The sequence below is a fragment of the Oncorhynchus tshawytscha genome, linkage group LG31 (genome assembly GCF_018296145.1).
Source record: "Oncorhynchus tshawytscha isolate Ot180627B linkage group LG31, Otsh_v2.0, whole genome shotgun sequence".
In the NCBI taxonomy this organism is placed as follows: Eukaryota; Metazoa; Chordata; class Actinopteri; order Salmoniformes; family Salmonidae; genus Oncorhynchus; species Oncorhynchus tshawytscha.
In genome coordinates, this window is record NC_056459.1 from 23,664,846 (window position 1) to 23,736,548 (window position 71,703).

Genomic DNA, 71,703 nt, shown 5'->3' on the forward strand with positions numbered 1-71,703 from the left:
GGGGTTATCTTGTTACCTTCCACAGGAAACAAAAACACAGTTTAACTGGTGTGTTTAAGACAGGCTACACTATTAGAAAAAATAGTTCCAAAAGGTTCCATATGAGAACCCTTTTTGGTTCCAGGTAGAACCCTATAGGGTTCCATGATGAAACCTTTCCCCAGAGGGTTCTACATGGAACACAAAAGAGTTCCGCCTGGAACCAAAAAGGGTTCTTATATGGAACTTTTTGGAACTATTTTTTCTAAGAGTGTAGCCTGTCTTAAACACACCAGTTAAACTGTGTTTTTGTTACCTGTGGAAGGTAACAAGATAACCCCACCCAGCCCCTCCCTTCCTATATGTCTGAGAGAGGAGCAGCTGAGCAGCGGAGAATGGTTCATGGGTTCATTAGGCATGCCTCCTTAGGGTGTGTCAATGAGTGTCAGCCCCAGTGCTTAGAGGAAGGAGTATACAGGGGATACCCCAGGCTAAATATTCACTCTAACAACACAGTCAGGTTCAGGAACTAAGAATCAGCTCTACTGGCAGTCTTAAATAGGCCCCCTGCAGGCATCCTTTGTGAGTATGTCTTATGTGTGTATGAAAACATATGGGTGTTTCTAAACACACTATTGTATCCATTGTCAAGCAGAATGTGCTTTAAAAAAGATCATAGGTTGATGCCTTGTTTCCTTTTACTAATGAAAGTTTGAGGCTGCAGAAGGTTGTTTTAGTAGATGCATATCAACGAGTCCAATGTCTTGGCATTGTCACGAATCCCGTTTCCTGAGTCTTTTTTTTGACTGTGTTCTGTCCTGGAGTGTTTTTTCCGGTGTCCTGGAACGCACCCTGTCTGGTTGCCGGGCAATGTAGCCAGTTGGGAGTTCTGATTACCCGCACCTGTATCCCATCAGCTATCTGCACACCTGGTCCTGATCATCATCTCTCCTCTTCATAAGCCTGGACCTGACATCCATTCCCTGCCGGATCGTTAGCCATGAACAGTATGTTGTGCCAGAGTATCAGCCTCAAGTTGGATAGAATTTGTTTTGTTGTTTTTTACGTATTGCTTGCCTTAAACTTACCTCCGTTTGTTCTGTCTTCAGTTACTCACCCGGATCATTTACCCCATTCCCGCCTGGTCGTCGGAGGATTCCGCTACCCCATTGGATCCACCTATTTACTCCCATCAACTCACCACCGCTGCCCGCTACGCCACCTGGATATATCTACCCATTCACATTCACTTGTAAATAAATACTCACCTTCTTCCTACTCTCCTTGTCCTGGTCTGCTTCTGGGTTCGATTTTGAAAGAACGTGACAGAACGATCCGGCCAAGGATGAACCCAGCGGACCTGGACTCCGTTTGCCATGCCATTACCCAGCAGGAGAAGATGTTGGGACAACACAACACGGCGCTACACGAGATAGCAGGTTCAATCCGGAACTTATCGGATCGATTAACGAGTATCCAGGATCAGCTCAGGTTGCCGGCGGATCATCCACCACCTGTTTCACCCATATCACCTGCCGATTCGGGAGCAGGTTCCTTCTGTGAGCCCAAGGTTCCGACACCGGAGAAGTACGAGGGAGATCTGGGAGGATGCTGTTCATTTCTTTTACAGTGTGGGTTAGTTTTTGATCTGCAGCCCTACTCTTACGCCACAGATAAGGCTAGGATAGCTTTTGTTATTGAGCTGCTGCGTGGTAGAGCTCTGGAATGGGCTTCAGCTGTTTGGGAACGATGGGACACATGCATGACGTCATACCAGGGTTTCACGGCAGAGATGAGAAAGCTTTTTGACCATCCAGTCCGAGGTAAGGACGCAGCTAAAAGTTTGTTCTCTCTTCGCCAAGGAGCTCGCAGTGTGGCAGACTTTGTGATAGAATTCAGGACATTGGCCGTGGAGAGTGGTTGGAATGAGGAATCACTACAAGCGTTTTTTTTTAACAGGGGTTGTCGGAGCAACTCAAGGACGAGCTGATCTCCTATCCAGAGCCTAGTGACCTAGATAGTTTGGTCACTTTATCTATTCGGGTAGATAATAGAGTCCGAGAGAGAAGGAGGGAGAAGCAGTGGGGCCCATCCAATCAATCAGCAACTCGGTTACCATTCGGTTCAGGAAGTGAACCAGAACGTATTGATCGTTATTTCCCACACGGGATTAGTGGAGGGGTCTTGCCACCAGATCCTGAACCAATGCAAGTGGGGCGACACGGGCTAACTAAGGAGGAGTGCCAACGTAGACGTGAGACCAACAGCTGTCTCTACTGTGGTAGCTCGGGACATTACATCTCCGCTTGTCCACAGCGCCCGTTAAACTGCCCGGCTCGCTAGTTTTGGGAGGAATTTTAGCGAGCCAGTTTCAACCTCTCAAGAATCCTGTCAGACCCCGTTTTCCTGCGACCCTTATGAATAAGGATCAGAGCTTAGAGATGAACGCTTTTATCGATTCAGGTGCCGATGGCAGCTTTATTGATGCTGACTTGGTGGAACAGCTGGGGCTTTCCAAGGAGCAATTGCCGGAAGCCATTGAAGCAACCACTCTGAACGGCAGTAGTCTGGCACGGATCACTATGAGGACTGAACCGGTTAAGATGTTGTTGTCGGGGAATCATTCAGAGTTTATCTCCTTCTTCATTCTGTCCTCGCCCCATGTTCCTCTGGTTCTTGGTTACCCCTGGCTGAAGGAACACAATCCCTCATTTGATTGGGTGACGGGTAAGGTAACTAGTTGGAGCATTGATTGTCATGCTAACTGCCTTAGGACTGCCTGTTCTCCTGCCGTTTCCAGTCAGGTCAGTGATTCTGCTCCTCCTGATTTGTCCCTGGTTCCAGAAACATATCACGAGTTGGGTGAAGTATTCAGTAAACAGAAGGCTCTGTCCCTTCCTCCCCACCGACCTTATGACTGTGCGATTAATCTGTTTCCTGGAGCCGCCTTTCCCAAGGGACGGTTATACAGTATCTCTCGACCTGAACGTGAGGCCTTGGAGACCTACATCAAGGAGTCTCTAGCTACAGGTCTCATTCGGCCCTCGTCATCACCTCTGGGAGCAGGATTTTTTTGTGAGCAAGAAGGATGGCTCTCTTCGACCGTGTATTGATTATCGGGGTTTGAATGATATTACGGTCAAGAACAAGTATCCCCTGCCCTTGATGAGCTCGGCTTTCGATTCTTTACAGGGTGCTACGGTTTTTACGAAGCTTGATTTACGTAATGCTTATCATTTGGTTCAGATCAAAGAGGGGGACGAGTGGTTGACTGGGTTCAATACTCCGATGGGACATTTCGAGTACCAGGTGATGCCGTTTGGACTGACCAACGCTCCTGCTGTGTTCCAAAGTATGGTGAATGACGTTCTGAGAGATATGATTGGTATTTTTGTGTTCGTTTACCTGGATGATATCCTCATCTTCTCGAAGGAGCTTTCTAGCCACGTTCAGCATGTCAAGCAGGTCCTGCAGCGGTTATTGGAGAACCGTCTGTTCGTGAAGGCTGAGAAGTGCGATTTTCATGCCCACACGACGTCCTTCCTCGGGTACATCATCTCCAGGGGAGAGATCAAGATGGACCAAGAGAAGGTTCGGGCGGTTCGGGATTGGGTCCAGCCCGGTACGAGATTGCAGCTCCAGAGATTCCTGGGGTTTGCAAATTTTTATCGGAGGTTTATCCGTGATTACAGCCGGGTGGCCGCCCCTTTAACTGTACTGACGTCTTGCACCAGAAAGTTCTGTTGGTCTACTGAGGCAGACCGAGCATTTCTAGATTTGAAGAGCCGATTCACCAACGCCCCGATTCTCTCTCAACCTGACACTTCCCGTCAGTTCGTTGTGGAGGTGGATGCGTCTGATGTGGGGGTGGGCGCCATCCTGTCCCAGCGTAGCTCCACTGACGGTAAACTCCATCCCTGCGCCTTCTACTCTTGTCGTCTTTCTCCAGCTGAAAGAAACTACGATGGGTGGGTAACCGGGAGCTTCTCGCTGTGAAGCTTGCCTTGGAGGAGTGGCGTCACTGGTTGGAGGGAGCGGAGCAACCGTTTGTGGTCTGGACTGACCACAAGAATCTGGCTTACGTGCAATCGGCTAAACGTCTCAACTCCCGTCAGGCCCGGTGGGCTTTGTTTTTTGGACGCTTCAAATTTTCCCTGACGTTCCGACCTAGGTCGAAGAACGGGAAGGCGGACGCCCTGTCCCGGATGTTCTCCAAGACGGAGGAGAGTGGGGCCAAGACTGAGACGATTCTGGATATATCTACCCATTCACATTCACTTGTAAATAAATACTCACCTTCTTCCTACTCTCCTTGTCCTGGTCTGCTTCTGGGTTCGATTTTGAAAGAACGTGACAGGCATCCAAGCTACATCATCTAAAACTGATGAAAGTCATGTCTTATAAGATTTTCTCTAGCTTCTTTCTCGTGTCCCAGCTGGCAGGTGTACAAACACCACTGACTTGGAGGTATTCATCCATCCCATAATCCTCAGCGCCTGCTTCTGGATCTGTGGGAAATATGAGACACAGTGATAGGGGCCAGCGAGACGAGAATACTAGCCAATCAGAACACAGAACATCTGGAATCTGACTACAGGCAGTTCTGGCAAGCCTGACACAGAGATAGAGGTTGGAGGCAACATTGGAAAAGAAAAAGAAACGTTTCAGCAAAACGTCCGACAGCAAGAAGAATAGAATGAGGGAATTCTCGATGTTAACTTATAGTAGGAGAGAATGTGGAGTTTAGCCTGGAACTCTTTAGCTAATCAATTACATTAAAGTGATCAATTATGTGCTACAAGGGGATGAAAATCAGAGGGAGTTTTTCACCCATTCAAATGAAAGGGCAAAATCTATACTTTAAAATATATCATTTATACTGTGGACATTCAATTCCCATCTGTGACCAACATGTACCACACCCGGGAATTAAACCCAAGGTTTAGTTTTCATGGGTCAGAGAAATCTTCACATACTCCTCAAACACAGACTGGACATAGTTGAGTGATGACTGATTGTTGCATTAATGTTTGAAGGGAAACAATTGGGAATCCTGGGGAGATCTTCAACTGTGTGATAAACTCTCTGGCCCTTAGGATACCTCACATTCCAATGCTTTAGGCTCGACCATTCAGCCACTATCCACTATCCAATAGAGACCTGAATTCAAATTCTATTTCAAATCTTTTTTTAAAATTCAGCGTTTGCTTTGGCTGCCTGGATGTGCCAGATGGGCGGGGTTTAATATTTTGGGACTATTCTATTGGTCCATTAAGCTAGGAAAGCCCAGATAAGGTATTTGAAATTATTTGAAATAGTATTTGAACACAAGTCTTATCCACTAGTCCTCTGAGAAAGACTTTTGTCTGAACAACTATCAAGACGTGGTGACTCACTATTCGAATTTCACTATTGTTGAAAATTAATGTTAAGGTGCATTACCACCTATGGTGACTCATATACAGTACATTAGGTCTTGACTTAGTCCTTTATGAGCATCTCTTGATTCCACTACTGGATGTTGATGCTTGATGTTCAGACGGGTCAAACACTACACATAGATATCAACAGAACTCTTGTTCTAAGTACTACTCAAACGAGGAGTAGTGTTTTTACACGTAGACCTGTAATTGTTGTCAACTGCGGTAGAGTCGTAGCCACCATTGTTGTATGTGTCATAATGAAAAGATACTGGAGTCTTGCAGGCAGGGAGCATCTTTCATTTCATATTCATGGATGCAGGCTGGTCTCAAAGTAGTTCAAGATTTCCAGCGTCTCAGTCAGAGAACATGAGCCATGTTCAGCTGCAGTGCATTGGGCGTGCAGCCATCAACACATTTCATCCCAGCAGCACTCTCCCCTCCCCTCTCTGATCTCTCCTTTCACTCAGGGAGAGAGAGTTGAGTGTGGGTTGTCTGGCTATTCCAGTGATGACTCATTTTTTTCTGGCACTGCTCAGGGAGGAGAGGGGAGGCCAATGGAGGAGGCCCACGGAAAAAGAAGAGCAGCGCTTCGGGCATTTTGAGGCAGACTAGGCAACTTCACGAGCTAGATTAGGGCCCCAACACACATACCCAGTTAATTTTCTCTGTTTTAAGACTGTTGGCATCATTACAGTGCATGGTCCACATCTTCCTATATTGTTAGCACTGCCTGGGCTCATTAGGGATAGCACAGATATCAGAGGAGGTATTCCTAATTGAAAATAGGGCATCTTGTAAATTATATCTGCTTTGTTGAAAAAATAACTGTGTTCTTGTTTGACTTCTGGTTGAATAACGGTTTAACTGCATGAATCAATACATGAACACAATGAAAAAACCAGCACATGAAAATACAAGTGGAATATTGTCAGGTTGGAGAAAGGCCACGGATGTCATCAAGAGAGAGTCAGGATATGGGCCGACACTTGTAAAACATATAACTGCCAAACCGTTGGCAACTGTGGTTAGTTAGATCAAGTTAGAACATATGAGTATTTCTGATATGAGAATCTGAATAGATGTTACTGTAATCATTTTCCTCTCTGGTGAAGTTGAAAACAACGGCCATACGAAGTATTCCCTCATTTCTCTAAGGGGACGTATGAAGTCGTATTGTAGGACTGTGTGTCTTTGGAGTGTCTGTGATGTGTGATTCACTCTTCTTCTCCGAGAGAACCGTCTTTATAGCTTTATATACTATATATATACTATATATCATTTATATACTTTTAATTCTTTCCAAACTACATTAAACTAAGTCTGTTTTACTTTACAGGGTATGTAGCTTCCATAAATGATATACATAAGTAGACTTTCACAACTTTGATGTGGAAAGGACATGTCGGTCTTTATAGTAACCACGTATTTACTATTCAAAGTAAGATAATATCAACATCTTTAATGTGCTAAATCTTTAAAGATGCCAAGTGACTGTGAGAGGTACAGATAGCAATATTGAGGTAGTAATGTGACTACTGACATGTCTGGTCATGTGGCCATCTGAAATTAGATCCCTCTCACCTGCCCTTTGTATACTCCCATCTAAGCTGTCGACTACCTCCATTTCATTCCATAGCAATGCACAGGCTCTTCCTAAATACAGGGCTTAGTACCTTTTGAGTACCGGCTCCATCAACACCTGTGTTATAATGTATTAATTCATTAACAGATGTGTTATAATTTATAGCAGCAAAACTCATATACTCTACTGTAATGAATGTTGCTTGGGGGTGATCTGTCATTAAACGTGGGATTTTATTCACTCAGATAGACATGTCAAACGTTTGGAAACTAAATGCTATTCATACATTTTCTGTTTGAAATAGATGAAATTGCTTTATTTTAGGTAGGAGTAATTTAGACCATTTAGGGAAGCTTTACAATGTTGTCAGGCAGGGAGAGGCCTGTGTGTGAAGTCAGTTAAATGATTGTGCAAACAGTAAATAGTGATTATAATAAACAAAACATAATTTAATTAAATAAAGTGAATGCAGACGGCTTTTGTGGAAAATAAATCAAATATAAGCTAAATCCGCGGTAATGTACAACTTGAAGTTGGACAAAAAACAGACCACTTCGACATGAAATGAGTTATAAAGAAAGAAACATCTCTTGCATCCTCTCCCTGTATGGCATTTGCTTCTTTAAATCCTATTGAAAGAGATGCAAGGCCCCGATGCCCATGCATTCCTGCGCGCGTACCCCACTGGACATATTACGCACCAGCCCTGAACCGGGCAATGCGCAAGGTGACAGTCGGATGCCCAACGCGCCCTCACTCAGCCGCGACGCACTGACTGAACTTCCATTTCCCTCTCGACTACACGTCCATTGAGATGAACCACCTTACAAAAAGTCTGAAAAAATGCAGGTCTTGCTCCTTTTAAAACATCTACATTGTCCACGTCCTCAAGAATGGATCTAATTAAACCGTTGCACTCGTCATCATCGCCGAAGCATTGCCAACGTTTCTGAGGGAAGGCTGGAGATGAAGGACCACATGACTTATTGGGGCTGGGATGGGATGGGAGTCATATGATTTCACTTCTCCTATTGGTCCAGGGGCTGACTCTTGACACGCAGACAAAGGAACCTCCTGCCATATAAATAGGACTGATTAGTCTTTATTATTCTAGCATCACGGCAGCAGGTTTCCAAGCTTGGAGTTATTCTAGTCACCACAACTGTATGCCTGCTTGAAGTAGTTAAAACAGGGCACTGCAGCACAAGGAGTCTGCATGTCTGCTTAGACATGCTCAGCTTTGTGGATAACCGGATTCTGTTGCTGCTTGCAGTAACTTCATTGCTAGCATCATGCCAATGTAAGTTTGATATCTGCTTTTTGTCTTTTACCGAGGATTTTTGGTCCCGTTTTAAGAGTTCGGGAGGACTCTTATGCTTGGGTTTTTATTTGGAACTTACTTGGAAATCAACCCGAGGACAGCTAAAAGTTCTTTTGAGGGCTTCCCTCTGGCTATCCCATATAAAACCGATCGGATCCTGGTCATTTCGGTGGATTCTTCATTATTCTTCCGTGGATACAATTGTCAATTTGATTAGTCTCAGAGAGAGAGAGAGAGAGAGAAACGCCCTGATGAGAAAAAAAAACAGCCTTGAAGGATGTTGTTAGTTTAGTGATTTCTTTATATATTTTAGCACAGTGGAACTACCAACATTTAGACTACAAATGGAATTTATCTGTAAACTCCTAGTATGAAAAGTTTGGGGCGTTGTACATATTGTTTCAGGAGTCCAGGGAATTAACTTTTATTATAGGAAATTGAAAGGCCGCCCCCTAGTGGCCATATTGAATAGGATCCCTATTGGCATCAAGCCTCTTCGATTTATTTTCTATAGAAATACATACAGATCTTTACAAAAATATAGATTTTCGATCCCATAATTATTTCTACATATTATTGAAGTTATGTGCGAAGTATGGCTTATTTTCTGGGCATTGTGAAATATAAGGTTTTGCATAGTTAGGGTTAAGGGCTAGGGCTATTTAGTTATTATCAGTATTATAATAATATAATGCATTAGTTTCAAGCAATATATGACATTTGATTTATATTTACAAGTAATTTAAATTGAAACAATATTTTCCATGATTATTTTATTTTTAGTGTCCAAAGGCGCCTCCTGGTGGTGAGGGCCTGACACCGTAGTATTTCAGAGGAGGTGCAATGCCACTCCATCATCAGCAGGGCAGGACCAAATGTAGAATAAATAACCAGTTGTTATGCCACATCAGATTGAGGACACCACTGAGGCTTAGTCATTTATACCAAATTGAACTCCTAAAAATGAAGGTATTGTAAAAAAAAACAACTAGTAGTTGTGCATCCACACCTAAAAACACAATACTTTTTTCTGGTCTCTCCACCACAATGCCAAGTTGTTGTCCTTATGGGATGTGGCAGTACAGACCTGTGTTCACCTGACTGCTTGCTCGTTAGCTAGTGTTCGATTCACACTGAAATGAACAGTCAGTGGGATGTTGTGAACAATGCAGAAGATTCTAATGGTTTTTAGATACATTCCTGAGAGACAACTGCTGTTTAACTGTAGAAGCTAGTTTATTAGCAGTGTGTGTATTGAGCCAATGCTTACAGTACTATGGGCCCTAAAGAAAACTTCAGGCCTCCTGAAACCCAAATGTGTTGACTGACTGAATTAGAACATGTATGTGGCCAGCTTTGATATCACTTTCACTTTTTGTTTATTTTGTCAGATAGGGTTTTAGATCTAATGATAGGATTTTAGCGTCTAATGTTAATCTTTATTCATACATTTTGATATAGGCTAATATCAGTGCCCTTGCATTTCATTGATTAGATCCAGTTCTGTGTATATTATACAGAATTCATAACAGTAATTTGCTCTGAAGGAAAAGAAGACGGCAACTTGAATTGAACAAATGGTTGGAACATAGAAAGTGGATAAAAATGTAGACTGCTGCAAAAAACCGATTGTACTTCAAATTTCAGACATTTGTTTTTCCTAAAGTTATCATGTTCTAACTGAGTATCCCTTTTTCCCCTCTCCTCCTCTTCCTCCTCTTCCTCATTATTGCAACATCACAGCGGTTAGTACATGTGCATGATATTATCTATCAAGCAGCTTTTAGAAGCGATTTTACCTTTTACATCTTGTCTGTTCCAAATTTCAGCTGATATTCGGCGAAAAGATCCCTCTGTTGACAATTTCAGCGATCTCAACTATAGCAGACTGTTACCGTTTCATTTTAGACTACCCCTTTTTTATTCACTTTCTGCCAATGAATAGGTGAGGGTCCTATTGGTCAGGGCTAGTGTCAGTGAAAGTTAAAACCGCCCGTGCTGGTGCTGCTTTACCCATGGGACCACTGGGCACAAGATGTCCTTTAATAGGATCAGGAAGAGGTTTGAAAGCTAAACATTGCAGATACATTCCAGGCCCGTATTCACTAGGTCTCAGAGAAGTGCTGATCTTGGGATCAGTTTATCCTTTTAAATCATAACAAAAAACATTATGTGGACAGGGGGGACCTGATCCTAGATCAGCACTCCTACTATGATAACTTTATTTTAGACATTTTTTACAGTATGAAGGAAGTTTGACCTGTTCAGAATTGCCTGGTATAGTTGAGATTGCTACAAATTGCTCACCTGGATATTGTATCTCAGCAGTTATATTGGCATTCTGATGTTTTAAAGGGGCAGTGGATCTATAAGGTGAATTGGTTATGATAGATTAGGGTTGATTGATTGACTGATTGGACTATCCACCTGCATAGCCTACTGTCATCCAACATCAATCTGGATTTGGCATTCAGCCAGTTAAACCAGCTCCATAGTGCTCTTTTAAACATCTCTCTGCAATTGTGAATAAGATAACATTAGATCTGTATGTGGTGTTATGTGTTTGATATTTGTTGTAGTTATCTGCACGAGCATGTGGCTTATAATATACATGTATGCATGCAATAATGTTTTATGACACTGGCAACTAATATGCTTTGTTGGCAAATAAGAGGGATGAAAAAAGCTGATCTAAAGTAGATATGGCCAACACGTTGAATGACATAAGAAATGTGGTGGAAAAGACTGAATAAATAAATCTTATATTTATTTATCTTATTTTCTATCCAGGGGGGACTCAAGGTGAGCAAACATGTTCTTATGTGTCATTTACTAGTATAGAAAAGTGTGGCATATCTGAACTTTGTGGCTCAAAGGTCAAAGATCAAATGTTGAGACCTAGTCAGCATGCACTGTTGACTCATACAGTAAAGTTAATGTGTGGATATGCTTGTCCTTAAACCGCAAGGTCAAGTTTATGTACACATTACGTACACATACGTACACATTACGTACACATACGTACACATTATGACACATACGTACACATTATGACACATATTGTGATACTACCTTCAAATGCTATAAATGTATCAACATTGATGAAATCATTCATTTGAGATTAGGGTCTATGACTTGCTCTGCTAGAGGCACTGATAAGCTTTTAAAACATATATTTCAGTCATCTATCTTGTTTGTCTGATTGAGATATTTTCCCACCATAGGGCCCAAGAGGAGCTAAGGGGCCTCGAGGTGACAGGGTAAGCAAATTAAACCCAGCTGTTTTGTGTGAACTTTAAAAATGCTTTGACATTTTCCTTGTTCAATAATTATTGTAATGTTCCATTGGTGTGTAGAGATTGTATGTTATGTGTCTGTAAGTTCACTACACTTGTTTAAATGCACATTTCTGAGAGGGCTACCCCGTGTGGCCACACCCCTTGTTGTCATGGCACAGAGACCTAGATCCTCGATGTTGACAACAATATTATTGGATGTATTTTTACCCAGCTATATTATGAACATATTAGCAATTACATATTATTTTATATGATTTTATTTTAAATGATACATTATGTAAATCATAATTGTGTAATAATTTTGCTTATGTAATATGTTTTCCCATTTCTCCATAGTGTAGGAGTATAGCACTTACAGTATGTCGCAGGACAGTGCAATCACACCAGAAAACAAAACCGAAAACAAAAAATCAACAACAACAGAAATATGTATAGAATATAAAGTATTTTAGCTCAGACTTTCTTTAATAGTAAGTATTTCTTTCTGTCTGATAGGGTCCCCAAGGTCCTAATGGAAGAGATGGTAAAGCTGGACTCCCCGGCATTGCCGGCCCCCCTGGTCCCCCTGGACTTGGAGGAGTAAGTTCACCTATATTATTATTTTTACCACAAATGTCCATACTTTTCTCTAAATGACTGACAGTTCTGTTACTCTAAAAATGTCCCTAATTTTCCCTAATTGACTGACAGTTCTGTTACTCTGAAAATATCTGACAGATCTGTAACTGAAGATTACCCTCATTTTCTCACTCAAAAAATTACTGACAGTTCTGTAACTCAGAAAATGTCATCCATTTTTTCACTGGCTGTAATTTTTCCCTCAGAAGATGGCAGACATTTTTCACCCAACAACACCCATCTGCTCTGGTGTGTTTATCAGGCATGGCACTTGGTTCCTCTTTCAAATCAGCCATGTTAAGTGTTCAAAGTGTGCCTTACTCACTAGGGATGGGTTCAATTGGGTAGTCTTGACCCCATGACCTCATGCCCTGATGAACTCATACCCTGTTGACCTTTGACCCTGTGGCCTATGACCCTTTGACCCCACAATGACCCTGTGGCACAGTAAAACATAAACATAGCTGCCAGTGCTGTTGTTTCACAGTTACTACCATGTTATTACACACGACATGGTGATTGTAGGTTCAGTGAGTTTATATTATGAGATTATTTCGTTTTAGACCAAAAATACATGTTCAATACTGGTAGAGTTTGTCAATATTGTTCATTGTGGTTCATCATGCTTGACACTAAGGACTACTACTCTCATGTCTCAAGACCCTCAACCGAACATCTGGGATTAACCAATGGAATTTATGACTACTATGCAATTATTATTTGTCACAATACATGTATATTATCATAATTACCTAGACATGGCTTTTACTCCTTGTCAATTTGTGTGCTAATGATTTGTGTCCCTTTTTTTCTTTTGCCAGAACTTTGCTGCTCAGTTTGATGGAGGAAAGGGCATTGACCCCGGACCTGGACCAATGGTGAGGCCCCAAATACAAGAGGGAGAGGGTGACCATGAATTAACCCCAAATTAAACCCTCACCCCTAACCCCTTGGCACTATCCTGTAGCCACCACCTACAAGGCACCAGCCCTTGGCACTGTCCCTATTTAGCCCATAGGCATATTCCCTTGGCACTTGTCCTTGCCTAGCCCCTGGCCCCTAGGCACTTGTGTGGATCTGATAAGATGGATGTAAGCAAGTAATGTTGTGAAAATTCCACCTGGCCTATGAGAGGGCAAGGGAGAGTTATAACCGTAAGGCTTCTACCTATTCCCAATTTTCTCAGTGCCTATGGGTCTATATTGGAATTCAGCCAGAAACAACGTTGTGGAATAGATCATTGTAGATCATGCACTCTTATGCCACTGATCATAACCTCTTCATCGTCCTGCATGGAGCAGCTGCCAGAATATTACACCAAACTCTGGACATGATAGGTGCACTGCAGTTATTTCTTTATCTGCTGTGACCCATCTCATAGCTAAGTGTTTACCAATAGATACATAGATAGCTAAGTGTTTACCAATAGATACATAGATAGCTAAGTGTTTACCAATAGAATACTAATTGGGTAACCAATTACCCTTGGGCAACCAATTACCCTTATATTCTCTTCGAATTGTATTCCCCTTCCTCCCAAATCCTTTAAGATTTCATTTCAGATAAGATCTCATACATTTCATTTCAGATAAGATCTCATACATTTCATTTCAGATAAGACCTCATACATTTCATTTCAGATAAGACCTCATACATTTCATTTCAGATAAGATCTCATACATTTCATTTCAGATAAGACCTCATACATTTCATTTCAGATAAGACCTCATACATTTCATTTCAGATAAGACCTCATACATTTCATTTCAGATAAGACCTCATACATTTCATTTCAGATAAGACCTCATACATTTCATTTCAGATAAGACCTCATACATTTCATTTCAGATAAGACCTCATACATTTCATTTCAGATAAGACCTCATACATTTCATTTCAGATAAGACCTCATACATTTCATTTCAGATAAGACCTCATACATTTCATTTCAGATAAGACCTCATACATTTCATTTCAGATAAGATCTCATACATTTCATTTCAGATAAGACCTCATACATTTCTCGATTTTTATCGGCATGCGTTCCCCGATTTTATGCAAACGTTTTTGGGTTGCCATATTTCCAATTGCATTACCCCATACACATATTTATATCTACATTGGATGTGCACTTTCATTGAACGGTATTGAAATGATGTAGGTGCTTTAGTTTGATCTTATTTGAATCTGATTTGTCTTTCTCTCCTCAGGGTTTAATGGGATCTAGAGGACCCAACGGACCTCCCGGATCCCCTGTAAGTAGTTCACTAAATGTAATATGTCAAATGACTCAATGTTGTGTCTTTCTCTCATATAAACTCAACATAAAGGCCAGGAGGTCTTCTTGACTAAGTGACCTGGTCAGACCACATGGTCAGGATGGAATAACTCCTGGTTCTGCTCCTTACACCTAACTGATATCATTGTTTTATTTCTGTCTCATTTGGACAAAATGGCTCACTGATGTGTCTTCCCATCAACAGGGACCCCAAGGATTCACAGGACACGCTGGAGAGCCTGGAGAGCCCGGACAGACTGTAAGATGAAACTCTAACCTAAACTGGCACACCTAATTTCATTAGTCAACTAATCATCAAGCCTTTTACTAATTGACACTACTGCACAGAAAGGCAATTTATAATTTAGAACCTAGAACTTAGAATGTGAAAGTGACCTTAACTATGAACCCTGACCTGTGACCTCTCTCTCATCCAAGGGCTCCATTGGTGCTCGTGGACCCACTGGATCCGCTGGCAAACCTGGTGAGGATGTAAGTAAACAGTTAAAATCATCTGCATTATTTTGGTCTAACTTTTGAAATAATTAACTGTGGCACTACTTGCCTACTGGGGCGATAAGTGAATGTGGAAAATCTACAGACTACAAATGCTACAAATGCTTTCATGATAGTGGACCTACAGTATACACATCTAATGCAGCTTGTCTGTTCACTTGTAGGGTAACAACGGCAGACCTGGCAAGCCTGGTGACAGAGGTGGCCCCGGAACTCAGGTAAGGGCAATGTCCGGAGCTGACAGATTTGTAAACTAAATATACATTTGACACTAAATATGCATGAACCCACTAAGTGTTATCACTTAAAATATGCAGAGAAATTGTTATTCTAACCTCTTCTCTCCCTCTGTAGGGTGCTCGTGGATTCCCCGGAACTCCTGGACTTCCTGGAATGAAGGGACACAGAGTGAGTATTTACATAAATACATGCTAGGCCCTGCCTCTCCTAATGTCTTCCCAACGCCTTCAGGTGGGTGCAATGCTCTGAAGGTTACAGATAGAGGTGACTTATATAGAGCTGATGTGATTCCCTATTCCACATGACAGAGAAGCGTGTCTATTCTACGTAATACATTTCTATCTGGATGTTCTGTAATGTTGCACCTCACTGAATGTGACCCTGTCATGTTCTGAAAAGATGTATCTCACGGTATCCCACACATCTCCACCTGCTTCCTCTTGCACACATATCCCTCATTTCAAATGACACCCTATTCCCTATTTAGAGCACTACTTCTGACCTATGTGTCTCCAGTCAAGTGCACTATGAAGGGAATAGCTTGTGATATAAAGGTAAAACTGTGGTGATTATGGGAAGTTAGGAGGAGTTGTATCCCATGAGGCTGAGCGAAAATGCATCCTATATCAAATAGAATGCAAGAAGCAGAGATCTCTAGATAATGATCAAACCAAAAACTCCCTCACCAGTTAATCAATATGCTCTGAATGATATGGGGGACAAAATATCATTTGATATACATATTTTACAGTTTTAATTGATTTTAGACTATAATAGTTGCGTATTGTCTCAGGATGCTAACCTGTTCTCGTTGTGCTCCAGGGTTACAATGGTCTGGATGGGCGCAAGGGAGAGTCTGGTACTGCTGGTGCCAAGGTAACGTTGCAGCCACACCTTCCTCCATCACAGTTTATTCTCTTACCGCTGGCAAATCTAACATATTTCACAAGAGGTCTAATACAGAGGTGTAACAGAGATTTAGCTTTCATCTTTGTGGGCTGGTTTCCCAGACGCAGATTAGGCCTAGTCCAGAACTAGGAAACACTTTCAATGGAGACATCCATTGTGCACGCTTTTTATTCCACGTATAGGATTAATCTGGGTCCAGGAAACAGGCCCTGTAACACCTAAAAGTAAAGTGAGTTTCACATACAGTAGCACACGTTTAGTCTTGATCACTCTACATTGATAGCAGTTACTCAAAGGTCAGTTCTTGTTTAACCACTAACATACATAGTACTACATATTTTTTCTAAATCTCAGAGAATACATTTTTTTAGGACACTCATGCTTACCAATCTAGATATGTCCCAGAGTTCAAACTCATCGTAACTTTCTACCTCCTATGAGTGCCTGTCATCTGAATACGTGTTCTTCTGCTTCTCACATAGGGTGAGACAGGTGCCCATGGAGCTAACGGAACCCCCGGACCAGCTGTAAGTTCACACACGATGTCACCCTTGTCTTCTCCCTCGTATTGTTCCCTAGAGGGAAATGTCAGCATCAGCATGTTGTCAGGTGCCGGGCAAGGCATATGTACATGTATCACTAATGAAACATGTCACCTGCATAGAGTCTGAATGTACCTCACGATGATTCTTTACCATTTGTCACATTCAAAAGACATTCACATAGCTGATTGCAAAGGACACACACAGTGGAGATGAGGATATCAATTGTACAACCAGGAATACATTATATACAACACATTCTCAGTACATACAGACACATTACAAAATCCCAGTGCACTTGTCCTCAACCATTCTCTCTCTCTTTCTCTCTCTCTCTCTTACCCTCCCCCCAGGGTTCTCGTGGTCTGAATGGTGAGAGAGGGCGTGCCGGCCCTGCTGGACCAGCTGGTGCCCGTGGTGCTGATGGAAGCACTGGACCCGCCGGCCCTGCTGTGAGTCCGGCTCCCCCTTTGACCCAATAACCTCTGACCCCTTAACCTAATGGATCACATACATGTGACCCCTCTGTTGTGTAATATAATGCCAGATAGAAGTCACTGTGCCTTTAGGCCCACATCTGATCCCTCCCCTAATCATAACCTAAATCATTACAGGTGGAAATGCTAAAACTGAAGTTAAATCATCTGCTTCTAGGGGTAGCTTCATCTAACACCCTTTACTCTAACCCTTGACCTCTATTTAACTATGTCCTCTCTCTATTTCCTGTTTCACAGGGTCCTCTTGGAGCAGCTGGCCCCCCTGGTTTCCCTGGTGCCCCTGGCCCCAAGGTAAGTGTGATGTCATCATGGTCATCTCCAGAGCAGTTCTTCATTATCACAATCCTTAGTATATCATCCTTGGAACATCACCTATAGAATGTCATCTGTAGAATATCATAGACGTTATTAGTGTGGACACCAAGGAAGATTCACAGATTCACAGTTCTGGGAACTGTAAAGGCACATCTAAGAAGCTTTCTCCACACCCAAAACATCATAACTCTCTAATTGGTTATCACTATCCGGTAATCGGATTGGTTTACTGTAAAGGGGCCAATCACATTGACCAAACTACTGATTCCAAACATAGTATTCCCATGAGGATTTATATACCATAAAACATCTATACAACATCTATATAGCATCCTAAAACAGCCCACTGGATGGTGTGACTCTATTACAGGGAGAGATTGGAGGTGCTGGATCCAATGGCCCATCCGGACCTCAGGGAGGCAGAGGAGAGCCCGGTATCAATGGAGCAGTTGGCCCCGTCGGTCCCGTTGTAAGTATACACAGATACCAATAAACCACAACATTCTCACAGTGTGAAACATGTCGCATTGAAGGCTCTATCTTGTTTTCTGGTTATCTTTTCCTGATGTACTGTATGTAGCGTCATTATTTTGCATCATGGTTTCTTGTCGTCTTGGCACCTCCACACCCTTGTCTGCAACACTCTCTTTCCTTCTCCTCTCCTTGTAGGGTAACCCTGGTAACAACGGTATCAACGGTGCCAAGGGAGCTGCTGTAAGTATTCTGGCCATAGTTGCATTGTGGGTAGACTAGATTGACAGTTCAATGGTAATTTAGATCCAGACAAGGGTCAAGATGTAAACTCTAGTTCACTTGAACTTGTACAGAGATATGAGTTATGAATGTAGCACAACAGCAAATATGACTCAAATAACATCAACAATGAATCACTTTAGCTTTGGAATTCATGATGTACAGAACTTATTTCAGTTGTTCCCACATTACATGCATGTGATATTAGCCATAAGTAACTGTTATAGTGAAACCATTGGATATTGGGTAATGTGATTAGGTAATGGTATGGTAATGTTTATGCAGTAGGTCCTTCAGCTGTCTCCTTACTCATCATTCCTTCCATTCTCTGTGTGTGTGTTCTAGGGTCTCCCCGGTGTTGCTGGAGCCCCTGGTTTCCCTGGCCCAAGAGGAGGTCCCGGCCCCCAGGGCCCCCAAGGATCCACTGGAGCTAGAGGCCTTGGTGTGAGTACTGCTGGACCTAAAGACCAATGCAACAAACACTTAACTTTATTCACAGAACATTTACTTTATTCACACAATCGGTATGAATATTGAGTGATTTGATCATGTTTCTGTGTTTCTTTGAATGCAGGGTGACCCTGGACCCTCTGGACAAAAGGGAGATTCTGGTGCTAAGGGAGAGCCTGTGAGTATCCATACTACTGCCATTTAGCAGTATAGGTATGCTCTAGCATTATGTCAGTACATGGTGTGTGTTTGTGGCAGTCTCTAATGTCTCTGCTTTCTCCTTCAGGGTCACTCTGGTGTCCAGGGTGCCGCTGGTCCTGCTGGTGAGGAGGGCAAGAGAGGCTCAACTGGCGAGGCTGGTGCCACCGGGCCCGCTGGTCTGCGTGGAGCTAGAGTGAGTATATTATCCCAGACCCAGTTTACCAGACCCAGGCTAGGGAAATATTTTGTGGTGTGTTTGATATAAGTTGCAGATGAGTGGTTATAGTTGAATAATGTCTCTCTCTGTGTGTGTCGTAGGGAGGTGCTGGAACTCGTGGTCTGCCTGGTCTGGAGGGAAGAGGTGGTCCCATTGTAAGTTACCAAAAATATGATTTACCATGATGACAATTGTTCAAAGGCAGAAAAAAATGGACTTTTACCTTTTAATTTAGTGACTGTTTTGTACTCATGGGTTGCTCTTCCTCCTCCTCTCTCTGACAGGGTATGCCCGGAGCTCGTGGAGCCACCGGCCCTGGTGGTATCCGTGGAGCCCCTGGTGATGCCGGTCGTGCTGGCGAGTCTGGTCTGACTGGAGCCAGAGTAAGTGTCACACACACCTGTCAATCAAAATATTTGTATCAGATGTGTAATGGATTCTCTGATTGTCTAATCTCTGAACCAAATATAGCATGTGTTCTCTAGCTGTGATGCTGAATGACTAACAAGTTCTGTCTGTTTATAGGGCCTCCCTGGAAACTCTGGACAGGGTGGACCCCCAGGCAAAGAAGGCCCATCTGTAAGTGATCAAACACGTCATCTCCAATATTGATCCTTTCAAATGCTCTACATCATTTTTTTAAAAGTATACAATAAAACTGGTGCCATGGTAATGGATTGGTTTAAAGCACTTAAATTGTGTTGGTGGTACGGTTACCCACCCCATCCACCACCAATGTTAACACCAACCTGGTGGTGGTGTGACATATCTGATTCCCGTTGTTTTGTGTGTCCTCTTCCAGGGTGCTGCTGGTCTGGATGGCCGCACTGGTCCCCCTGGCCCAACTGGACCCAGAGGCCAGCCCGGTAACATCGGATTCCCCGGCCCCAAGGGACCTGGAGTAAGTAGAAACTGGAAGTAGAACCAACAAGTAAAACCAGGAAGGAGATCTGCTAGAGGATGACTTGATAGCATGAGATTGGACCGTGAGAGGGACAGCTAGGGTCTTGTTGCACTTCACTATGGACAGATTATGATCTAAAGAGTCAAAAAGAAGTGATATTGAAGGATAAAATAAAATATGGACAGAATGATTTTAGGAGTAGAAAGAGTTGTACTTATCTTGATGATGGTCTGTACATCAACATGATGTTCATCTGACATTTCCATGCTCTCTTCTTCCCTTTCACCCTCCAGGGTGAGGCTGGCAAGGGTGGTGATAAGGGACCTACTGGTGCAACTGGTCTGAGAGTAAGTACCCACGCATCCGACAACATTCATTACATTATCAACTCTCTACTGGTCTGAGAGTAAATACCCCCGCATCCGACAACATTCATTACATTATCAACTCTCTACTGTTCTGAGAGTAAATACCCCCGCATCTGACAACATTCATTACATTATCAACTCTCTACTGTTCTGAGTGTAAATACCCCCGCATCTGACAACATTCATTACATTATCAACTCTCTACTGGTCTGAGAGTAAATACCCCCGCATCTGACAACATTCATTACATTATCAACTCTCTACTGGTCTGAGAGTAAATACCCCCGCATCCAACAACATTCATTACATTATCAACTCTCTACTGGTCTGAGAGTAAGTACCCCCGCATCAGACAACATTCATTACATGATCAACTATCTACTGTAAAAGGGAATTAATTTACCATTATGGTAGATATCGCTCAAATTTGCGGTTGGTAACGCTGAGTATCCTAAATCTGTGACCTCGTAGGACTGAGAGGACGCTAGCCAAACAGTTCAAACAAATGTATTATTTACTCTAGATTTATCGTCAGTCATTACAACAGAGTTGTGTTTCCTCAAATCATGAGTTCCAGGATAAACTCTGACCAAACTATCATGGATCATTGATCATTCACCTACCTCTCTCTCCCTGTCTCTGCTTAGGGCGGCCCCGGTGCTGATGGCAACAATGGAGCTCCCGGCCCAGCTGGAGTCGTTGTAAGTAGTCTGCACTATTTCATTTAAATACACACATGTAATAACTAGAATCTTATCTTACAGTGAACTGTATTTGATTTGATTGAACTTGATGCCATCCTCTTCTACAGGGTAACGCTGGTGAGAAGGGAGAGCAGGGACCCTCTGGTGCACCAGGTTTCCAGGGTCTACCTGGCCCTGCTGGACCTGCCGGTGAGGCAGGCAAAGCTGGCAACCAAGTGAGTAACCAAACCTAAAACCTGTAACACAAACCCAGTGTACATCCACAAACCTTGACCTGTAACACAAACCCAGTGTACATCCACAAACCTAGAACCTTGACCTGTAACACAAACTCAGTGTACATCCACAAACCTTGACCTGTAACACAAACCCAGTGTACATCCACAAACCTAGAACCTTGACCTGTAACACAAACTCAGTGTACATCCACAAACCTAGAACCTTGACCTGTAATACAAACCCAGTGTACATCCACAAACCTAGAACCTTGACCTGTAACACAAACTCAGTGTACATCCACAAACCTAGAACCTTGACCTGTAACACAAACCCAGTGTACATCCACAAACCTAGAACCTTGACCTGTAACACAAACCCAGTGTACATCCACAAACCTAGAACCTTGACCTGTAACACAAACTCAGTGTACATCCACAAACCTTGACCTGTAACACAAACCCAGTGTACATCCACAAACCTTGACCTGTAACACAAACCCCAGTGTTCATCCACAAACCTTGACCTGTAACACAAACCCCAGTGTTCATCCACAAACCTTGACCTGTAACACAAACCCCAGTGTTCATCCACAAACCTTGACCTGTAACACAAACCCCAGTGTTCATCCACAAACCTTGACCTGTAACACAAACCCAGTGTACATCCACAAACCTTGACCTGTAACACAAACCATGTGTACATCCACAAAGCCATAACAAACCAACATCCACAAATGCATATATATATATTTCCACAATCACTAACAGCAAAATATGTTTTTGTTTATAGAAATGTTACCTCTTACTGTTTATTTCAGTATATTTTATTTTAATAGTATTCTCACTATGTAATATTTTTAACTAACAAAGCATTCATCTCTCAACAGGGTATGCCCGGAGACCAGGGACTCCCAGGACCCGCTGGTGTCAAGGTATATCTACTCATGAATCCCTCTCACAGAACATTAAGTATGATCTTCTAACAGCTGGTCAACCAAACACATGTTTCTGTTCACCCATTTACCTGTACTCTTAAGTAGGACGAAGGCCCTATATAGGCCTTAACTAGACCCTATTTTTACAATTCACATCCACACACTTGTAATGTGTACATACTGTGGTGTGCCCATGACAGAGCCCTGGAGCTGACTGTTGCCCTCTCTCTCTATGTCTGTACCTAGGGAGAGCGTGGAAACTCTGGTCCTGCTGGTTCTGCCGGATCTCAGGGAGCCATCGGTGCTCGTGGACCTGCTGGAACTCCTGGCCCCGATGGTGGCAAGGTGAGCACAGCTCTATGAAGGCTTAGTAAACAAGGCCCAGAGTTTGTCCTGTTCACCTGGTCAGGTCATGTGGTCTGGAAATCCTCCTGGCCCTACAGTCGGTATAAACAAAATATATGAACGATAGATCTGATAGTACTGGTGTATTCTGTATGAGAAATAGACCACTGTTCTTTTAAGCACTGTAGGCAGATGAAGCTCCTAACCACTCACGAGCTTGCTCCATGAGTTGGATAGCTTATAGGTGGAACCATTCTTCACCAATGTCTCTGTTTCAGGGAGAGCCTGGTTCTGTCGGCATTGTTGGTGCCGCCGGACACCAAGGACCCGGTGGTATGCCCGGTGAGCGCGGTGCTGGTGGTACTCCCGGACCCAAGGGTGAGAAGGTAAGTCCCCCCAGAATATGCCGCCTGCAAACATATAAAAAAGTTACATTTCACAAGAAACACAGAAATCATGTGAAAAGTTGCATAAAAGCTATAATTGATGTCAATTATAATTTCTGATATGCTGATGTGAAATGCAGTGCTTGATAAAGTTGTCCTACAGTACAAACACTGGGAGAATTTGAAATACTGATTTTATCTGATAGACCTAGACTAAAAACAACTGTATATAATGGCTATTTTAAAGGAGTGACTGTAACATGTCTTTTCCCCCTTTCCAATCTAGGGTGAGGGCGGACACAGAGGACTTGAGGGTAACATGGGAAGAGACGGCGCCCGTGTAAGTTCCTCTCATCTAATGTGGTCACTTTCACAATGAAAACAACATCCAATTCATTGTTATTCTGTCTCTATTGGGTTTTAGTCTGACTTTACCTTGTGTCTCTTTCTAGGGTGGTCCCGGACCAAGTGGACCCCCTGGACCTTCCGGTGCTAATGGTGAAAAGGTAAACAGCCTGAATATCGGCTCCTTTAACTTCAACACATGAAAGGATATCTAAGGATGAAGGAAATATGTTGGTTCAGATGATGAGAAATATTGTGGGGCTCACTTAGGGAAGATTTGTCAACGATTGTGCATTTCCAAGACATCCAAGATGGAGTACGCCTAATGTTCACTGACCTTCAGAGGTGCAATGATGTCCATGGCCATTTCAAGACTCTTTGGCTTGACCTTCAGGGGAGCAATGATGTCAATGGCCATTTCACTCTTTGGCTCTCCACAAGTGATCAAGATATGGACTGGACCATATTGTCGAGTGTGGTCATTCTGAATATTTGGACAACAACAAATGCCTGTCTACTCCAAACCAAAGAGAAGGACTATGAGCACACCACCTGCCACAGCTTGTGAAGCTAGAATCTCAACCTCGCCATCTGCTGGGCAGTTTGCAGTTGCACACTGCTGAGGTCACAACAGCTGATGTCATCTCCAAAGGATGGAAACCAGGGTCATGTTCAGCAGGGTACACCATACCGCTCACCCATATTTTTTTTAACATTTTGCATCGGAAAACAGAAAGTAGCATTTCTAATTGGACAATCACCACCCTGTTTCAAAACGTTTTCGCTGGACATGAACCTGGCAGAAAGCACACTGCCTGGACACCTGCTCCATTATACATCATCATACTTCAAACTCATCTACCAGCATATGGCAGTTGATGATGGTAGTCATAGTAACAACTATTTTGCCTTTTTTTGGAAACAAATAGTCAATACACTTAAATACTGGATATTCTGTGGAACTTGAAGGTCTAGGGTTGACTGATAAAAGTTATACAGACTGGATTGATTCAGCCCACACATTCTCATCTCTGCTCTCTTTCAGGGTGAGTCTGGCTCCTTCGGCCCTGCCGGACCTGCTGGTCTTCGTGGACCCAGTGTAAGTACCTACAAACACTTATATAACACATTATCACACATCTATAACACATTATAACACGTCTGCTCATCACCCCTCATCAAAGGAATTAAGGACTAACATGATCTAATATTCAGAATGTCTACCCAATATAGACGCTATATCAGTCAACACTATCATGTTGTTAGGTTCTAAACAAACAGAGTAAAAACTCAAACAGACAACTAGAAAAATCTCATACCAAGTTCATTCAACCCACTGGGTGCTTCAGCAATAAACACAACATACAAGTCACATAAGCATATTTATGCCTTCTGACTAGGCGGAGTCACCTCCTGGTATGTCTAAGATAAACAATCTGTCTATGTTGCTAGGCAGGAACTCAGCCTGTTCCTCTTATTGCTGTTGTCATAGCCGTGTGTGTGTGTGTGTGTGTGTGATAGGACTGTAGTTAGGTGGGCTTCGGGCCCCTTTGGCCCCCCTCCCAGAGGTTTCTTCTCTCCAACTGTTGACCTTATCTCGAGTTGAGTTCCACATATCTCCTTGTCCTAGTTCTACAGAAACTGGCCTGCCTTTATCAGGAACTGAGACTAGACTGTTGCTCTTTACCTCCTTCTGTAGAAATATTCATTTTTAGCAATAAAATGTTTGAACAGACGGAAACGTTCTGTACTGCCCCTTGTCTGACACAGTAACGTTCTGTACTGCCCCTTGTCTGACACAGTAACGTTCTGTACTGCCCCTTGTCTGACACAGTAACGTTCTGTACTGCCCCTTGTCTGACACAGTAACGTTCTGTACTGCCCCTTGTCTGACACAGTAACTTTCTGTACTGCCCCTTGTCTGACACAGTAACTTTCTGTACTGCCCCTTGTCTGACACAGTAACTTTCTGTACTGCCCCTTGTCTCTGACACAGTACAGTAACTTTCTGTACTTTCTGTACTTTCTGTACCCCTTGTCTGACACAGTAACTGCCCCTTGTCTGACACAGTAACTGTACCCCTTGTCTGACACAGTAACTTTCTGTACTGCCCCTTGTCTGACACAGTAACTTTCTGTACTGCCCCTTGTCTGACACAGTAACTTTCTGTACTGCCCCTTGTCTGACACAGTAACTTTCTGTACTGCCCCTTGTCTGACACAGTAACGTTCTGTACTGCCCCTTGGATGGATGGATGAGCTCCTCTGACCGTTTGTCTCTGTGTTCCTGCTCTGATTTAGGGAGAGCGTGGAGAGGGTGGACCTGCTGGGCCTCCCGGCTTCGCCGGACCCCCTGTAAGTACTCATTCAGTTGATACCCTGAAACCACACACAAACACGTCACATACATGTATGCATCAAAATATAGTGATGTTCTTTAACATGGAGACATACACACAAACTCATTCCTTCACTGACCGATGCATGGAAACACACACGCAAACACACACTAATTCACTGTCTGACAGACTAATACACACACATACACAAACTTGTGTGCACACACCTTTACACACATATACACACACTACCTTGTGTTTCTGCAGCCTTTGTTCTGTGGGCTCTGTTCTGACCCATGTCTGTGCATCCCATGCAGGGTTCTGATGGTCAGTCTGGCTCTAGAGGAGAGAAGGGACCCGCTGGTGGAAAGGGAGATGTCGGCCCCGCCGGCCCTGCTGGACCTTCTGGCCAATCTGGACCTTCTGTAAGTCACTTACTTAGTTGGTCCACTTAATTCCAGTGTGCGACACACGGCCCATTCTTACCACCTACTTCAATGGGAATCCACTGAATCATTCACACAGACAATTATATGCAGTACATGGTCCTGTTTGGCTTAGGTGGTAGAGAACGGTGCTTGCACTGCCAGGGTTGTGGGTTTGATCCCGGGGCCACCAATATGTAAAATGTATGCAGGCATGACTAAGTCGCTTTGGATAAAAGCCTCTGCTAAGTGGCAAATGTTATTATTACAAGATGTACATCCTCACTGGGAATGATATCCTCTACTTGTGAAGATGATGTAAACTGACTTCCTGTGCTTGTCTAGGGTGCTAGCGGACCCGCTGGTCCTCCTGGTGGTCGTGGTGATGCTGGACCTTCTGTAAGTACTGTCACTGATATCACACACACACAACGACACTCCATATCTCTGGCTGCTTTCTAACCTTTGACCTTTGTGTGTGGTCTTTCTCTTCAGGGTCTGACCGGTTTCCCTGGTGCTGCCGGTAGAGTTGGAGGCCCCGGTCCCGCTGTAAGTGCGGCAGTAGTGTTAACACACACACACACAAACACACGGAGGTGCAGACGGAGGTACATTGTACAGATGTAGGATCTTAATTTGATCACCCTGTTGCAGGATAACTTTTACACATTTAAAACGTGTGGTGTGTTTGAGGTTTAAAAAGGCTTCTTAAGTTTGTAATTTAGACTTTGACATTCCCTTACAAAGAAATGATCAACCTCTACAAAAATGTGCATTCATAATAATCCACATTTCCTGTTGCTGCAGGTTTATTTTCTTGCTATAGCAAATTGGCTCGAATTAAGAGCCATCATCTGTACTTAGAAGCAATATCATGCTGTCTAGACATCATGTAGTTATTCAAACCCCTTGTGTTCATATTTCACTCATGTCAGTCTCTTATCAGTGATAACATCCTGGCTGATTCTGAACAAACATACACAGATACTCCTCCCACTTTTTATTCTCAACGACCACCTGTCCTCTTCCCTACATACAGGGTATTGCTGGGCCCCCTGGCTCCGCTGGTCCCGCTGGCAAGGATGGCCCTCGTGGTCTCCGTGGTGATCCTGGCCCCGGTGGACCTCAGGGAGAGCAGGGAGTTGTTGGACCCGCTGGTATCACTGGAGACAAGGGACCCAGTGGAGAGAGCGGTCCTCCCGTAAGTCATCATAACTCCCATTGAGGCCTCTCAGTAAGCTTCTCCTCAATAAAGGATTTATGCTGTGGCTTTCACTAGCCTGGTTCCAGATCTGTTTGTGCTGTTTTGCCATAGGACCATAGGAGTTGGCAAAACAGCACAGAACCATTCTGGGACCAGGCTAGCTTTTCATTAGGTCTCAAAGTGTTTTACATTGTTTGGGCTGCATAACAAAACACCCCCATTCACCACTGAAGGCGATGATGGGGGAAAGTGATTGTGTTTCTTTCTCTGTTCTCTGCTTTTCTCCACTCTCACCTCCTGATCTCCTGTCCCTGTTCAGGGTGCTCCTGGTACCGCTGGACCCCAAGGTGTGCTCGGACCCTCTGGCTTCGTTGGTCTGCCTGGTTCCCGTGGTGACAAGGGTCTTCCTGGCGGTCCTGGTGCTGTGGTGAGAACATCAGAACCTTTCTGTTTCAAAACATTATTCAAACTGCCCTAGCAGACACATCCGGCCACAGAACAAACAAGAGGGCTCTGTAAAAATAGCAATTTGTCATATTTTATGGGAATGATTTTGATCAAATGGGGCAAATCACAGTTCTATTCCAGACAGGTGGAGCCCAGACAACCAGATTTGTTTGCGCTGGGATCCATTGAGTTATGGATACAGTAGATAGTTACTTACTATGGTATGTGTTTGTACTGTGTTGACCCTGTGATACTCTGTGCCATTCAGGGTGAGCCTGGTAGACTTGGACCCGCTGGTGCCTCTGGACCCCGTGGTCCCTCTGGTAACATTGGCATGCCCGGTATGACTGGTACTCAGGGAGAAGCTGGACGTGAGGTAAGGAATGATTGTTTGATGTGTTAAACAAGTACTCAGAGCCTGTATTCTAGACACATGGCCCAAATCCTACATTTTAGTTCACCCACAGTTCCCATGGCAACACAATTAACATGCTCTTGTGTCACCCCACAGGGTAACCCTGGCAACGATGGACCTCCCGGTCGTCCCGGAGCTGCTGGTTTCAAGGTACACTCTCTGTCAGTTATGCTGTAGGGTGAAGTTGCCCCTAGACGCTAATCTGGGGTCCGTTTAGCATTTTCCCCTCTAATGGTTAAGGTTACGATTGGTAGAGGGGAAGCTGATCCTAGATTGCTACCTTGGGAAAACTTCACCCCGGAGTGTAATTTATACCTCACAGTACTTAAGGCACCGTTCACCTGAGCTGAATTCAGGACTAAATCCATTTTGTAGTGGAGTGGAAATGTTCCCTTGGGCTTCCATTTTACTAACTTCATCTCAGGAACATGTTAAGTTCATATGAATATCAGTTAAAACTATAATGTCTTGAACTTTCAACTTTGAATCTTTAACTTTGCCCCCTTGCAGGGTGACCGTGGTGAGCCTGGTTCTCCTGGAGCCCTTGGAAGCTCTGGTCAACCTGGACCCAACGGACCCGCTGGCTCCGCTGGCAGACCTGGAAACCGTGGAGAGTCTGTAAGTGCCCCCCACTACCCGATTTGGACCCCCTGAACAGGGTTGACGAAGGGCACGTTTTACCTGGTTTCTAGGAGGACGGTGGAGTCCATGTTAGCAATGTCATGGTGTTACAGTATTTCCGCAAGCTTTCCCATGAGAGGCTCCTTCTTCACAGACCCATATAACCCCTGTAACTATTCCCCAGGTCATTACTGGAAATGAGAATGTGTTCTCAGTCAACTTACCTGGTAAAATTAGGGTTAAATAAATACTACAATAATTATAGAAAAAAAGCATTCACATGAAACAGAAACATCACTTCTACTCTACACAGAAGAATGGTTCCTGTGCTTCTATCTCTAGCATGCTGATGTGGATATATCTGCTCCCTCTCTGCCTCTATAGGGCCCCACTGGAAATGGTGGTCCCGTCGGTGCTGCTGGTGCCCGTGGTGCCCCCGTGAGTACCCTGTCTAACCTCATCTTGACTCGGACTGCTGAATTAGAACTCCACTAATCATTTCAACTATCTTAGTGCATCACCGTAGCCTAGTTGTGCCTATACTGTAGACTATACTGTAGCCATAGCCTAGTTGTGCCTATACTGTAGACTATACTGTAGCCATAGCCTAGTTGTGCCTATACTGTAGACTATACTGTAGCCATAGCCTAGTTGTGCCTATACTGTAGACTATACTGTAGCCATAGCCTAGCTATACTAGACTATACTTAGCCATAGCCTAGTTGTGCCTATACTGTAGACTATACTGTAGCCATAGCCTAGTTGTGCCTATACTGTAGACTATACTGTAACCATAGCCTAGTTGTGCCTATACTGTAGACTATACTGTAGCCATAGCCTAGTTGTGCCTATACTGTAGACTATACTGTAGCCATAGCCTAGTTGTGCCTATACTAAATGTAAAATAACACACCTGTGTTATGGTTCTGTGTCTCTTTGTGTTGTAGGGCCCCGCTGGTCCCCGTGGAGAGAAGGGTGGCGCTGGAGAGAAGGGAGACAGAGGCATGAAGGGTCTGCGTGGACATGGTGGTCTCCAGGGAATGCCCGGACCTAATGTAAGTCATGATGACTGCTGTGACCATCCATTCTCCATCCATCAAGATCAATTCAATATGATCTAATCTCATATCCTTAAATATCCCATCCCATATGCCCAAGTTTGTATTGGCTTCACCATTTCATTTATAGACGCCTTATAGCCACTTCACGTAAATATCTGAATAATTTGCAGTACGACAATGTTCTTATGCTGTAGCTACTCCTGAGCTAACCGTATCTCTCCGCTACAGGGACCAACTTCAGCTACCCCTGAGCTCTCCTGTCTAATCATATCTCTCCCCTACAGGGACCATCTGGTGAGACTGGCTCTGCTGGTATCACTGGACCTGCTGGACCCAGAGTAAGTAACTATTACTATCCACATCAAACACTTCCTCCATTGTATCTTCTTCCAACTAGACAGATAAATGTATTTGACACCTCTCCTTGTCTCTAGGGCCCCGCCGGACCCCATGGTCCCCCTGGTAAGGATGGTAGAGCTGGAGGTCATGGTGCTATCGGACCTGTTGGACACCGTGGTTCCCCTGGACATCTTGGACCTGCTGTGAGTATATCTAGTACTCACATAACTGCCTCAGTCAGCCAGTCAGCTAAATGCCACAGAATTGGTGACAAAGGGGACTGATTGTTTAAGGTGTGAAGGCAGACACTAGCTGTTAACCTAGCAACTCCCTTCTCTCACCCACAGGGTCCCCCCGGCTCTCCTGGTCTTCCCGGACCCGCAGGTCCCGCTGGTGGTGGATACGACCAGTCTGGTGGATACGATGAGTACAGAGCCGACCAGCCCTCTCTCAGGGCCAAGGACTACGAGGTGGACGCCACCATCAAGTCCCTGAACTCCCAGATCGAGAACCTGCTCACCCCCGAGGGCTCCAAGAAGAACCCCGCCCGTACCTGCAGAGACATCCGCCTCAGCCACCCCGAATGGAGCAGCGGTGAGTTGGTGGCACAAACATCGGTCTTTCTCTTCATTGATAGTTTGACTCACCGAGTTGCCACAGAACCCTCACACTCTCTTTGTAAACTCTTAACCACTAAAATCTCTAGTTCATTCTAGTCTCAACACAGACTAACTTTCCATATCTTTATCTATCACCCTACATGTCACTATCAATACTCTCCTTGAGTGATCAAACCCATACAATAGACAGTATCATGTTGAATAGTAATAATAACCTGAAACTCAAAACACAAACAACACCTAAACAGGGCAAAACCCCAGTGAAGTATTACTACTACAAATAATAACATTATCAATGATAATCAATGTCATTCTTTCTTGTACTCTCCTGCAGGTTTCTACTGGATCGACCCCAACCAGGGCTGCATCGCTGACGCCATCAAGGCCTACTGCGACTTCTCCACCGGACACACCTGCATCCACCCTCACCCCGAGAGCATCGCCCGCAAGAACTGGTACAGGAGCTCTGAGAACAAGAAGCACGTCTGGTTCGGCGAGACCATTAACGGTGGTACTGAGGTGAGCAGACTGAACCTGCACTGATTCTAATGACAAAAGCAGACAGCTTGAACATCTGAGAGGAAGATAAATTGATTTGATTGGTACACCAGTTTGATTCTAGGCATATTTTAGTAGTATTGTATAGACCCATGTTATTGGCTTACATTCATCTCCAGCACCATAAACCTGATTGCATTGGTTCCATTTGAAAGAGATCATTAGATCTCTGCTTCTTCACCCAGGTTTTTCTCTAAATGCTTGATACTGCACCTTGACAGTGATCCTGTCTTAACTCCTCCTATGTTGTTTCTCAGTTTGCTTACAACGACGAGACCCTGAGCCCTCAGAGCATGGCCACACAACTGGCCTTCATGCGTCTCCTGGCCAACCAGGCCACCCAGAACATCACATACCACTGCAAGAACAGCGTGGCGTACATGGACGGAGAGAACGGCAACCTGAAGAAGGCTGTGCTCCTGCAGGGTTCCAACGACGTGGAGCTGAGGGCCGAGGGCAACAGCCGCTTCACTTTCAACGTTCTGGAGGATGGCTGCACTGTAAGTCCCCTTTCTTTTACACTGCAATGTCTGGAACAATAGCTTTGTTCATTCTCTCTCTGTGTTCACTCCCACAAGTAGATACAGTCCATGGTAGAAGGGTGAACTCAGGCTCAGGGTAGTTTTCTGTAACTTCCTGGTTAGTGAAAGAGTTAGGAACCTGACTCTTTATTTAAAGTATCATAGGTTTCTACTGTAGGGTGTTGTTGTACGTTTTCAAGATATGATGTACTGAGTGCACTATTCTGATACATGGTTTCTCTTTTTGTCCTACCTCTGCAGAGACACACTGGCCAATGGAGCAAGACAGTCATTGAATACAGAACAAATAAACCATCTCGCCTGCCCATCCTCGACATTGCACCTTTGGACATTGGTGAAGCTGATCAAGAGTTTGGTTTGGACATTGGCCCAGTCTGTTTCAAATAAATAGACTCATGATAAATTAAAAAAAGGGAGAAAGAAAGAAAAAAAGAATCTCTGCCCTTCTTTGTGTGTTTTTTTTTTTTATACTGAATGCTCATTTCCTCTGCGCATCCACTTGCTTAAGCTGGGCTCTATCGGAGAGAACCAATGGACTGAACGGAGCGTTGTGCAATGCAAATTAATACAGCAGCCCAAAGAGACGCGGGAAAACACCATGTTGTGGAACATGTCAACATTTTGTAAAAAATCTAATAAGTGTAATAAAAACGCTGAAAGTATGCATCACTTTGTGGTCTTTGTATATCTTCCAAAGAGGAGGTTTAAAACCACAATTTTTTTTTTTTATAAAAAAAAAAAGGTTGAAGCTACCTCATGCCTGTGTTTTAGAAAATTGTATTGAGAAGCTGTCTGATCCACAACGTAGATGTTACGAACTCTACGGCTTCAAGCTCTGTCCTGTATCAAAGGTGCTGAATTACTTGAAGCAGAGATCTATGGTGCTAAACATGCAGCTGTGGAAAAGCAGGAAACCACTCATTCTCACTGTGTTACTTTGTATTGACTTTGATGAGTCTTGCACAGGTCCCCCCGATAAACCCCATTTTAAGCAGGTGGAATTTTCCTAAATCTGGTCTGATGTTTGTCTGGTTTTGACTTTGTTTCTGGTTTTTTAAATATTTTTTTTTTGTCTTGGAAGTTTTCTTTTTTGTTCAGACATTTTACTCCTTCAATTCCCCCTATCAATGCAGTGTTCATGCTGACAGCACATTATTTTATCCATTTTTAATGGATTTTAGGCGGCCTCTCTCAAAACCACAAAGTTTATTGTACCTATTTTGTATATGTGAGATGTTTAAATAAAGTGTGAAAGTTCCGAAATAAAGCATGTCCAATGTTCCAAAACGACACCATTCAATGACTAAAGTGCTTTCATGTTTTACGATGATGATATTATTAAATGAGGTTGGAGTTGAAAGATTGTTTTGTGTTTTTGGTGATATATAGAACTTAACTCTTCCTTCCACATCGTCTTCACGACCAAGAGGAGAATACAAAGACCCTGCCAGTATGCAAGTAGCTTCTTTAATCATCATTATGTATTTTCTATCTGTAAACCAAACACCTTTTTTCAATAGATTAAGAATCAAATAGCCCAACAAGTACATGAAAACAGATGTCTGTTTACAAATGTAGCATTCACCACAGCTAACACAGGCCTACAGTAGGCTACAACATTCACCATAGCTAAAACAGGCCTACATTAGGCTACAACATCCACCACAGCTAACACAGGCCTACAGTAGGCTACAACATTCACCATAGCTAAAACAGGCCTACATTAGGCTACAACATCCACCACAGCTAACATAGGCCTACAGTAGGCTACAACATTCACCATAGCTAAAACAGGCCTACAGTAGGCTACAACATCCACCACAGCTAACACAGGCCTACAGTAGGCTACAACATTCACCATAGCTAAAACAGGCCTACAGTAGGCTACAACATTCACCATAGCTAAAACAGGCCTACATTAGGCTACAACATCCACCATAGCTAAAACAGGCCTACATTAGGCTACAACATCCACCACAGCTAACACAGGCCTACATTAGGCTACAACATCCACCACAGCTAACACAGGCCTACATTAGGCTACAACATCCACCACAGCTAACATAGGCCTACAGTAGGCTACAACATTCACCATAGCTAAAACAGGCCTACAGTAGGCTACAACATCCACCACAGCTAACACAGGCCTACAGTAGGCTACAACATTCACCATAGCTAAAACAGGCCTACAGTAGGCTACAACATTCACCATAGCTAAAACAGGCCTACATTAGGCTACAACATCCACCATAGCTAAAACAGGCCTACATTAGGCTACAACATCCACCACAGCTAACACAGGCCTACATTAGGCTACAACATCCACCACAGCTAACACAGGCCTACATTAGGCTACAACATCCACCACAGCTAACACAGGCATACAGTACTGTAGACTACAACATCCACCACTCTTAATACAGGCCTACAGTAGGCTACAACATCCACCACAGCTAACACAGGCATACATTACTGTAGACTACAACATCCACCACTCTTAATACAGGCCTACAGTAGGCTACAACATCCACCACAACTAACATAGGCCTACAGTAGGCTACACCATCCACCATAGCTAACAGGCCTACAGTACAATAGAATACAACGTCCACCATAGCTAACACAGGCCTACATTAGGCCACAACATCCACCACAGCTAAACCAGGTCTACAGCTAACGCAGGCCAAAAACATCCACCACAGCTAACACAGGCCTAAAACATCCACCACAGCTAACACAGGCCTAAAACATCCACCACAACTAACACAGGCCAACAACATCCACCACAGCTAACAGTAATATGGTTACAATGAACTCAACTATGGATTGCCATTGGATAATGATGATTATGTCATGGTTCCACCTGTCACCAGAGGGCGGCAGAGACCGTCCTAGAGACATTAATGACACTCAGGTGAATGCTGTTTTCTCATGATTTCCCTGTTAAAAGAGGTGTGTTTTCTGTAGTCCTTTGCAGAAGCTTGGTTGTTTCTTGAGTGAATTTTTTAGATGTGGGGTTTGTTGTTTTTCAAGTGTACTGTGATTGTGTGGCTACTGTTTCTCATTAAAGTATTACATTTATCCTTAACCACTGATTTCTTCATCTGGTCTCTTCTCTGTACCTGGGTCCAACCTCACCACATCACAGACTAATTAAAATGTCTGTGCTTTGCTCAAATCACTAGAGTAGGGAATTGATCATGTTTGGTCATGTTAATCCTTGTAAGAACAATTTTCTATAAATATGTCAAAAATGTGTGCTTATGCTGCACTGTCTGGCGTGAGCAGGGCAGTGAGTTAAATGAGTGTCTTTTGGAGTCTGTTCCGCCTATCGTTATTAATGTGACTATCTTGCATACACTCAGAAAAAAAGTGTTCTTTGGCTGTCCCCATAGCAGAGCACTTTTGGTTCCAGGTAGAATACTTTTTGGGTTCAGGTAGAACCATTTTGGGTTCTATGTTGAACCCTCTGTGGAAAGGGTTCTAAAATGGAACTAAAAAGGGCTATACCTGTGTTGTGTCTTTGGCTATGCCGGATTAAGTGATATGACATGCTATTCTATAAAATAATTTCTCTCTAATGAATATTACCTGATTAAGCTAATCATGTAAATGTAATTAACTAGAAAGTTGGGGCACCACGAAATAATGTTTATAGAGCTGTTATCTTCCGAATAAACTCTTAAAGACCTGGTAATCTTTTACATCAATAGCAGTCAATATTTAATCATCGCCTTATTCAGTCTCATCTGAAAGTTGTACATTCTTGGTTATCTTCACGAACCCTGGCTAACAAGTTGAATCAGCAATACAAAATTTGGTTTAATTATTTATTTACTAAATACCTAAATAATCACAGAGAATTACATCTACACAGAATGGATCATACATTGATTACAAATTATGTCATAAAGGAAAACGTCCCTAGAGGACTGAACAGATATGACGGCTGGTTACACAAAGAAAGGGGGTTGAGTTTTGAATGAAAGAGCGGGAAGACTGAGTAACAAAGGGAGAAGCTATGCTATCGGGCCGTAGGCAGCTAGTCTATCGTAAACACAGAATCTTATGCATTCTAAATAACCGCCCATTTGGAAAAGGAAAATGCAATAAATATTTACTCTGAGCTGCGCTTCGATTGGTTGGTCGTAGATGGAAGGCCGGTTTTTCCTTTGAAGAATGTCTGGTGGTAGAACGGATACTTGGTAGTACCGTCGTCGCGTGGTGGGTCAGATACTCTGTCCATCCTCTCCTAGCCCACGTCTACAGTTGCTGCTCTAACGCAACGGCTAGGAGGTATCACTTATTTAGTGAATAAGAGTTCAAAGTTCATACCAGGTTGCTATACTTTAAGCTCATGCTATATTCTGGCTGGTATCATCGAAATTCATCCAACTTAAGGGACCTTCCCAACAATGCAGAGAGAAAGAAAATAGAGAAATAATAGAAAAGTAGTAACACGTAATAATAGATACACAATGAGTAACGATAAATTGGCTATATACACGGGGTACCGTTACTGAGTTGATATGCAGGGGTACGAGCTGATTGAGGTAGATATGTACATATAACTTGGAATAAAGTGACATATAGTAAACAGTATATGATGAGTCAAAGTTAGTGCAAAAAGGGTCAACGCAGTTAGTACAGGTAGCTATTTGGTGAACTATTTAACAAACTATTTTGCAGTGTTATGGCTTGGGGGTAGAAGCTGTTCAGGATCCTGTTGGTTCCAGACTTGGTGTATCGGTATAGCTTGCCGTGCGGTAGCAGAGAGAATAGTCTATGACTTGGAATAGAGATCCTGGATGGCAGGGAGATCGGCCCCAGTGACATACTGGGCCGTATGCATTACCCTCTGTAGCGCATTGCATCGCATTGATACCAAAGCAGTTGCCATACCAAGCGGTGATACAGCTAGTCAAGATGCTCTAAATGGTGCATCTGTAGAACTTCTTGAGGATCTGAGGGCCCATGCAGAATCTTTTCAGCCTCCTGAAGGGGAACAGGTGTGTTGGTGTGGTTGGACCATAATAGGTCCTTAGTGATGTGGACACCGAGGAACTTGAAGCTCTCGACACGCTCCACTACAGCCTCGTCGATGTGAATGGGGGCGTGCTCAGCCCTCTGTTTCCTGTAGTCAACAATCAGCTCCTTTGTCTTGCTGACGTTGAGGGATAGGTGCACCCGAGTGGCGCAGCTGTCTAAGGCACTGCAACTCAGTGCAAGAGGTCCCTGGTTTGAATCCAGGCTGTATCACATCCGGCCGTGATTGGTGTTTTAGTCCTGCATGGCCACTTAGTTGTTGGTGAACAGGGTCCTTAGTTTAGTGATGAGCTTGGAGGGCACTATGGTGTTGAACAGCAATCTCACATAGGTGTTACTTTTATCCAGGTGGGAAATGGCAGTGTGGAGTGCAATAGAGATTGCGTCATCTGTGGATCTGTTTGGGCAGTATGCAAATTGGAGTAGGTCTAGGGTTTCTGGGATAATGGTGTTGATGTGAGCCATGACCAGCCTTTCAAAGCATTTCATGGCTACAGACGTGAGTGCTACGGGTCGGTAGTCATTTAGGCAGGTTACCTTAGTGTTCTTGGGCACAGGGACCATGGTGGTCTGCTTGAAACATGTTGGTATTAAAGACTCAGTCAGGGACAGATTGAAAATATCTGGGAAGACACTTGATAGTTGGTGAGCGCATGCTCGGTGTACATGTCCTGGTAATCCGTCTGGCCCTGCGGCCTTGTGAATGTTGACCTGTTTAAAGGTCTTACTCACATCGGCTATGGAGAGCGTGATCACAGTGTTACTTGCCTCGAAGCAAGCATAGAAGTAATTTAGCTTGTCTGGCAGGCTCGTGTCACTAGGCAGCTCGCAACTGTGCTTCCATTTGTAGTCTGTAATAGTTTGCAAGCCATGCCACATCTGACGAGTATCAGAGCTGGTGTAGTAAGATTCAATCTTAGACCTGTATTTACGCTTGACCTGTTTGATGGTTCGTCGGAGGGCATTGCAGGATTTCTTAGAAGTGTCCAGATTAGTGTCCTGCTCCTTGAAAGCGGCAGCTCTAGCCTTTAGCTCGGTGTAGATGTTGCCTGTAAGCCGGTGACTGAGGTGGTATACTCCTCAATGCCATTGGATGAATCCCGGAACATATTCCAGTCTGTGCTTGCAAAACAGTCCTGTAGCTTAGCATCTGCTTCATCTGACCACTTTTTTATTAACCGAGTCACTGGTGCTTCCTGCTTTAGTTTTTCCTTGTAAGCAGAAATCAGGAGGATAGAGTTATGGTCAGATTTTCCAAATGGTGGGCGAGGGAGAGCTTTGTACACGTCTCTGTGTGTGGAGTAAAGGTGGTCTAGAGTTTTATTCCCTCTTGTTGCAAATGTGACATGCTGGTAGAAATTAGGTAACAAAGATTTAAGTTTGCCTGCGTTAAAGTCTCCGGCCACTAGGAGTGCCTCTTCTGGATGAGCATTTTGTTGAGTGCGATCTAAGTGCCAGTGTCGGTTTGTGGTGGTAAATAGACGGCTACGAAAAATATAGATGAAAACTATCTTTTTTGTAGCCATCTATTTGCCACCATGATAAGGGAATTTATATGTTTAAGGTAATGACTAAAGAATTCCACCCTGAAACGTAATTATTAGATTATGTAACACGTATAAGAATAATTAGACTAATGTAATTATTAGACTATGTAAAATGTATTAAGAATAATTAGACTAAAGTCTAATAAGGTTTGGTCGAGACAAGTAAGGGAGAGAAATGTGTGTGTGTGACTAAGAAAACACAGAGGACAATTAAACTATACATGACCTGACCTGGTTGGAACTTTGGAAAATTTCAGACAGGAAAGAGACACTGTCAAGGTCCCTCTAATCTCGGGAGGGAGGGAGCGGTATGAAACTGCCAGCTTGGTAGTGAATATACGAGGAACGTGAACTGTGGGGAAAGATACATCCCACCTACTGTTTGTGTGTCTGTGTGTGTGTGTAAACCCCTACTGTTTGTGTGTCTGTGTGTGTGTGTGTGTGTGTGTGTGTGTGTGTGTGTGTGTGTGTGTGTGTGTGTGTGTGTGTGTGTGTGTGTGTGTGTGTGTGTGTGTGTGTAGGTGTGGGGAGTTATAAAATGACATTTTTTAACTTTAGAACATTCTCTGAATAAACTTTACGGACCTTTTGCTGAAGCTGAGTCTTTGCCTAATTATTATTAAACCCAGGGTCTTACAAACCTTGGGGATTGGTCAAAGCTCAGATATATTGTTCAGTTATCATCATTGGGATTGAAAATTCTCGTGACACACCACAAACCGAAGCTGGCAGTAAGACCGCACTCAACTAACTTTATAAGCAATCAAGAATAAGCAATCAAGAAAATGCCACTGTATTAAACTAAGCATAGGTGATTTGATGATGTTGAAATGTGTAAGTTGAAATGGTGCTGGAATAATGGAGGCAGCTACTGCTTTCTCTTTGACTTGCGATATCTCTCCGTGGTTCTAAATCAATGGTTGTTTGGTAGTCCGAAAACGTTGGAAACACGAACTTGCTTGGCCATGCTGTAGGTCATGTAACCAGGGGCGCAACTTTCACTGAGGATGGGGGGACATGACCCCCCCACACACACACATTCTGAAATTGCATTTTTGTCCCTCCAAGTTTTGTCATTGGAATGTGATACAAAACGAGCCAACGTGTGCTTTAAGACCATGTGGTGTCTCCGAGCAGTCGGGTAGGCTGTTTGAAGTGTTTAAAAAACACTTCTAAAACATAAGTTGCGCCCCTGCATGTAACTGTTTATTATACTTTGTGGACTTCACTGGACAGATGTGGCTCTCCTGTTTTATGATGAAAAAAAGGTGTGGTTGAATGTATTTTGCCACTGTGTCTTCTTATTGTCTCGACCTTTGGCCTATATATTATTGTGGCAAGGCATAAGAACTAACAGGTTATAGAGCAAACAATGCAATTATCACAACACATAGGTTGCCATATGGCTTTTTCCCCCTGGTTTTGGATTACCCAGTGATTTTTCTGTTGATATAGGCTAAATCAAGTGTTATCAAGTGTTGATCAAATGTTATGCTGCTGTGGCAGTACTGTTGATATTTAAACTAGGTAGCTCCCTACATGCACTCTACCGGTGACCGCATCTCTCAAGCCATTCATGTTTGGATACCAGGCGCATGCAATCTCTGTGCAGGGTAGACTGGGAAACAGGCGCAACCGGCCGTGCAACCAACGGATGGGGTGGTGAACTTAATGATGATGTCATGACAACTTGCGGGCTCTGAACAATGACAAAAATGTATAACAAAAACATATTGTGGAGGGGCGGGAGGGATTATACCTTCGCCCAAGATGGCCCTTTAAATACTGGAAGAGCAAATGGGCATGTGCTCAAATGGGTAGAGCCCTATCTGTGCACCACAGGAGGTTGGTGGCACCCGGGCTCGTGGTAATAGATGAAGCGACTGCTTATCTGCCACTGCTCTTCTCTTTCCATCACCAGGAAATTCCTATTACATTACACTACAACACCCACAACACCTGTGAACCTAGAACAACTTGTCAAAAGAGCCATGAAACAATACAGAGGACCCAGCAACACACAGAGGCAGAGCAGCTGAAAGGTCAAACTACATGTATATTTCAGGGTGATTAGTGTGCATTCGTTGGTTATGAACATAAATCAGCTGGGAAAAAAAGAGCTGTGAAGCACATACTCAGTCATACATACAGCACCATTAGTAGGCCTACAATAGAGGATGGAAGTGATTGTATATAATATTTTAACAAAACTGCAAGTGCTATGCTGTTGTGCTTATTTGTTGTAAAAAGTAAAATATGTGTGTACAAATGTAAAGCAAATCACCTAACCCTAATGTGGAGGAGTTAAAGGAAAAATCCACTCAAAAAATCTATTTAGGAATTGTTTTAATTAGTCCACTGTTGATACAGTCCCAAAATGTTTTATATGTCAGCAGTCAAGTTTTCAGGATATAGTATTTTCAAGAAGCAAAGTGTCACATCAACATGATGGTGTGTTCTTTTTATAAAAATAAACACAATATCACTTACAGTTTTGTTAATATATTATATACAATCATTTATTTGGGAAAGGAGTAAAAAAACGGCCAATTCTTCACACATAGGTCACTAAACCTAATTAATTGAATGAAACGCAGCAGAGTGCTCAATTGGCCTGCAGGCCGTCTGATCCAGACAATAGCACTAGACCAAGTTGCCCCACAAGTTTGACGGGAGTATTGATTAGGCCTACCATCTCAGTGTATAACACAGGAGAAGCATTAAAGTTAAGTCACCCTCAAATGACTGTCCCTTTTTAGCAGCACTTGTCCTTCGGAAGGTAATCGGTAGACAGTTCTTATTAAATCGGTATCGCTTACATCACCGAGCAGTGCACGAGAAAGAGTTGAATCATGATGACATCATTGATCTTCAGGTCGTAGCTCTAGAAAGAGGCCTGTGTTTCTGACTTACAATTCCGAGTTGGATGACCGTTCAAAACGTATTTCTCTGCTGGAGCTCGTTTTTCCAGAATTCCCAGTTGTCTTGAACTCACTGAAGTCAAGTTTTTTGTAGTTCCGAGTTAACAGTAGTCTTGAGCGAGGCACAAATAATGCTTCATTGACAGCATGGCCCATGTTGAATGTTTATCATTTTAAACTTGGAAAAGAGACACTTAATCCCAGATTTGGGACCACACAGCCACTCCACTGAATAGCAGTTTGGAGATTGCTTTGCAATGCTTGCAGTTAGCCACTCTCACTGGTTCCTTCCAAACCACTCATTGTTGAATTTGCGATTTCCAACTTGTGTAATGTTTATGTCCAATGGCCGATGAGCACCGATACATTTTACCTATTACCCAAGGTAACTGAGCTAAATGACTACCGCCCCGTAGCACTCACTTCCGTCATCATGAAGTGCTTTGAGAGACTAGTCAAGGACCATATCACCTCCACCCTACCTGACATCCTAGACCCACTCCAATTTGCTTACCGCCCCAATAGGTCCACAGACGACGCAATCGCAATCACACTGCACACTGCCCTAACCCATCTGGACAAGAGGAATACATATGTAAGAATTCTGTTCATCGATTACAGCTCAGCATTTAACACCATAGTACCCTCAAAACTCGTAATTTAACTCGAGACCCTGGGTCTCGACCCTGCCCTGTGCAACTGGGTCCTGGACTTCCTGACGGGCCGCCCCCTCCACTTCGCTGATCCTCAACACTGGGGCCCCACAAGGGTGCATGCTCAGCCCCCTCCTGTACTCCCTGTTCACCCATGACTGCGTGGCCAAGCACTACTACAACTCAATCATCAAGTTTGCAGATGACACAACAGTAGTAGGCTTGATTACCAACGATGACACGACAGCCTACAGGGAGGTCAGGGCTCTGGGTGTGTGGTGCCTGGAAAACACCTCTCACTCAATGTCAACAAAATGAAGGAGATGATCGTGGACTTCAGGAAACAGCAGAGGGTGCACCCCCCTATCTACATCAACAGGAACGCAGTGGAGAAGGTGGAAAGCTTCAAGTTCCTTGGCGTACACATCACTGACAAACTGAAATGGACCACCCACACAGACAGTGTGGTGAAGAAGGTGCAACAGAGCCTCTTCAACCTCAGGAGGCTAAAGAAATGTGTCTTGTCACCTGAAACCCTCACAAATTTTTATAGATGCACAATCGGGCTGTATCACGACAAGACAGTGGTGCGGTCTGCCCAACACATTACCGGGGGCAAACTACCTGCCCTCCAGGACACCTACAGCACCCGATGTCACAGGGAGACCAAAAAGATTATCAAGGACATCAACCACCTGAGCCACTGCCTGTTCACCCGCTATCATCCAGAAGGCAAAGTCAGTACAGGTGCATCAAAGCTGGGACAGAGAGACTGAAAAACAGCTTCTATCTCAAGGCCATCAGACTGTTAAACAGCCATCACTAGCACATTAGAGGCTGCTGCCAATAGGCATAGACTAGGAATCACTAGCCACTTTAAGGAATGGAACACTGGTCACTTTAATAATGTTTACGTATCTGTCATTACTCCTCTCATATGTATCTACTGTATTCTATACTATTCTACAGTATCTTAGTCACTTAATAACGTTTACATATCTTGCATTACTCATCTCATATGTATATACTGTATTCTATACTATTCTACAGTATCTTAGTCACTTAATGTTTACATATCTGGCATTACACATCTCATGTGTATATACGGTTTTCTAGACTAATCTATGGTATCTCATTCACTTAATAAGGCTTACATATCTTGCATTACTCATCTCATATGTATATACTGTTTTTCTATACTATTCTACTGTATCTTAGTCTGTTCTGCTGTGACATCGCTCGTCCATATTTAATTAATTCCTACTTAGATTTGTGTGTATTGGGTATATGTTGTGTAATTTGTTAGATATTACTGCACTGTCAATGCTAGAAGCACATGAATTTCACTACACCCCCAATAACACTCGCAATTTGATTTGATCTTCATTGCAGCCAATTGCTTTATGTGTCTTTCTGATCATTGTACCCTCAGTTGATATCAGTCTTTCAGATCATTGTACCCTCAGTTGATATCAAAAAGCCATGGCAATCCAGAAAGTCAAATCACCACAATTTCTATAGTTCCAGGAACGGAATGATTTTTAAATTTAACTAGGCAAGTCAGTTAAGAACAAATACTTATTTACAATAATGGCCTGCCCCAGTCAAACCCGGACGAAGCTGGGACAATTGTGCCTTAGACCGCTGCAGCACTCTGGAGCCCCTGATGACAACACAATGAATACAATTCAAACAACTGATACGATTTTGCAGCATACGTTTTCAGGATCCTTTAATTGCACTGTTGATTTATTTAAATCATGTTTGCATTGACGATGGAAGGTGAAAAGCAGATGCAGGTGTCTGGATCAACCGCAGGTTTAGTACAGCGTCGGAAATCGCGCACCGGCTATGCCCCACACAACAGTGCCAGACAGCGGATGCGTGGACGCGCGGGTGTACTCAGCCCCCGACCACCCCGCTGTATCCTATTTGTCTACTTGTTGTCATGGAGGAGCCAAGATGGCGGTCCTGGCCTATAGCCTAGGCAAACGGGAAATAAATCAGTATTTTTGTATTAAAAATGCTAAATTATTATCTCTCGTTGCCGTCATCCTACTCACCGTGTTTCACACAGTTTCTCGGTATTATGGAGGTAAGCGACTGGCTTAAATATGTTTGTTAGATAGCTAACGTAACGTTACCTGGCTGACAGACACTTGACTCAACTGTGTTCGGGGAACTTGTAGCTAGCTAACGATAGCTTCCCTCTTTGCTCGCTGTTAGGGCGTTTACTAACACAATCTTACTAGTTACAACAATATGGTATTTGCAAATTGAGAAAACATAATAATAAAACCGCAAGGACTTAGCTACAGCCAAGCAATTGCAAGGAAGCATGAATATACTTGCAGGAGCCTGACTTATCTACCTAACGTTAGCTACATCGTTTTAGCACAGATAGAACAATGATATATAACATATTTGGTGCATAGCTGTGATGCATTCAACCAAGAGACAGTCAAGCACAGCGTGTAAAGTATCCTAGTGGCATCGTCGCGAGCTAACCCATGTTTAATTACATCATTGTAGTAGCTAGCTAGTAACGTTAAGCTCTTACTGGCAAACTAGCCTACTGTATTAGGTGATTGCAACTAGCTTGTTAGTGAATATGTCTCTTATCTGTCATCAACCTAAGCAAACGTTAGTTAACTGGTCAGTTAACGTTAGCTAATGAGTTAACGCAAGTAACCTACTGCGCATGCGCATAACTAGCTAACGCTTGCTAGTTACTATAGAACGTCATTTATTTTTAATTTTTACGGGAAGCTCAAATGTGACATTACTGTTGATTTGATAGTGGGGATAATAAAGCCTTAGCTAACTGTGTAATCTAATGTATGTCTTATGATTGTCAAGTATGCACATACAGCCACAGAGGAGGCAGGAGCCTAGCTGGCCATTTATAAATTATTGTTTGTATCTGGCAGGCAAGCGCTCGCCGCCGGGATGATGGCTTGCATACAGTGATCTTTGTTTATGGAAGGCATAGGACACAGTGGGCTCTCTGTGTGTACACTGAGAACAGCTGCTGCTGTTGTCTGGCTGGTGTTGACATTGGCTGCTCTTGGCGCCTTCTCTTGTCACCCCACATCTTTTGCTCGTTTGCATTGATTAATTGCCAGATGGTTCTATTCAATTAGAACACAAGTGAACGTCATGAGATGTGTGTGCTTTAGTGGAAAATGTCGATGGCTTAATTTGTACTGCAGGCTGCAATGGTGTCTTGGCTGATCCTTGCATTGCGCACACTGCTGCATTTGTAGTGTTGAAAACCGTGTAGAGGCAGCAGGTTTCATTGTGTGTGTTTTTTTGTTATGGCTTACTGGAATGTTCTCTCTGTCTTCCCCTCAGGCGGAGACACATGTGAGTGGTTGCTGTCCAGTGGTCGGTTCTTAGGAGAAAACGTATGGCAGCCCTATGGCTGTATGATGCACAAATATAAAAGCATGTGAGTCACACCAATGGGGGGAATCTATGTATGTTGTGTGTGTGTGTATAAAATGTGTTACATACTTTTGAGAGCATTTTAACCAAGCCCAAAACTACACAATTACCAAATTGTTTGTCAGTTGTTGTTACTATGTGTGAGTGAGTCATTAGTTGTTGTTTTTTCCCACAGTGAAGCAAAGACTTGCCTTGCTGAGAAAAGGGTGGCCTTCATTGGCGATTCCAGAATACGGCAGCTATTTTATTCATACATACAAATAATCGATCCTACACAAAAAGAGAATGGAAGAAAGGTAAGCTAAATCCCCCTGGCATAAAGCACACACAAACCTGAATCTCTGAGCTTATGGCTGAATCTTAACTTGAGATCTCTGCCCTTAAGTGACTCTCAAAGCTCCCATTGACATCAATGCAGAATTCTTCAAAAGTCAGTTAAGCCAGGATTCACCTCTTAAGTGTGTAACTAATTACTCCTGGAGATTATTCTGGATAAGAGCTTATGCTGAATTGCTCAAATGTAAGTGTGTGTGTATATATATATTACACACACACACACACAGTGGGGCAAAAAAGTATTTAGTCAGCCACCAATTGTGCAAGTTCTCCCACTTAAAAAGATGAGGCCTGTAATTTTCATCATAGGTACACTTCAACTATGACACAAAATGAGAAAAAAAAAATCCAGAAAATCACATTGTAGGATTTTTAATGAATTTATTTGCAAATTATGGTGGAAAATTAAGTATTTGGTCATTAACAAAAGTTTATTTCAATACTTTGTTATATACCCTTTGTTGGCAATGACAGAGGTCAAACGTTTTCTGTAAGTCTTCACAAGGTTTTCACACGCTGTTGCCCGGGCAGTGTGTTTGGGATCATTGTCATGCTGAAAGACCCTGCCACGTTTAATTTTCAATGCCCTTGCTGATGGAAGGAGGTTTTCACTCAAAATCTCACGATACATGGCCCCATTCATTCTTTCCTTTACGGATCAGTCATCCTGGTCCCTTTGCAGAAAAACTGTCCCAAAGCATGATGTTTCCACCCCCATGCTTCACCATAGGTATGGTGTTCTTTGGATGCAACTCAGCATTCTTTGTCCTCCAAACACGACGAGTTGAGTTTTTACCAAAAAGTTATATTTTGGTTTCATATGACATTCTCCCAATCTTCTTCTGGATCATCCAAATGCTCTCTAGCAAACTTCAGACAGGCCTGGACATGTACTGGCTTAAGCAGGGGGACTGCAGGATTTGAATCCCTGGCGGCGTAGTGTGTTACTGATGGTAGGCTTTGTAACTTTGGTCCCAGCTCTCTGCAGGTCATTCACTAGGTCAACCCGTGTGGTTCTGGAATTTTTGCTCACCGTTCTTGTGATCATTTTGACCCCACGGGGTGAGATCTTGCGTGGAGCCCCAGATCGAGGGAGATTATCAGTGGTCCTGTATGTCTTCCATTTCCTAATAATTGCTCCCACAGTTGATTTCTTCAAACCAAGCTGCTTACCTATTGCAGATTCAGTCTTCCCAGCCTGGTGCAGGTCTACAATTTTGTTTCTGGTGTCCTTTGACAGCTCTTTGGTCTTGGCCATAGTGGAGTTTGGAGTGTGACTGTTTGTTTGAGGTTGTGGACAGGTGTCTTTTATACTGATAAGTTCAAACAGGTGCCATTAATACAGGTAACGAGTGGAGGACAGAGGAGCCTCTTAAAGAAGAAGTTACAGGTCTGTGAGAGCCAGAAATCTTGCTTGTTTGTAGGTGACCAAATACTTATTTTCCACCATTAATTTGCAAATAAATTCATTAAAAATCCTACAATGTGATTTTCTGGATTAGTTGAAGTGTACCTATGATGAAAATTACAGGCCTCTCTCATCTTTTTAAGTGGGAGAACTTGCACAATTGGTGGCTGACTAAATATTTTTTCCCCCACTGTATATATATGATCTTTAGCCATGGTATTCCTAAAATAAGATGGGTAGTTGCTGCACTCAGTCAATGCTCTAATCTTGAGTAGAGAAATAGAGGGACAGTGACTGTTTTATCCCCTGTTGTGATGTCTGTCCACCAGCACGAGAACATTCCCTTCGAAGATAGGAGCTCTTCAGTCAATGTGGTGAGCTATTTGTGTATCTCTCTCTCTTCACATCTCCTCTGTCTCAGTCAACAATAACAATGTCAAAGCCCAACATTTCCTTTTTTTAATTTGGCGATGTAGATTCACCTCCCAATAATTTTTTTTCTTCCTTCAAGGCAAACAGCATGTTTATTTTGGGGATTGTCCTGATAAGATCGATTGTTTCCTGTTTTGTTGTTAGGACTTCCTGTGGTATGCAGAGGTGAATAACTCTCTGAAGGAGCGCTTGATGTCATGGACAGAGGTAAAGGCAAGCACATGTACTGTACTGTGCCTTGCAAAAGTATTTTTTCCTATTTTGTTGCATTACAACCTGTAATTCAAATAGATTTTTATTTAGATTTCATGTAATGGACATACACAAAATAGTAAATATTAGTGAAGTGAAATTAAATGAAAAAAATTACTTGTTTAAAAAAAAATAATAATAATTGGAAAAGTGGTGCGTGCATATGTATTTACCCCCTTTGCTATGAAGTCCCTAAATAAGATCTGGTGCAACCAATTACCTTCAGAGGACACATAATTAGTTAAATAAAGTCTACCTGTGTGCAATCTAAGTGTCTCATGAGCTGTCACATGATCTTAGTATACAGTTTAAGTCAGAAGTTTACATACACCTTAGCCAAATACATTTAAACTCAGTTTTTCACAAGTCCTGACATTTAATCCTAGTAAAAATTCCCTGTCTTAGGTTAGTTAGGATCACCACTTCATTTTAAGAATGTGAAATGTCAGAATAATAGTAGAGAGAATGTTTTATCACATTCCCAGTGGGTCAGAAGTTTACATTCACTCAATTACTATTTGGTAGCATTGCCTTTAAATTGTTTAACTTGGGTCAAACGTTTCGGGTAGCCTTCCACAAGCTTCCCACAATAAGTTGGGTGAATTTTGGCCCATTCCTCCTGACAGAGCTGGTGTAACCAAGTCAGGTTTGTAGGCCTCCTTGCTCGCACACGCTTTTTCAGTTCTGCCCTCACATTTTCTATAGGATTGAGGTCAGGGCTTTGTGATGGCCACTCCAATACCCTGACTTTGTTGTCCTTAAGCCAAGTATTCTTAGGGTCATTGTCCATTTGGAAGATCCATTTGCGACCAAGCTTTAACTTCTTGAGAAGGTAGGCCTTGAAATACATCCACAGGTACACCTCTTGAGATGTTGCTTCAATATAGCCACATAATTTTCCTACCTCATGATGTAATCTATTGTGTGAAGCAAAGCACCCCCACAACATGATGCTGCCACCATCGTGCTTCATTGTTGGGATGGTGTTCTTCGGCTTGCAAGCCTCCCCCTTTTTCCTCCAAACAGAACGATGGTCATTATGGTCAAACAGTTCTATTTTTATTTCATCAGACTAGAGGACATTTCTCCAAAAAGCATGATCATTGTCCCCATGTGCAGTTGCAAACCGTAATTTGGCTTTTTTATGTCTGTTTTGGAGCAGTGGCTTCTTCCTTGCTGCGCAGCCTTTCAGGTTATGTCGATATAGGACTCGTTTTACTGTGGTGATAGATACTTTTGTACCTGTTTCCTCCAGCATCTTCACAAGGTCCTTTGCTGCTGTTCTGGGATTGATTTGCACTTTTCGCACCAATGTACGTTCATCTCTAGGAGACAGAACACGTCTCCTTCCTGAGCGGTGTGATGGCTGCGTGGTCCCATGGTGTTTATACTTGCATACTATTGTTTGTACAGATGAACATGGTACCTTCAGGCGTTTGGAAATTTTTCCCAAGGATGTACCAGACTTGTGGAGGTCTGAAATTTTGTTTCTGAGGTCTTGGCTGATTTCTTTTGATTTTCCCATGATGTCAAGCAAAGAGGCACTGAGTTTGAAGTTAGGCCTTGAAATGCATTCACAGGTACACCTCCACTTGACTCAAATGATGTCAATTAGCCTATCAGAAGCTTCTAAAGCCATGACGGAATTTTCCAAGCTGTTTAAAGGCACAGTCAACTTAGTGTATGTAAACTTCTGACCCACTGGAATTGTGATACAGTGAAATAATCTGTCTGTAAACAATTGATGGAAATATGATTTGTCATGCACAAAGTAGATGTCCTAACCGACTTGCCAAAACTATAGTTTGTTAACAAGAAATTTGTGGAGTGGTTGAAAAATGAGTTTTAATGACTCCAACCTAAGTGTATGTAAAATTCCAACTTAAACTGTATATACATCTGTTCTGAATGGCCCCAGAGTCTGCAACACCACTTAGCAAGGGGCACCACCAAGCAAGCAGCACCACTAAGACCAAGGAGCTCTCCAAACAGGTCAGGGACAAAGTTGTAGAGAAATGCAGATCAGGGATGGGTTATAAAAAAATATCAGAAACTTTGAACATCCCACGGAGCTTCATTAAAAACCATTATTAAAAAATGTAACAAATATGGCACCACAACAAACCTGCCAAGAGACCCATTCAACTTGAAATAGCAGGTGCAGTTTTGCCTTGAAGAATGGGCAAAAATCCCAGTGGCTAGATGTGCCAAGCTTATAGAGACATCCCAAGAGACTTGCAGCTACAAAAGATGGCTCCCAATAAAATCTATTTTTAATTCCAGGTTGTAAGGCAACAAAATAGGAAAACTGCCAAGGGGGGTGAATACTTTCGCAAGCCACTGTATCTAACACAGGTTTGTGGTCCATTCAAAAAGTAAACTGAAATTCCAGTTTATTCATTTAAAAACAGATCCATTTTCAATTACTTATCAACTACCAGCAATACTATACCTGCACCTGTCGACGACACAAGTTGTTCTGCTTCCACGAGCACATCCAATGCTAGCATCAGTAATTCTACATGTGTTGTTAGCCCAGCTAGCATGGACACTGACAGTTGTGAATATGATGCAGCCGAAGAGTTACTGCTTACTTACCTGGGAAAGCACAGAGCAACAGACAGGGACGTTGGACCATTGAAGAGGCGTAAATATGAGAACTACATTGATTTGGGGTTCACTTATAATGGGAGTAGTGCCTTTATATGTGCAAAAGTACTTTCTCAGAACTCGATGAAACATTCCCTCTTGCGCAGACATTTAGAAACAAAACCTGCTAATTTGAAAAATAAGTGACATGGCAAGAGATGTTTTGAAACAATTACTGCTTCGCATACAAGCCAGTAAATTCTATGCGTTACAGCTGGATGAGTCAACAGACTCTGCGGGCCTGGTATATGTCTGTTACGTTTATGGGGGGTCAATTAAGGAAGACATCCTCTTCTGGAATCCAGGACAACAGGATAGGATATTTTTTAAGTACTGGACAGCTGTGTAACATCAAATGGACTTTGGTGGTCAAGATGTGTTGATATCTGTACTGATGGTGCAAAAGGGAGGCATCGTGGAGTGGTAATGCGCGTGCAAGCAGTTGCTCCCGACGCCACTTGGGTACACTGCAGCATCCACAAGAGGCTCTTGCTGCCAAGGGAATGCCTGACCGCTTGAAAGACGTTTTGGACACTACAGTGAAAATGGGTAACTTTGTTAAAGAAAGGCCCTTGAACTCTCGTGTATTTTCTGCACTATGCAATGATATGGGCAGCGACCATGTAACACTTTTACAACATACAGAAATGCGCTGGTTATCAAGGGGCAAAGTATTGACACGTCGTTTTAAATTGAGAGACGAGCTTAAAGTTATTTACTGACCATCATTTTCACTTGTCTGACTGCTTGCATAATGACGAGTTTCTCACACGACTGGCCTATCTGGGTGATGTTTTTTCTCGCCTGAATGATCTGAATCTAGGATTACAGGGACTATGCAACTGAATTCAATGTGCTGGACAAAATTGAGGCTATGATTAAGAAGTTGGAGTTCTTCTCTGTCTGCATTAACAAGGACCGGCCTCCAGTCCACTTACCGATATCTGAACAGGAGAGTCTCATCGAAATTGCAAATGGAGTTTAATCAGAAGCCATTGCCAGATTTCTGGATTGGGCTGCGCTCAGAGTATCATGCCTTGGCAAACCTCGCTGTTAAGACACTGATGCCCTCTGCAACCATGTACCTATGTGAGAGTGGATTCTTGGCACTGTGTGTAGAAAATGATTTAAGACAGACTGTCCAATACAACCCAACATTGCAGTGTTATGGGCATCTTTTCAAGCACATCCTTCTCATTAACCTGTGATGAGTTAATCACCATTTTTGATGAACAAATAAAGTTTTATATGTAATTATTGATTATTATTTGTGCCCTGGTCCTATAAGAGTTCTTTGTCACAACCTGGCTCGTGGGAAGTGACAAACTCCTACTCATTCTTATGTTTAATAAAGGTATCGTACAATGTGTGTGTGGCAGGCTTACAATGATGGCAAAAAACTACATTTGAGAGTGCGCTGACCCTGGTCCTAGAGGGGGTACGCAGCTGGAGGTTGAATGTTTTGAAGGGGTTCAGGACTATAAAAAGTTTGAAGCACTGATCTAATCCCACATAATCGTAATCACATCTTTGTTTACACCTCTTCTGTCCTCAAACATCCGCGTCTTATTCGTGAAAGTGTGTACTTAATGAGAGATTTTTACAATGTATTTTTTTGTTTGACAATGCATATGCAAGAGATTATATTTAAGTGCTACTGTATAAATACTGTGATTTATTTAGGTTTGATTGAATTGAGCCCTTGGAAGAGCCCTCAGCATTAGGCTATTTCTGTTGCCCGTAAGCAGACGATACATAGCAACAGTTTACTGCGATTTTAAAGATCATTCCCAAATAGTAACATGGCATGATTTAATATGACTTCTTGACTGTGTTTCAGGATCCTTCTGTAAAACCAGATGTCGTCATCATCGGAGCTGCCACTGTTAGTGAAATATGCTCACTCTCAAATCTGTTTACCACATATTTATCACATTTCCTCCTGCATAGTTTAGATGGATTTCATCATAGAGATTTCAATCTTTCCCATAGTGGTCCATCAAGTTGCGTAGTGGCAGCAGCGAGGCGCTGCAGCAGTACAGGGCCAACCTTACAGCCATCTCCTTGCCTCTGGAACAACTGGCTGAGGATGGGGAGGTCTACTGGGTTTTACAGGGTTAGTTCTTTACTGTTCATCTACCAGTCAATCAAAAGGAGACAAGTTGATGAGTGCTTTGAAAATGAGGAATTTATATTAATTAAGCATTTCTCTCTCTCCCCTCCGCTCCATCTTTCTTTATTTTCTCTCTTCCATCTCTTTCCAATCTCACTGTCCTCCTCCCCTCCATCGCTCTCTTTCAACCCCCCTCTCTCATGCCCCCTCTCACTCCCTTTCTCTCTCTCCTCCAGACCCTGTCCATGAGGAAGTTCTGAGTGATAACAGGAAGATGATTACTAACGAGCAGTTGGATCTGTACAACGAGGCGGCGCTCGGCACTCTGAACAGCAACAAGAAGAACGCCAAAGCCAGAGTCAGGTTCTTGGGTGCCTCGCGCCAGGCTGCCATGGAAACCATTGCCCAATCAGCTGATGGCCTGCACCTGCCCGAGAACACCCGGAACGTGGTAGGCTTTTAGGTGGTCTGTCTGGCCTGGCACCTCTACCTGCATCGGTATGATCAAATAACAGCTGGCTTAAGACTAAAATAGAAACAAAAATGAAATATGTATGGTTTGAAACAGTTTAGTGCTGAAAAACCGTCCGGCTTTATGACTCTCTTAACCAGCACCATGTCAAATTACACTGTCCATCCTGTATACCTTGCACTTTAATTAATTGAACATTTGACAGCTTCTATGTTCATCTGCATTTGCCTAGTTAGTAGATTGGTGTGCTCCCCTTTATAGAAACAGAGTCTTTGAGGACAGGGTTCAAAGTACAAACAGAAATCAAATCCAAGTTTATTTGTCACCTGTGCCGAATTCAACCGGTGTAGACCTTACAGTGAAATGCCCTAACCAACAGTGTAAATTTTAAGTAAAAAAATAGGTATTAGGTGAACAATAGATAAGTACGGAAATAAAATATATATATATACAGTAGTGAGGCTGTATACAAGCACCGGTTAGACGGGCTAATTGAGCTAGTATGTACATGTAGGTGTGGTTGAAGTGACTATGCATATATGGTTAACAGAGAGTAGCAGTAGCGTAAAAGAGGGGGTGGTGGGTGGCGGGACACAATGCAGATAGTCCGGGTTGCCAATGTGCGGGTGCACCAGTTAGTCGGGCTAATTGAGCTAGTATGTACATGTAGGTGTGGTTGAAGTGACTATGCGTATATGATAAACAGAGAGTAGCAGCAGTGTAAAAGAGGCGTTGGACACACAATGCAAATAGTCCGGGTAAAAGCTGTTGAAGCCTTTTGGTCCTAGACTTGGCACTCCGGTACCGCTTGCCATGTGGTAGTAGAGAGAACAGTCTATGACAGGGGTGGCTGGGGTCTTTGACACCTCTAGGTGAAGAGGTCCTGGATGGCAGGCAGCAGCTTAGCCCCAGTGATGTACTGGGCCGTACGTATAAGGTTACATACCTTAAGACTGCGGTAACCTGCGAGTCTGTTACAGCACGAGCCGCGCATGGCTCATTCTAACCTGCCCTGGGTATGAAGTTTCCCAAAGGTACAGGTCTAGGATCAGCTTCTCCTCCCCATAATCCTAACCATTAGTGGGGAAAACGCAAAACTGACACAAGATCCATGTCTAAGGGCAACTTCACCCTATACCTGATAACCCTGTCACAGTAAACCTAACCTTTACCCTTAATCCGGAGCCAGGACAAGGCTTGCACTGTGCTGGCGTCTGGCGCTCTATAATGATGTCCCTCTCCCCTCCACCAGGGTGCCATGATCCTGATGAACGCTGTGTGCAACAAGGTCCTGCGGCCCATCCACGGCTCCTGCTGCCAGGCCCTGCCGGCCCCCAGCCTCCTCCAGAAACTGACGGCCTGTGTCTTCCTGGGCTCAACACTGGTATTCCTGGTGCTTCATGCTCTGGGCCACAACAGGTACACGCTCCCTTGTGGTTCATGGGTTCTATTCCCGCTGGGGCCACATATACTGAAATATATACACCTAGACTATTTTGTGTTGTTCAGATCCAGGGCTCTAAATTAAAACATTTCACTGGTGCTCCCAACGTAAACAATGTTAGGAGCACCCCATGAAATGTAGTAGCACCAGAAAGTGTTTTTATTGATTGAGATACAGCTTACATTGAGCCTATATGAATTCTAGCTGCTTTTGAAGCACATGTTGTGCCCTAGAAAATATGTAACACTGTAAACACATGAGTTTATTATAAAAACTCAGTTGTTGATACGAATCCCTGTCATTAAAATTAAAGTAATTTGTAGAATATTAGGTTTCTACATTGTGTAAAAGCACTATTTTCCGATTGAGATGCATTACATTCAAATTTGTTCACTGTCTCTTTAAAAAAACGTCAGGTTTGTGATCGGGATGCACCGATATGACATTTTTGGCTGGTACCGATATCCAATATTTGACTTGCCAAAAACAACAGATACAGATAGCGATATTTAAAAATATTTAAAAATGTATCAGCCTTTTTAAGCATTCTAGTATAGCTAAATAGTTGAAACAAGGTGTCAAATGTTCATTTGTTCAGTTAGGAATAGATTGTTTAATAACTTGTAAATTAGAAAAATGACAAATCCATTAATGTCCATTAATTAATGTGTCCATTAATGTTTAATAGCACAACAGTTATTCATGACACAATTATTTTAGCTGCCCCGTATTACAAAGATGGTTAAGTTGTTGGTGGCTCTTCTTACTATCCCATCTTGACTGTGTGGACAAACTTCAAAAATAAAATATTGGTTGAAACTAAAATACAGTTAATCAATTGCTTGATAAAAGTACTGTGTCTCTAGGCTGTCATAACTGCTATAACTTTTCAAATGTGCTTCACTGACTCGACTAGCAAATGCGAAATTTACAACACATGTCATCTTTCATTGAGGAAATTGTTATTTTTTACAAAAGAACAAAACTGCTTTGTTTTAAATTCAATAAAAATCTTGACCATACCAGCCATGAATGAACAACAGAAAAGCAACTGGGCTTAGTCAATTTTTTCCAGTGCCATTAGATGGCTGGGTTACAAAATGACTGCCCATTTACAATTTTAACATTTGGGGGAGGTTTTTCTTCGCAAAGAGGACCTGCTCAGCTTTGTCACGAGAGTCTGTTTCTTTTTTCGTCTACAATGTGTGAAGCTGCACTGAAAAGTCGCTCACTGTCCACACTAGTACAGGGAGAACCAAGATACTTGTGCACAGCTTTAGCTAGGATGGGGAAACGGTGCTTGTTACTTCTCCAGTATCCAAGTGCATCTTCATTCCTGGGAATATTAGGTTCTGTCAGGTATCCTAGGATCTGCAAATAATGGGAAAGGGGGGGTTAGTACATTTAATACACCATATTGCATTATTCTTGCATTCCAAAGGATCATTAGGCATAGATCAAATGTGGCAAATGTTGGCTGATGTAGTAACAGAAAATGAAAATACAACGCATCTCTCTCACAGAGACAGACACACATACTGACCAAAAGGTTATTTTGTTGGCATTTCCGTATGTCCCCATTACTAGTAAAACATCGTCACAACCTATTTCTTTCACTTAGTTGCTGCCGCGCCGTTTCGTTGTTCATTTGTTGAGTCGTTTCATTCTCACAAAGGATTTCATCATACATGTCAAGCAGTGAAGTTTCAACATATTAACAGGCACTGGAAGTCCCGGCCCACTCCCCCCGACGTGGAGAGTGGCGAGGAGAAGCCGGCCACGGCGGCGTTGCCTCTCAGCCACAAGGCTCCGTTCCAGGCCATGTGTAAGATGGGCCTCATCATGGCTTACTTCTACCTGTGTGACCGGGCCGACGTCTTTATGAAGGAGCAGAAGTTCTACACCCACACCACCTTCTTCATCCCCCTCGTCTATATGTTTGTCCTGGGAATCTTCTACAGCGAGAACAGCAAGGAGGTGAGACGGTTTGGGATGGAATGTTTAAGGGAGTTGGAAAAAGTGGTATGTTTCTTGGAGGTGGAAGCCTAGGCCTACATGAATTCAGAGAGGTTTCTGTTTTAAATGAGTTGTCGTTGACTGCTAAATTCAATCGTCCATGTGTGACCTGATAGAAGGCTCTATCTCAGTGATTTTCTATTTCCCACTCAGACCAAGCTGCTGAACAGAGAGCAGACTGACGAGTGGAAGGGCTGGATGCAGCTGGTCATCCTTATCTACCACATATCTGGAGCCAGCGCTGTGAGTTTTACCATTACCTTTATATTTATATTGATGTGTTAACTGTCGCTATGAATATAAACTCATTGATCACATGTATAATTGCATTAGAAAGCATTTACAGCCTCCCAGGTGGTGCAGTGGTCTAGGGCACTGCATTGCAGCGCTAGCTGTGACCATGTAACCTATTTTAATTATTTTCTTATTTTTTTACTGCGATGTGTGATCAAGTGAAGGGGGGTGTGTTTTAAAAGTCAATCTTCCTTCCCAGTTCATCCCGGTGTACATGCATGTTCGGGTCCTGGTGGCAGCATACCTCTTCCAGACAGGATATGGACACTTCTCCTTCTTCTGGCTCAAAGGGGACTTTGGACTCTACAGAGTGTGCCAGGTAACTAATAGGTTTTATTAGAGTTAATAAAATGTTACTGTGATACTGATTCGAGCTGCTTAGACCTAAGGGACTAAATGTAACGTAAAATACACAACTGCTGACATGTCATTGTTTCTATGGCACCACATTTTTTTAATCAAAAACCAAAACATGGATAGTTAGCAACAACTGTGTTGATCACATATGTAGAGGTATTGATAAGGAACCCCTTGATAAGAGGGATCGGTATGGTCTGGCCCAAGCTTACTTCACACAGGTTGTACTTTGGTTATGCTGCAGTATCAAGTTCCTTATCTCAAGTCACCCTCTGTGTGTCATTGTTAAAAGCAATGTCTGTTCAACCATGCCAAACTATTTCTATTACATTTACACAAATATCATTCTTTTTTAAGCACGTTCCATGTCTGTTCTTTTAGAATGCTTTGTTAAAAGTGAGAAAGGCCATTTCCTGTTTCCTGTATCTGTATCTCCGGGGTGAAGATTCCCCTAGGAACAGAACAAGGATTAGCTTCCCCTCCCCAATCCTAACCTTTAGCATTAGTGGGGGAAATTATTGGACCAGGTCTCTCTTGGAAAAGAGATATTATCTCAATGAGGAAAAAAACAGTATAAATAAAGGTCAAATAAATCATAAAAAATAAATGCAACACTTACCACAGATCAGCGTTTAGGTGCAACTTCACCGTATTCCTGTCTGTTTCCAGGTCCTATTCCGTCTCAACTTCCTGGTCATAGTTTTGTGTCTGGTGATGGATCGGCCGTACCAGTTCTACTACTTTGTGCCTCTGGTCACTTTCTGGTTCGTCATAATCTACGCCACCATGGCCATGTGGCCCCAGATACTGCAGAAGAAAGCCAATGGTCCGTATGGGTCAGCCATTGTACTGGACAAGTAGTGGTAGAAGTAAAGATAGCTTTTAAAACACTGGTTTATTTACTAAGAAATGCTTTGATTTTAAAAGTGATTCATTCAGAAGTGATTCATACTAGTGTTGAATTGTGAAGAACTTCTGTCCAGCACAGTGAGTGTTTAGTCATTTGTCTTTTTACAGGTAGTGGGATGTGGCACATTGGAATTCTAGTGAAGCTGCTTGGGCTACTCCTGTTCATCTGCTTCTTTGCGTATTCACAGGTGAGTTCATCATCCGGTTTATTCACTCATTTAGAGCCTTTAACTCTCTTGAGATTTTGAATGGAACTAAAAAGTTCTCAACTGGTATGGGTCAATGTTTAAGACCAATGGCTGTATTCATAAAGCGTCTCAGAGCAGGAATAGTGATCTAGGATCAGGGCCCCCATGTCCATGTAATCTGATCTTATTTTATCGAAAAGGCTCAACTGATCCTAAATCAGAGGATGTTTAACTGTCTATCTCTTCCAGGGGTTGTTTGAGAACATTTTCTCAGTCTGGCCCGTCTCCAAGCTCTTTGAGCTGAACGGAAGCATTCACGAGTGGTGGTTTAGGTGGAAGCTGGATCGATTTGTAAGTAGATATTTGCACATGTTTTTACACCCTTTAAGTGGCTCTCTCCTATCAGATTTTCTTGATAAGGTATCAAAATATCACAGTATCACATCTCTTTAGGAAGTTGCACCAATAACTTGTCAAATGTTTTTTTTTTTATTGTCATATACACCTGATAGGTGCAGTGAAATGTGTTTTGTAGGGTCAGCCATAGTAGTACATTTCAACTTGGTGTTGCTGGTATTAGAACCAGCGAACTTTTGGTTACTGGCCCAACTCTCTAACCGCTAAGCAACTGCCGCCCTAGATGAATCTGTTGGTCGATGTTTAATGTTGGTGATCTAGATGGTTCTATTGGTTGGTCAGTGTGAGTAAGTGGTACTGTGTGATTCAGTCGGTAGAGCAGGGTGCTTGTAACATCAAGAGTGTGGGTTTGATTCCCACTGGAGACACCCATACAAAAATGAATACACACACTACTAAGTTGTTTAGCATAAAAGCGTCTGTGAAATGGCATTTTTTTATTGTTATTATTGTATATATTTGTATCTGAATGTGTGTGTTTTGACTTTGTGTGTGTGTGTGTCGTTCAGGCCATTATCCACGGGATGCTGTTTGCCTTTGTCTACCTGTTGCTGCAGAAGTGCCAGGTCCTCTCTGAAGGGAGAGGAGAGTCTCTCTTCTCCACAAGAATCTCCAACATCCTACTCCTCATCTCTGTGGTCTCATTCATGGTAAGAAGACCATTTTTGATGTACTTATTTAACCATTACTAATACTACACTCTAAAACCATATTCTAGTATTTACTTTATTAGTCCGTCAATCTCCAAACCACTGTGCTTGTCAGCAGTCCAGTTTCGAAGAGTAAAAAACTGTCATGATGATGTGTTTTTGTAGTATTCATTTTAATCAGTCAGGTGAGTGTATTGAGCACCTATTCTCATAAAGTTAACCTCATCATTTAGTTTTTATTTGTGAACATTCACACTCTGAGGTCAATGCAAATCTCAGATGGAAGATGTCCCTTCTATCCCTTTCTTGTGCACATTGTGCTCCTTGTTACTAACCTTAGCTTTTACCTTGTACTCCTTGAACAACACTTTCCTAACCTCTCCTTGTACATTAATCCTTGAACAACACTTTCCTAACCTCTCCCTGTACATTGTGATCCTTGAACAACACTTTCCTAACCTCTCCTTGTACATTGTGATCCTTGAACAACACTTTCCTAACCTCTCCTTGTTTCATCTGTTCCAGGGCTACTCCATATGGGCCAGCAGCTGTAAAAACAAGACCGAGTGCAATGAGATGCATCCCTACATCTCAGGGCTCCAGGTAAATAGAGCAGGAAGTCAGGCCTTGCTTACTGTTGGTCTCACAGACAAAGCCATGCTCACAGTAGTTTTCCCATACACATATTTAAGTTTTGTTACTTGTCAAGTAGTTACCCCGAAGCTAAGGAGTTAGTGAACGTCTTTAAACAGTTAATGCACACCTTCTACCTTTAAACAGTACGGAACGTACTGTAGTTGACACAGACATGGATTTCATTATTCATTATTTTATAAATCCTTAGCCCTTCTGAATGCCCATTGTTCCCCACTGTGTTTGGGTTAATAATCATTTGTAGAGGGGCTATATTTCCCCCCAGCATGCATTTATTCACTATTCTGAATGTCTAAAGAATCCAGATGTTGTTCTGAAATATGAACACAGAAATAATGAACATTTTCAACTCTTATGGTGGTGATTTGACAAAATTACAATCATGGTCTTGAATTGGACTTGCATTCTTCTGGTCTCGGTCTTGACTCGGGTCTCCCTCCCAGTCTTGACTTGATTTGCTCTGGTATTGGGCTTGTTTCGGTCTCGCTTTAGGTGGTCTCGCACACAACACTGTGATATAAACTCAGCAAAAAAAGAAATGTCAGTTTTTCAGGACCCTGTCTTTAAAAGATAATTCATAAAAATCTAAATAACTTCACAGATCTTCATTGTAAAGGGTTTAAACACTGTTTCCCATGAACCATAAACAATTAATGAACATGCACCTGTGGCACAATCGCTAAGACACTAACAGCTTACAGACGGTAAGCAAATAAGGTCACAGTAATGAAAACTTAGGACTCTAAAGAGGCCTTTCTACTGACTCTGAAAAACACCATAAGAAAGATGCCCAGGGTCCCTGCTCATTTGTGTGAACGTGCCTTAGGCATGCTGCAAGGAGGCATGAGGACTGCAGATGTGGCCAGGGCAATAAAATAGATCAGGACACCTGATCATCCTCGCAGTGGCACACCACGTGCACAGGATCGGTACATCCGAACATCACACCTGCGGGACAAGTACAGGATGGCAACAACAACTGCCCGAGTTACACCAGGAACGCACAATCCCTCCATCAGTGCTCAGACTGTCCGTAATAGGCCGAGAGAGGCTGGACTGAGGGCTTGTAGGCCTGTTGTAAGGCAGGTCCTCACCAGACATCACCGGCAACAACGTCGCCTGTGGCCACAAACCCATCGTCGCTGGACCAGACAGGACTGGCAAAAAGTGCTCTTCACTGGCGAGTCGTGGTTTTGTCTCAGCAGGGGTGATGTTCGGATTTGCATTTATTGTCGAAGGAATGAGCGTTACACCGAGGCCTGTACTCTGGAGCGGGATCGATTTGGAGGTGGAGGGTTCATGGTCTGAGGCGGTGTGTCACAGCATCATCACACTGAGCTTGTTGTCATTGCAGGCAATCGCAACGCTGTGCATTACTGGGAAGACATCCTCCTCCCTCATGTGGTACCCTTCCTGCAGGCTCATCCTGACATGACCCTCCAGCATGACAATGCCACCAGCCATACTACTCGTTCTGTGCATGATTTCCTGCAAGACAGGAATGTCAGTGTTCGGCCATGGCTAGCGAAGAGCCCGGATCTCAATCCTATTGAGCACGTCTGGGATCTGTTGGATCGGAGGGTGAGGGCTTGGGCCATTCCCCCCAGAAATGTCCGGGAACTTGCAGGTGCCTTGGTGGAAGAGTGGGGTAACATCTCACAGCAAGAACAGGCAAATCTGGTGCAGTCCATGAGGAGGAGATGCACTGCAGTACTTAATGCAGCTGGTGGCCACACCAGATACAGACTGTTACTTTTGATTTTGACCCCCCTTTGTTCAGGGACACATTATTCCATTTATGTTAGTCACATGTCTGTGGAACTTGTTTGTTTTTTGTCTCAGTTGTTGAATCTTGTTATGTTCTTGCAAATATTTACACATGTTAAGTTTGCTGAAAATAAACTCAGTTGACAGTGAGAGGATATTTATTTTTTTGCTGAGTTTACGATACATAGCCAAAAATGTCTTTCTCCTCCTCCTCTCAGATCCTAGCCTTCATCCTAATCAGAAACATTCCCGGATACGCCCGCTCTCTATACAGCTCATTCTTCGCATGGTTCGGGAAGATCTCCCTAGAGGTAAGATGGATGCCACTTGCAGGGATGCTGCACTCACTGTTCATCAGCAGAATCTCTGTATGATACTTGTGAATTTCATTTATTGCATCGTACTCCCTCCCTTTCCCTCTCTTTCCGACCCCCAGCTGTTCATCTGCCAGTACCACATCTGGCTGGCGGCGGACACCAAGGGCATCCTGGTGTTGATCCCAGGCAACCCCTCGCTCAACATAATTCTCAGCACCTTCATCTTTGTGTGTGTAGCCCATGAGATCTCCCTGATCACCAATGACCTGGCCCAGGTGGCCATCCCCAAGGACGGGGCCGCCCTGCTCAAGAGGCTGCTGGCTGCCGGGGTCTTCACCCTGGGTCTACTTCTGATGTCCAAGAGCGCTGAAGGGAACCAGGGAGAAGGCCACTGAGATGAGGGGAGGGGGTACCACTGTGGGGGAGAGGTAGACTGATTTCTAGACTAATGAGAGTGACTGACTGGTTAGTCTTCCATGACCCCAGGGTCGTATTCATTTGGCACCAAACTGAAGAAAATTGACTGATAGATGTGTTCCATTGCAAACCTTTTGCTATGGTTTGCATCAATGAATACGACGGAGTTGAACAGGCCAAGTCAAGGATATGGCACTGCTGTCTGTCTCTCTTGACTGCTCTGCTCTGAGTACTGGGGTGAAAGTCATACACTGAAGAGGATGAGGTCCCAACTTGGGCCCACACATCACTGAACAGCACATTAATAAGGTACTGACTCCATACTATAGACGTTTACAATGGAAGAAGGGTGAGGTGGGGGTGGAGGATCGGGGGTAATGGTGGGTTTGATGATGTGTGGATTTTTTTAACGAATTGCTCCCCAGATGACTCCCTATGCAGTGTACTAGCTTTGACTGGGCTCTGGTCTAAAGTAGTGCACTATATAGAGAAGGGTGCCATTTGGGATGCAGATAGAAACAAATAAAGTTTGCCTTGTGCTGAAAAGTGAGGTCAGCAGTCACCTAGCTCTGAAATATATGTTTTATGCACATTATTTAATTATTTAAATGAAGCTTCTATTTTATACAGGGTTATTTTTGTTGTTGCTTTTGTTTTTCCATTTGTTGTGTGTGTGCCCATGACTGCTGTTTGTTTGTGAATGAAGTATTGCCTAGATATTTTCCGTTTATTTTGTCACCACCTCAGACCACAGCCAGGCCATGGAGAAAATGCAGTAATGCATTTTCATTGCAGAATCCTGTTGCATTCTGGGTCTGACACGAGCCTATCCTATCGGGGTGAACAACCACTGGTGTGTGTGTGCATCCGTTAGCGCAGGTTCAGTTTCACCAATTTCTACTAGTATGTTAAATGAGAAGTGTGGATGTTGTTTCTGTGTTAGTCATCTTAAAGCAGGCTTCTCAGAGCTACAATAGAACAGGCACTGCTTTGTAAATACATCTAACATACCGTGGCAGGACTTCCGTCAAAGCATTACTTACCACTATAACGAAGCCACTGCTAATGAGTGGATGGATGATATGCACCTGACTTAATGCCTTCGTTCTACTCCCTACAGTTTTCTCTTCAGTTGCCACACGGCATCAGTGCCAAGTTTGCATTGAAATCTGACGCGTCGTGATCAAGGTTGGAACTTAAGGATTTTGGGCAGTGGCTTGCTGGGCTAGTAGACTGTAATTTCTACTATCCCGGTTGGTATTCTGTGCTATATTGTAAAACACCTAATTTCACTCGCCGCCGGGCTAGTTAAGCACATTTTCTACTAGCCCAGTCTGAAAAGTGCTAACATCGGGGCTAGCTTAATTTCCATCCTTGGTCGTGATACTTCATGATGTATTTTAAAAGGGGGAGGGTGAATGGGAATTATTGCTAAAGAATAAAAAGCAGTACTTCATGTTGAGCTTGTCATTTACCTACAGATGGACAATATACACCAACCGTTAAGCCTTCTTTCAGCCAATGAGTCAAACCCATGTTCTTTGTGTGTGTTTTCCAATTCTGCCATGTAAGGTTTTTACAAGGGAAGGTTATTTAATTTTAAATTTTAAATGGCATAGTAAAACTAAGATTTTTGTATATCTGCTACTTCATCCATTTTGTACCTCACCTTGGCGGTAGCCTAAATACAACGGCCAAAATTGTATGGATTTAAGGAAACACTGAATCGCTTCATATCCAGTTGTTGAATCATTTAGATACCACTTTGATCCATTGGTTATAGTGCCCATTATTTAATACCCTTCACAATGTGTAAGTCACCTGCTTAAAGCTGGATGTTAAGGCAACTTAGCAGATATTGTAAGTGTACATTAAGAAGACTGCAAATTAGTTAGTTATTTTAGTTTAATCGCATATTAATTGTATCTGTATATTTTCTGTGCTGTGGAAAGGTAACTGAATGGGGTGTAGACTGTAGAATTATTACAGGTTGATGTAGCTTCTCAATTAAATTAATTCAATACCATAGATTGGTCTGACAGGTCTTGGCACTATTCAGAAGTCTGTATCCCAAATGGCACCCTATTCCGTATGTAATGCAAACCTCTTAAACCTGAGCCCATAGGGCTCTGATCAAAAGTAGTACACTTTGCAGGGAATAGGGTACCATTTTTTTGTTACGATTTGGTTGAAAGTCAAAACATTACACATTTTGATAATTGGATTGATCAAGGAGATGACGAAATTGCACCGACTGTAAATGGACGGCAATTGTTCTGAATTTGGTTGTCAGGAAAATGGTTATCTACCTTGATTTAAAGTATCTTACAGTATGTTATTCACAATTTTAGATTTTTTTTGTTTAAATTAGTTTTGGTCAAATTAAAAGAAGCAACAACTATATATACCCAGAAGTTTTATGTAAATTATTTTGTGACGTCTTAAAAATGTGAAATGTACCCATTTTATTTATAAATGCCTTTATTCTGTTGTACATTGTCAATAATACATACCTTCATAAAAATATTGTCTGACTTCTTTGTCCCTTCCTTGTCAACACCGTGAGGTTAATCACTAGGCTTAATCTGTGTCCGGGAAGCCGGCCCCGAATGTTTAGTTTTTGGTCTTTGTTAACACTACTAAAATTGCCCTCAGGTGGACACCAGCAAGAAAGTGGAAGCGAGGCAGACTAAAAACGCCATGGCAGCGGTGGCTGAGCTGGAAGAGATGGGTCTCTCTTAGAACGGGGTAGTGGTGGCTGAGCTGGAAGAGACGGGTCTCAGAGCGGGACAGTGGTGGTTGAGCTGGAAGGGACGGGTCTCTCTTAGAACGGGGTAGTGGTGGCTGAGCTGGAAGAGACGGGTCTCAGAGCGGGACAGTGGTGGTTGAGCTGGAAGAGATGGGTCTCTCTTAGAGCGGGACAGTGGTGGCTGAGCTGGAAGAGACGGGTCTCTCTTAGAACGGGACAGTGGTGGCTGAGCTGGAAGAGACGGGTCTCTCATAACAGGACACAAGCTGTGGCCAAAGACAGGCTCCAGTGCCTTATGTCCGACCCGGGACTAAGAGGATTAAGGAAGTACCTAATTCATACAACAAGCTGGAGAACGATAAAGAGAGAGTGGGTCCTCCTGGCCTGCCACAGGCCTGGTTCTACAATTGACACCAAACAGCAAATTTAAATCAAATGTATTTTTACTGTTATGTGACAGAAAATGAACAGTTACACATACATGGTCAGACATTAAACATAAAAGCATCTCTGTCGCTTCATCTAAAGAGTGCAAGGCCAGTAAAAATACAGATTGTCGTTAATGGCATATCATTTCTAGAACAAAATATTTAAATAAAATCCTATAAACATAGCATTTTAATATTTATTATTAAGCTTGAATACACACATTCATAAACTCATCAACATGTATAGTTGACTACTGATAAATGCAACTGCTTGGCATTGTGGTGAAAGTGTGCACAAAAATATGTATCGTAAAGTAGGGTCAAGTGCCTTATTCACGGGCACATCAACAGATTTTTCACCTTGACAGCTCAGGTATTTGACCCAGCAACCTTTCGGTTACTGGTCCCAACTCTCTAACTGATAGACTACCTGCTGCCCCAAAGAGCATATAGTGCAAGATCTGAAGTGTAATTGTTTTTTCAGGCCCAATCAATTGGTCATCTTTTTAACCAATACTATGTGCACTTTATCAGGAGTCTACTGTACTCTGCAACACTCGCTCACATATATAAGTGCACACGGAAAGACAATAGCGTCGAGTATGAAAGCACTGCTTGGGCATGCAGATTGGCACAGATGTAGTGTTTGTTCCAAATGGCATCCTATTCCCTACATAGTGCACTACTCTATGGGCCCTGGGCAGAAGTATGCACTATATAGGAAATAGTGTGCTATTTGGGACTTAGACATAGAGAAACACTTGGCTAAAAAGGATAGAGACAGACAGACAGCAGCTCCAGCACTCTGGGGGTTTTCTCTCGTCACAAATTCACTGCTTCAGCCACTTTCCTCTCCTCAGGAATACCATTTACCTAGAATGGAGAATAAAATACATGAATCAATATATTGCATAATATAATGTATTGGTATATAAGAGAAATATAGACTTTACAGGTTCTGAGAGGGAATATTGTAACTGCATGGGAATATGGTCACTATATTGTAACTGTGGAAAGATGAGGGCACTCAACCTACTTGAGTCGAGGTGCAACCCAAAAATGTGATCATTGAATGAAGGCCAGAACGTCCAACTCATAATAGTTGTTTAAGTAAAATAATATGATTTGAATGCTGAGCGAGCATAGCACCTTCTCCTTTTCAACTAGTCTACTACTGTTATATTAAGTGCAAAATAAAATATTCTCTCCTATAGTTGAGAGATTCCTTTAAACAAAACCAGACCAGTATACTTGCCTCCAGTCTCCGAAATGTCGACATACAATAATTCTCTCTATCTCCTTTGTTAGCAGTAAAAAGAACAACAGAGCAGTGATTTACACAGAGTAGTGATTAAGACAGATTAGCTAGTTAGACAGAGCATTGATTTAGACAGAGCAGTTAGACAGAGCAGTGATTTAGACAGAGCAGTGGTTTAGACAGCAGTTAGACAGAGTAGCTAGTTAGACAGAGCAGTGATTTAGACAGAGCAGTGGTTTAGACAGAGCAGTTAGACAGAGCAGTGATTTAGACAGAGTAGCTAGTTAGACAGAGCAGTTAGACAGAGCAGTGATTTAGAAAGAACAGATATTTAGACAGAGCAGTGGTTTAGACAGTGTAGCTAGTTAGACAGAGCAGTGGTTTAGACCGAGTAGCTAGTTAGACAGAGCAGTGGTTTAGACAGAGTAGCTAGTTAGACAGAGCAGTTGTTTAGACAGAAGTGGTTTAGACAGAGTTGTTAGTTAGACAGAGCGATGATTTAGACAGAGCAGTTAGACAGAGCAGTTAAGAGGGCCCTCTTGTAGTTCATTGACATGCACACAAGCGGGAGCCATATTCTAGTTAGACACAGTAATACAGAACAGTAGGTGGGTGGAAGAATGTATTTGATTGAGGTGAATAAAAAGGAAAAATCAGGAAAGAAAACTATTGCAGTCAACATTAACTATGTTATCAGAAGTGAGCCTCCATGTTATTTAATCTAAAATGTGATAGGTTAGATGATTGAGGATGACCATGATTAATCTATGTCCAAGGTAGTTATGTTACTTAGTGAGGGCTTTACTGTATACATTTTCATTGGTCCAATACTAACCTGATGGCTGTTGCTGTGGTATCTGAATCTGGTTCTGCAGGTTTCTGAAATTAGAGGTCAACAGATTATAAGGACATTTGCGCCAAGTCTAGGACCAAAAGGCTCCTTAACAGCTTCTACCCCCAAGCCATAAGACTGCTGAACAACTAGTCAAATGGCCACTGGACTATTTACATTGACCCCCCCCTCAATTGTTTTTACTTTAGGTTATTTGGTAAATATTTTCTTAACTGTTCTTGAACTGCACGGTTGGTTAAGTGCTTGTATGTAAGTAAGCATTTCACGGTAAGGTCTACAGTCGTGGCCAAAAGTTTCGAGAACGACATTAATTTTCACAAAGTTTGCTGTTTCAGTGTCTAGATATTTTTGTCAGATGTTACTATGGAATACTGAAGTATAATTACAATAATTTCATAAGTGGCAAAGGCTTTTATTGACAATTACATGAAGTTGATGCAAATAGTCAATATTTGTAGTGTTGACCCTTCTTCTTCAAGACCTCTGCAATCCGCCCTGGCATGTTGTCAATTAACTTCTGGGCCACATCCTGACTGATGGCAGCCCATTCTTGCATAATCAATGCTTGGAGTTTGTCAAAATTTCTGGGTTTTTGTTTGTCCACCCGCCTCTTGAGGATTGACCACAAGTTCTCAATGGGATTAAGGTCTGGGGAGTTTTCTGGCCATGGATCCAAAATATTGATGTTTTGTTCCCCAAGCCACTTAGTTATCACTTTTGCTTTATGGCAAGGTGCTCCATCATGCTGGAAAAGGCATTGTTCGTCACCAAACTGTTCCTGGATGGTTGGGAGAAGTTGCTCTCTGAGAATGTGTTGGTACCATTATTTATTCATGGCTGTGTTCTTAGGCAAAATTGTGAGTGAGCCCACTCCCTTGGCTGAGAAGCAACCCCACACATGAGTGGTCTAAGGATGCTTTACTGTTGGCATGACACAGTCCTCTAATGGTAGCACTCACCTTGTCTTCTCTGGACAAGCTTTTTTCCAGATGCCCAAACAATCAGAAAGGGGATTCATCAGAGAAAATTACTTTACCCCAGTCCTCAGCAGTCCAATCCCTGTACCTTTTTGCAGAATATCAGTCTGTCCCTGATGTTTTTCCTGGAGAGAAGTGGCTTCTTTGCTGCTCTTCTTGACACCAGGCCATCCTCCAAAAGTCTTCGGCTCACACCTGCCTGCTGCCATTCCTGAGCAAGCTCTGTACTGGTGGTGCCCCGATCCCGCAGCTGAATCAATTTTAGGAGACGGTCCTGGTGCTTGCTAGACTTTGTTGGGTGCCCAGAAGCCTTCTTCACAACATTTGAACCGCTTGATGATCCGATAAATGGTTGATTTAGGTGCAATCTTACTGGCAGCAATATCCTTGCCTGTGAAGCCCTTTTTGTGCAAAGCAATGATGATGGCACGTGTTTCCTTGCAGGTAACCATGGTTGACAGAGGAAGAACAATGATTCCAAGCACCACCCTCTTTTTGAAGCTTCCAGTCTGTTATTCGAACTCAATCAGCATGACAGAGTGATCTCCAGCCTTGTCCTCGTCAACACTCACACCTGTGTTAACGAGAGAATCACTGACATGTTGTCAGCTGGTCCTTTTGTGGCAGGACTGAAATGCAGTGGAAATGTTTTTTTGGGGATTCAGTTCATTTGCATGGTAAAGTGGGACTTTGCAATTAATTGCAATTCTTCTGATCACTCTTCATAACATTCTGGAGTATATGCAAATTGCCATCATACAAACTGAGGCAGCAGACTTTGTGAAAATTTATATTTGTGTCATTCTCAAAACTTTGGCCACAACTGTACACCTGTTGTATTCAGCGCATGTGACAAATAAAGTTTGATTTGATTTGTATAGCTTGTATAGAATGTGCGTTCTATAATTATCATAGGAAAGCATTTTTACTTGAAACTATTAACAGGACCCATTTGCTCTGGTTTTCCTGAGCCATGCCATACTAGAAATCATATGACAGATTTAGCGTTTAGAGTTTAAACCAGTTTTACTCGGAGCGCTTCGACAAAAGTCTCACTATGCTGGTTGTAAACATGGTATAGCTCAATACATACTGCATTAGAACAACATTGTGAATGCATGTGTGTGTGCGCACATGTATTGTTTCTGTGTGTGTGTGTGTGTGTGAGAGAGAGAGAGAGAGAGAGAGAGGTGCAGAGGAAATATAGTGTGTGTATCTGTCCTTGTATGTGAGTATTTCTACATGTTTCCCTGCATGTGTGTGTTGGGACACCCCAGCCACTCTGTGTGTTGGGACACCCCAGCCACTCGGTGTGTTTGGACACCCCAGCCACTCTGTGTGTTGGGACACCCCAGCCACTCGGTGTGTTTGGACACCCCAGCCACTCGGTGTGTTTGGACACCCCAGCCACTCTGTGTGTTTGGACACTCCAGCCACTCGGTGTGTTTGGACACCCCAGCCACTCTGTGTGTTTGGACACCCCAGCCACTCGGTGTGTTTGGACACCCCAGCCCCTCTGTGTGTTTGGACACCCCAGCCACTCGGTGTGTTTGGACACCCCAGCCACTCGGTGTGTTTGGACACCCCAGCCACTCGGTGTGTTTGGACACCCCAGCCACCCGGTGTGTTTGGACACCCCAGCCACTCTGTGTGTTTGGACACCCCAGCCACTCTGTGTGTTTGGACACCCCAGCCACTCTGTGTGTTTGGACACCCCAGCCACTCTGTGTGTTTGGACACCCCAGCCACTCTGTGTGTTTGGACACCCCAGCCACTCTGTGTGTTTGGACACCCCAGCCACTCGGTGTGTTTGGACACCCCAGCCCCTCTGTGTGTTTGGACACCCCAGCCACTCGGTGTGTTTGGACACCCCAGCCACTCGGTGTGTTTGGACACCCCAGCCACTCGGTGTGTTTGGACACCCGAGCCACTCGGTGTGTTTGGACACCCCAGCCACTCGGTGTGTTTGGACACTCCAGCCACTCTGTGTGTTTGGACACCCCAGCCACTCTGTGTGTTTGGACACTCCAGCCACTCTGTGTGTTTGGACACCCCAGCCACTCTGTGTGTTTGGACACCCCAGCCACTCGGTGTGTTTGGACACCCCAGCCACTCTGTGTGTTTGGACACCCCAGCCACTCTGTGTGTTGGGACACCCCAGCCACTCGGTGTGTTTGGACACCCCAGCCACTCGGTGTGTTTGGACACCCCAGCCACTCTGTGTGTTTGGACACTCCAGCCACTCGGTGTGTTTGGACACCCCAGCCACTCTGTGTGTTTGGACACCCCAGCCACTCGGTGTGTTTGGACACCCCAGCCCCTCTGTGTGTTTGGACACCCCAGCCACTCGGTGTGTTTGGACACCCCAGCCACTCGGTGTGTTTGGACACCCCAGCCACTCGGTGTGTTTGGACACCCCAGCCACCCGGTGTGTTTGGACACCCCAGCCACTCTGTGTGTTTGGACACCCCAGCCACTCTGTGTGTTTGGACACCCCAGCCACTCTGTGTGTTTGGACACTCCAGCCACTCTGTGTGTTTGGACACCCCAGCCACTCTGTGTGTTTGGACACCCCAGCCACTCGGTGTGTTTGGACACCCCAGCCACTCTGTGTGTTTGGACACCCCAGCCACTCTGTGTGTTGGGACACCCCAGCCACTCGGTGTGTTTGGACACCCCAGCCACTCGGTGTGTTTGGACACCCCAGCCACTCTGTGTGTTTGGACACTCCAGCCACTCGGTGTGTTTGGACACCCCAGCCACTCTGTGTGTTTGGACACCCCAGCCACTCGGTGTGTTTGGACACCCCAGCCCTC

General features: G+C 43.2%; 3 protein-coding genes and 1 long non-coding RNA gene across 8 annotated transcripts in view; 2 read left to right on the forward strand and 2 right to left on the reverse strand.

Moving 5' to 3' along the window:
• Window positions 1–7,412: 7,412 nt before the first annotated feature.
• On the reverse strand, window positions 7,413–10,416 carry LOC112229485. The gene is made up of 2 exons (XR_002950182.2): window positions 10,105–10,416; window positions 7,413–8,058 (listed from the first exon to the last, which is right to left on the reverse strand). It is a non-coding gene; the product is annotated as an uncharacterized LOC112229485 (long non-coding RNA).
• On the forward strand, window positions 8,090–33,206 carry LOC112229484 (collagen alpha-2(I) chain). Of its 3 annotated transcripts, XM_042310244.1 has the most exons (50): window positions 8,090–8,284; window positions 10,049–10,050; window positions 11,096–11,107; window positions 11,530–11,565; window positions 12,100–12,183; window positions 13,044–13,100; window positions 14,433–14,477; window positions 14,706–14,759; window positions 14,939–14,992; window positions 15,181–15,234; window positions 15,371–15,424; window positions 16,079–16,132; window positions 16,648–16,692; window positions 17,061–17,159; window positions 17,442–17,495; window positions 17,890–17,988; window positions 18,189–18,233; window positions 18,618–18,716; window positions 18,847–18,900; window positions 19,009–19,116; window positions 19,242–19,295; window positions 19,425–19,523; window positions 19,666–19,719; window positions 19,943–20,041; window positions 20,338–20,391; window positions 21,060–21,113; window positions 21,224–21,331; window positions 22,222–22,266; window positions 22,516–22,614; window positions 22,893–23,000; window positions 23,287–23,340; window positions 23,453–23,506; window positions 24,391–24,444; window positions 25,647–25,700; window positions 26,002–26,109; window positions 26,455–26,508; window positions 26,605–26,658; window positions 27,149–27,310; window positions 27,633–27,740; window positions 28,029–28,136; window positions 28,272–28,325; window positions 28,686–28,793; window positions 29,181–29,234; window positions 29,744–29,851; window positions 30,142–30,195; window positions 30,292–30,399; window positions 30,544–30,790; window positions 31,151–31,335; window positions 31,632–31,874; window positions 32,157–33,206. In XM_042310244.1, exons 1-50 carry the CDS (start codon window positions 8,215–8,217, stop codon window positions 32,301–32,303), a joined length of 4,071 nt encoding a protein of 1,356 aa, XP_042166178.1. In that variant the 5' UTR covers window positions 8,090–8,214; the 3' UTR covers window positions 32,304–33,206. The 3 variants fall into 3 exon arrangements, with proteins under 3 accessions (XP_042166178.1, XP_042166180.1, XP_042166179.1); XM_042310246.1 differs by lacking the exon at window positions 26,455–26,508; XM_042310245.1 differs by lacking the exon at window positions 11,096–11,107.
• Window positions 33,207–43,940: 10,734 nt separating this feature from the next.
• Window positions 43,941–63,257, forward strand: LOC112229483 (N-acetylneuraminate 9-O-acetyltransferase). Its single transcript, XM_024395349.2, has 19 exons — window positions 43,941–44,178; window positions 45,438–45,534; window positions 45,706–45,826; window positions 47,604–47,648; window positions 47,851–47,913; window positions 52,448–52,492; window positions 52,600–52,723; window positions 52,957–53,171; window positions 54,445–54,611; window positions 56,358–56,613; window positions 56,806–56,895; window positions 57,146–57,265; window positions 57,973–58,129; window positions 58,321–58,400; window positions 58,650–58,751; window positions 59,327–59,467; window positions 59,993–60,070; window positions 62,107–62,199; window positions 62,325–63,257. Exons 1-19 carry the CDS (start codon window positions 44,046–44,048, stop codon window positions 62,598–62,600), a joined length of 2,403 nt encoding a protein of 800 aa, XP_024251117.1. The 5' UTR covers window positions 43,941–44,045; the 3' UTR covers window positions 62,601–63,257.
• A 2,536-nt stretch (window positions 63,258–65,793) lies between these two features.
• LOC112229222 (epsilon-sarcoglycan-like) overlaps window positions 65,794–71,703 on the reverse strand; it is a 31,317-nt gene continuing 25,407 nt past the window's right edge. For 2 of the 3 annotated variants that reach the window (XM_042310432.1, XM_042310431.1), the window contains 3 exons: window positions 67,893–67,936; window positions 67,055–67,098; window positions 65,794–66,672 (listed from right to left, as the gene is read on the reverse strand). In XM_042310432.1, the coding sequence (XP_042166366.1) occupies window positions 66,622–66,672; window positions 67,055–67,098; window positions 67,893–67,936 (139 nt within the window). In that variant the 3' untranslated portion in view covers window positions 65,794–66,621. The remainder of the gene's footprint in view (window positions 66,673–67,054; window positions 67,099–67,892; window positions 67,937–71,703) is intronic. The other variant, XM_042310433.1, reaches the window with a different exon arrangement.

Bases quoted from the DNA above. Each gene is read 5' to 3' on its own strand.
- LOC112229483 (XM_024395349.2), top strand. From the start codon at position 44,046: ATGGCGGTCCTGGCCTATAGCCTAGGCAAACGGGAAATAAATCAGTAT. The intron at 47,914-52,447 runs GTAAAGGCAAGC...ACTGTGTTTCAG, and splicing joins GCTTGATGTCATGGACAGAG to GATCCTTCTGTAAAACCAGA. The intron at 53,172-54,444 runs GTAGGCTTTTAG...CCCCTCCACCAG, and splicing joins CCGAGAACACCCGGAACGTG to GGTGCCATGATCCTGATGAA.
- LOC112229484 (XM_042310244.1), top strand. From the start codon at position 8,215: ATGCTCAGCTTTGTGGATAACCGGATTCTGTTGCTGCTTGCAGTAACT. The intron at 14,760-14,938 runs GTAAGATGAAAC...CTCTCATCCAAG, and splicing joins CTGGAGAGCCCGGACAGACT to GGCTCCATTGGTGCTCGTGG. The intron at 20,392-21,059 runs GTAAGTACCCAC...GTCTCTGCTTAG, and splicing joins CTGGTGCAACTGGTCTGAGA to GGCGGCCCCGGTGCTGATGG.